At 43.6% G+C, this 64,423-nt stretch overlaps 2 protein-coding genes and 2 pseudogenes across 2 annotated transcripts; 3 read left to right on the plus strand and 1 right to left on the minus strand.

Annotated features, from left to right (window-relative positions):
- Positions 1 to 4,807: 4,807 nt before the first annotated feature.
- LOC118014187 lies at positions 4,808 to 5,410 on the plus strand (annotated as a pseudogene).
- A 9,720-nt stretch (positions 5,411 to 15,130) lies between these two features.
- LOC118015285 lies at positions 15,131 to 15,280 on the plus strand (annotated as a pseudogene).
- A 22-nt stretch (positions 15,281 to 15,302) lies between these two features.
- LOC118014036 (60S ribosomal protein L10-like) lies at positions 15,303 to 15,699 on the plus strand. The gene has a single exon (XM_035010043.1). The coding sequence runs from the start codon at positions 15,340 to 15,342 to the stop codon at positions 15,640 to 15,642; it is 303 nt and encodes a 100-aa protein (XP_034865934.1). The 5' UTR covers positions 15,303 to 15,339; the 3' UTR covers positions 15,643 to 15,699.
- A 16,644-nt stretch (positions 15,700 to 32,343) lies between these two features.
- Positions 32,344 to 33,464, minus strand: LOC118014194 (olfactory receptor 1D2-like). The gene is given in 3 exon segments (XM_035010313.1): positions 32,344 to 32,580; positions 32,761 to 33,099; positions 33,102 to 33,464. Coding segments are annotated over 3 exon segments (939 nt in total).
- Between the last annotated feature and the right edge of the window lie 30,959 nt (positions 33,465 to 64,423).

The raw sequence follows: 64,423 nt of genomic DNA on the forward strand, positions 1-64,423 counted from the left end.
GTATCTCCACCCCAGACATTTCCCCACACTCCAGACTCCTATATCCATCTGCCAAATAGACATCTCTGTTTGGATGTGAAATAGATAACTCAAATTTAACATGCGAGAAATAATATCTGCTATTGCAATGTTTAGCCATAACAATAATAGTATTGAGTGAAACAGCCTAAGGCAAGCTACAGAAACCTAAGAAGAAAACTTAAATATGCATTGGTAAAGTGTTTTTAATAAATACTTCCCCGTTTTTTACATGTTTAGAATATCAAATTTTTGTCATAGCTGGAAAATACTCTTCTTCCTAATTTTTCATTTTATCTTTGTTCATGGTCCTTTTATATATAGTGGTTTAAAATTTTTTATGTGTTTACGTGATTGTCTTCATTATAATTTCCGGGTCTTGTTTCCTATGAAAAGCCCTCCTCTGTATAAAATTACAAAAATGTTCACTTAGAACATCTTCTAGTACTTTAAAATTTTTATCTAATTGTAATTAATTTTGGTGAGAATGGACATTGGATTCCAACTTTGTTTTCTCTCCAAAGTCTTAGTCGAGTGTCCCCAAACCATTTATTGAATAATTCTTATTTGCCCCCTGGGTTGAAATGTCATCTTCACTAAATTCTAAATCTTCATCTGGGTTTTTTCTTGCGCATATGTTCAAATGGCTAATATAGGTTCGGTGATTCCAGGATGGCCTCTCTGAGAAAATTATTTGAAGAATACAGTAGGGACGGTGGGGAACAGGGTGAGATCGAGAGACAGAGACACTCTTACAAAAGAAACCTTTTGGAATGCCAGGAGGAAAGCTCACAGAAGTGTCAGCCAGGTGACATTTCAGAGGGATCTATGGTTCTCCAAGTCTTCCAAACAATCTCAGATATTCTGGTGACAACTGTGAGGACACCTCTTTGGTGCTTTTGCATTAAGGACAGAGACCCAGTGAGGTTGGAGATCCAGCTGCCATTGCAATCAGAATCCTTTTCTGAGTTGGGTTTTCTTGACATCTCCACATTTTGGCTCCATGCACTAAGGGACCCCACCAGCAAGGTCGGAGAGAGGCCAGAAGGTTCCTTCTGGGTCTGGAGGCAATGATGTCAAGACTGGAGTAGTGGTTCCCAGGCTCTAGGTTACCTGAGACCATCAGAAGTGACTGTCTACCCTGCGGTCACCTTTAAAAATGGTTTCACAGCAGCATATACCCAAACCCTAGAGTTTGCCTTCAGAAGACACCTGGTCCCAGTTGCCTGCAGGGGATAGCTGGGTTCTCTGCTTCCTTCTCCCATGATGTGAATGGGAGTCTCTTGGCCTTCCCCAACTTCACCCAATAAGTAATTGCAAATCACCCAAATCCCCCTGCATTTCCCGAGTTTGTGGCTGGAAACCTACTGACTATTCTTATCTGTGAGTTGGAGCATTTTGGTTGTAAGTGCCAAAATGCAGCTCTGACTAAATGGGGGGAGGAGGGCTCATTGGAGAGAAGCCTGCACATCCCCAGAGGGTCCGACTGGAGTAAGCTACAGACCACTGACCAGCACAAGTAGGTGAAGAAACTACCCAAGGCCAGGGAAAGGACCATGTTCAAGAATGAAAGGTAACCCTGCCCAACGCTCAAGCCAGGCAGCAAATAGTGTCTAACTCCACCAACCGGGAGGGCAAACCTCATAAGTCAGGAGGCAGGGGCGCCTGGGTGGCTCAGTCGTTCAGCGTCTGCCTTCGGCTCAGGTCATGATCCCAGGGTCCTGGGATCGAGCCCCACATCGGGCACCCTGCTCCGCGGGAAGCCTGCTTCTCCCTCTCCCACTCCCCCTGCTTGTGTTCCCTCTCTCGCTGTCTCTCTCTCTGTCAAATAAATAAATAAATAAATAAAATCTTTAAAAAAAAAATAAGTCAGGAGGCATTGGGCAGGACACTCAGAAAGGTCTTGCCTCAGTAGTGTGGGGGGGAAAAAATGAATCCTACAATGAGCTGTTCTGGTCCCATGTAGCAAATCTTCAAAGCAAGACTCAAGGATCAAACTGTTTCCATTCACTTTTTTTTTTCTCAAGATTTTTATTTATTTATTTGACAGAGAGATAGAGAGAGAGCTCAAGTAGGCAGAGTGGCAGGCAGAGGGAGAGGGAGAAGCAGGTTTCCCGCTGAGCGGGAAGCCCGATGCGGGGCTCGATCCCAGGCCCCTGGGATCATGACCTGAGCCGAAGGCAGACGCCCAACCAACTGAGCCACCCAGGCGCCCCCCATTCACTTTTTTAAAAGATTTTATTTATTTTGAGAGAGAGAGCACAAGAACGGAGGGGAGGGGCAGACGGAGAGGGAGAAGCAGACTCCCCCCTGATCAGGGAGCCCTATGCGGGGGCTCGATCCCAGGACCCTGGGATCATGACCTGAGACAAAGGCAGATGCTTAACCAACTGAGCCACCCAGGGGCCCCAACTGTTTCCATTCACTTAACAGCATCCCTGAACAAAGCTCATGAATGTGTTTAGGAATACAAAGGTATCCAGAACCTAAGGAAAAATCATAATGTCTGGTATCCAATCCAAAGTTACCAGGCATGCAGAGAAGCAGGAAAATCCAACCCATAATGAGAGAAATCAAGCAATAAATGGCATTCAGACTGGAAAGAAAGAAGAAAAACTGTCTTTATTTGCAGACATGATCACCTGTAAAGAAAATCTAATGGAGTCTACAAAAGAGCTACTAGACTAATTAGGGAGCTTAGCAAGTTTTCAAGATACAGCATATTTTAGAGAGAGCTACTTTAAGAACAAGTACAAATTAAAAATAAGAGGCTTAGGGGCGGAGCACCTGGGTGGCTCAGTCGGTTAATCTGCCTTCAGCTCAGGTCATGATCTCAGGGTCCTGGGATTGAGCCCTGCATCCAGCTGCATAGGGCTCCCTGCTCAGCAGGGAATCTGCTAATCCCTCTTGCTCCCTGTCCCCCCTCCCCCTCGTGCTCACCCTCCCCCCTCATGCTCACCTCCCCCCCACCATGCTCACCCTGCCCTCCGCTCACCCTCGTGCTCTCGCTCAAATAAATAAATAAAATCTTAAAAAAAGAGGCTTAGGGGCACCTGGCTGGCTCAGTCAGTAGAACATAGGACTCTTGATCTTGGTTGTGAGTTGGGAGCCCCACATTGGGCATAGAGAGTATTTTAAAAAAATAAAATAAGAGGCTTAATTCTCCCTGTTGAAGATATGGGAAGAGATGGCCCCTTTCTTAAAGCATTTACTTTAGAAAACTTAGAAATTCTTTCTCTGTCTCTTTGAAAGTATGTAAATATTTTTAAAGACTAGAAAAGCTCCTTGCCAGGTTTATGATCCAGGAATGTCTTTTTCAAGGACCTAGGAAACATCTCTTTGGAATGTAAACATCCAGCAAGACTGTGTCCCTATGTCCAGTTTCGGTGGGAGGGTAGAAGCCTAACTTCAGTGGGCACCTGGCTCCAAGTTGCAAAACTAGCTCCTGTCATAAAAACATGAAAAGCTTATTTTTCCCTTGGATAAAGCCAATTGCATTAGTCTGCTCAATCTGCTATAGCAAAATACCTCACACTGGGTGGCTTAAACAACAGAAGTTCATTTTCTCACAGTTCCGGAGGCTAGAAGTCCATGATCGAGGTGCCAGCAAATTGGGCTTTTGGTGAGAATTCTCTCCCTTGCTTGTAGAGGGCCACCTTCTCCGGCATCCTCACGTGGCCTTACCTTGTGCAGTTGGAGAGGGTGGGGGGGAGGGGAGGGGAGGGGGGGGTGGGGAGGAGCGCTCGCTGGTGTCTCTCTTATTAGGACACTAATCTTATCAGACCAGAGCCCCATTCTTATGAGCTCATTTAACCTTCCTTCCTTCCTTCCTTTAATGTCCCATCTCCAAATACAGCCACACTGGGGTTTAGGGCTTCAATATATTAATGTGGGGGAGGGAACACAAACATGCGGCCCAAAACACCAACTAACTAATACCTATGGTCACCCCAGTTACCAGGTAAATTCAGGATGAACTATGTGTGGGACCTGGTGGCATGAAGTCCTCTTACTTGAGGTCTAGTTATGGTCAATCTTGAGAACATGTAATGAGTTGTATCTGCTGAGCTACACAAAAGGGTGAAATTTCTCTCTCTGGAATCTCTTAGCAGATTGCCTGTGATGTGCATCGCATTCTAGTACAATGCTTATTCAGGGACAGAACTGTTTTTCTTCTACCTTTGTGGAGACATTTTCTGGATTGGCAGAAGATTTGGTTCTATTTTTTCTCAGCTCCTGGAAGTACCTGAAAAGAGCCCTCTTCATAGTTGAGGAGAGGGGGCAAAGGGGGCGGGAAAATAGGTACCATCACTGTACCCTCTATTTCAAAGAGGGTCAAAGGAAGGTTTCAAGATACAAAAGGGCCTGGGAGTATAGGGAAGCCACTGGAAAGCCAGGATTGCGGTTCTTATCAACCTTGTCTTCTCCTCAGTTCTCCTCTACTTTTCCTGTATTTATCCATTTCTGCATTTTTCATTAGTCACAAGGGTGGTCCCTGGAGCCAGCAGAAGGAAAAGCACAATCCCAGCCTCCCAGTGCTGAGGGTGGCGTGATAGCTTGGCTAAGAGAGTGGGTGCTTGAATCGAATACACCCAGCCTCTCTGAGCCTCAGTTCTTCCCCTACAAAAGGTATAATAAGGGTAGTACCGAGATCACCAGGTTGTCGTGAGAATTACCTACGGTAATGTGGGTCAAGAGCACAGCAGAGTACGTGCACACCAGAAGATTTTGGTTTTAATTATATTTTCCCCGAGTGGTCATGGAGGTCGCAGCAGGCAGCAGCGGCCGAATGTTGGCTCCAGTGTTTAGCCTAATTGGCAAGCAAGCAACTTCCAACTCAGTGTCTGTAAGAGCATGTGGAAGTGTCATGAAGAGTGAATACTATGCTCTCCTGAGTTCTGTCGACCGGGGTGACTATCCACTGCCCAATGTGGCCCACGGCAAGAACTTCTGCCAGCCAGAAGTCCTTCAAAGGGAAGAAGCCTCCCTGGAGCAGCCTCTCCACTGATGAAAAAGTTGAACTACACCACATTCAGTTCAGCGAGAGCTCTGCTGAAACAAACAGGAGCACGAACAAGTGGAAGATGGTTGTGGGCGCCACCATGTTCTTCATCAGCTTCACCACTCTCATTCTGATCTGGGAGAAACACTATGTGTACCACCCATGGTGCACACCTCTGACGAGGAGTGGGTGGCCAAGCAGACCAAGAGGATGCTTGATACGAAGGTCAGCCCGATCCAGGGCTTCTCAGCCAAGTGCGACTACAACAAGAACAAATGGAAGAAAGAGGAGCCCGCCACTCACCCATCTGAGCCCTGCCTGTTCTGCCACCTCCATGCAGGAACCTGTTACGTTGCAGTATCGATGCTAATAAATGAGCAGTTTATGTAAAAAAAATATTTTCCCAAGACTACACTACACTGCCTCCATCTGCCCCTCACGCGCCCCAACCAACGACGTGTCCCAGCACTTTTCTTCTGGGATCTGAAACAAGGCCAGTAAAGCACAAAATTCTTACTCTAGTGGTTCCAAATTCTTTGCTCATGCAAACTGAGGATTTTTGTTTTTGTTTTTTTGTGGCAGGAAACAGATCCAGCTGTGACAGGGATGTGGGGAAAGCAGCATTCTGGTGGGGGCGGGCACATTTTCTGGAGAGCGATTTTGTATTGTAGATCTACCTCTTGGAATCTATCTTAAGAAAACAACCATTCATACAGAGACTTACATACAAGAATCCCACTGAAACTTTATGTATAATAGGAAAAAAATTTGAGAAAAATATAAGTGTTGAACCAATGCATTAAAACGCATCATGTATGTATCCATTTGATAGGATGTTTTTGAAGTTTTAGACAGAGGTAAAGTCCAAACTTCATATGAAAATTATTTCAGGAAAAACACTAATGCTAAACTTGAAAAACCTTACTCATTCATATGATTGCTCTACATTTATTGTATTATTCCTACAAACCTAAAACCACAAAAGTATTCCAAAATGCTGACATTAGTCAATGCTGAACGATAGGACCCAAGCAATTTTCTTTTTTTTTCCCATTTTTTCAGTTGTCTTCAACTGCCTTGTAGAAGTTGAATATCTGAATCCCAGAACCTCCCCACCAACCTGAGGACAAGGGGGAGAAAATCTGGATGCTGAAAAGAAACTCAGACACGTAACACTGGCTCAGTTTTATTATCAGTGGTAACCAGTATTTAAGCAACAATGAAAACAGGTGAGTAAAGGCAAACAATTATGCCCCCCAAACAAAGGAGCAACTACTGCCAAAATCGTGCCCCTAGGGAAGGCCACACTGCCTAAAATGGGACTCTCTTGTGGACTCAGCCCCTTGTTTCAGGCCGAGGCTTAGCAAAAAAGTGGGGCACAAAGTGCTGCATGGTCTGCACTACCATGGAAAGCTGGTTGAGCAAGAAGGCAGTGGAAATTTGCAGGAGGGCAGAGTCTTCGGCAGTTATTTTGCTAAAAGTGAGGGGGAAAGGAAGTAACTTTAGATTTGATTAAGTCCCAGCCCTCCTCAGTCCAATCCCCGCCCCAAGGTTACTCCTTCAGGTCTCCCTCAGAGCAACCCCTGAGGCTGCGACAGACCGTGTGCCCCATGTGCCTCCTTAGACCAGGCCTCGGGTGTCTGCGTATCTCCAAGAGTGTCCCTCAGGCAGAGATTGGCCCAGGTTCCCGCCTGCTCCCACAAGCCCCTTCTAGAACTTACATCAGCAGGTCACGGCCAGTCACTGTGAGCTCCGTCTGAACGGCCCCGTGGAAGAGTTCGGCACCCAGGGTCAGGTACTGGCGGGCCACCTCCGCATCCATGTGGCACAGGAAAGGCACCAGAAGGGTGCTGGTGGAGATTCGGTTAAGGCACCATCTACGCGGACTTTATGGCTGAGGCTCCCCTGCCCACCGGAGGCCTGCTTTCCCCCAGAGCGCCCCTCCGGGCCCCCCAAGACCACCCTGGCCGCTGCTTCAGGAAATCTGCATCACAAGCCCCCTGTGTCCTCCAGCCACCGGCCCTCCCCGCATCCCCTTCTGTGCCCCTGCAAGTCCCCCGCTCACACTCCCTGAAACCCCTCCTACCCATCCTCCTGCCCCCCTCCCCCTCCTGCCTATCCCCCCCAACCCTCCCGATCCTGGGGTCTCCTTGGAAAGGATACAACTCCGACACTTGGTTTCCTGAGGCTTCGCCCGAGGCCAAGGCCAAGGCTGAAGCCTCTTCATCCTGCCTTGGGGAGAACGATGCCCCCTCGACCTGGGGAGCTCCTCCAGCCACTGTGCCCTCGGCTGCGGTGCCGCCCCAGCCTCCAGGTTCTCCGGGGCTTCCAGGGCCAGTGGGCGCTCCAGCACCACCCTCCGCACCGCCCGCGCTGTCATCTGGGGCCTGCATGGCTGGTGGGCCCGCCTCCTCAGAGCCCACGCCGGCGACACTGAGGCTCCCTCAAGAAGCTCCGCCCCTCCGCGCGCAAGGCTGCTGGGGATGCCCAGGGCGCCTGCGCAAACAGACCTCGGGTATGGCTCCTGGCATGTGATTGGTTCCCGCCAAGTCGGCCCTGCCGCCCTCAGGTCGGCAGGGAGACCCTGTTGGCGCGGGAGAGCCCGCTCCCTCACGAAGCCCCGCCCCTAGCACACGATGCAACTCGGTTTCCCTAGTGCGCCTGTGCAAACAGGCTCCTCCCATCCTGGATGGAGAGGTTGGAGTGGAAGCGCGTGGTTGGGGGAAGGTGGAGTGAGTCTAGACAAAGAGGCACAGATAAAAGGGGCAAATGTGGCAGGGGGAATAGGGGGTCAAGGCATGGCCGATTTAGCCTTGTGGGGACACTCGACACCATGGTTAAGACTTGGAGAGGTGTGCACTGAGGGAAAGAGACTGTCAATGTTCCTGTGACCCCTCTGTGTATCTAAGCTGCCCCATCAGTAAATTGCGAGGGGAGGGTGGCAAGCTGGGGGAAAGTGGATCATATTAAAAAGTCTCTGTCAGTCTCAAACTTTTTAGATTCTAAGAATAACAACATTTCTAAGTTGTAAGAGCTATTATATGTTCTGGACTGTTACAAGTCTCTTATCAAACATGAGTTTTAAAATGTATTCACCCATTTTGTAGGTTGTCGTCTCATTTTCTTGATTGGTATTGTTTGCAGAACAAAAGTTTTTAATTTTGATGTAGTCAATTATATTCATTTCTTTGTCACTTATATTTTTGGCCCCCATTCTATACAGAGAAAGACTGATACTCTGCAATATACAGTCGCCTTGGGCAGTCACTCGTGTGGAAGAGCAATCACTATGTGCATGCTGAGGTCCCACTCCCAAGAGCAGATGGCTCACTAGGTGTGATAGCTAATTCTGTGTATCAGCTTGCCTGGTCACAGGATACACATTATTTCTGGGTGTGTCTGTGAGGGTGTTTCCATATGGGGTTAGCATTTGAATCTGTGGATTCAGTAAAGTAGACCCCCAATGTTGGGCGGGCATCATCCAATCACTGAGAGCCTGAATAAAACAAAAGGTGGAGGAAGGAGGAATTTGCCTCCCCCCCACACTTTCTTCTGCCTCACTGTTGAGCTGTGAAGTCTCATCTCATCCTCTCCTGCCCCCTTGGACTGGGATTTACACCACTTCCCCCTCCCTTAGTTCTCAGACCTTCGGACTCAGGCTGAATTATACCACCAGCTTTCCTGGGTCTCCAGCTTGCAGTCAGCAGGTCATGGGACCCCTCAGCTTCCACAATCAATCTATCATCTATCTATCTATCTATCTATGGGACCCCTCAGCTTCCATAATCTGTCTATCTATGAATGAATGAATTGACTGTTGGTTCTCTTGGTCCTACTTCTCTGGAGAACACTAACTAAAACATATTTGATACCAGGAGTGGTTCTAGAGGAACAGAATTTAATTTAATTTTTATTTTTTAATTTTTTTAAGATTTTATTTATTTTTTGACAGAGAGACAGCAAGAGAGGGAACACAAGCGGGGGGAGAGGGAGAAGCAGGCTTCCTGCCGAGCAGGGAGCCCGATGCAGGGCTCAATCCCAGGACCCTGGGACCGTGACCCGATACGAAGGCAGACACTTAACGACTGAGCCACCCAGGCACCCCTAGAGGAACAGAATTTTAGGGATGAGTTCTCTGAATCTATTCTCGGGTTTCTGGAATTGGCTTTCAAACCTGATTAGATTTAAAGATGCTCGTGTCTGTTTCTAGTAGTAAAGAGAACACTGATAGCCCATGTCGTGAGCTGATAGAGATAAGCAAAATATCTGCACTGGATACTCCTAATCAACCACTTATAAGAAACAAGGAGCTAGGTGACTCTGTATAGGATACTTTTGAACATTTTTTTGAAAACTAACAAATACAGTGACATTGGTGTGGTAGCTCCTAATGTGGCTGGACAATGTGGTGAAAGGAAAGGATGAACTCAGGGATTTGACTTCCCAGTTCAAACACCACATAACTGGCTTAGGAGCTTCTATGTGTGCTCTGAAAGAAACCCTTACATTCTATAGCCACAGAGCCAAAACTGCTAAAAATTCAAATGCAGAACCTCATGTGCAACTACCTGAATTACAATGCAAGTTGAACCTCCAGACTTGAAGGGTGTCTACTCTTAAACTGAGGCTTTAATTGGGAAAGAATGGGATCCATAAATTAAGATGGAGAGGACATGTGGGAATACACTACTGAAGCTGGGGGCATTGAGCCCCTAAATTGTGATGAGTCTTTCCCAGTGGAAGTGGCCTCCCCACCTCCATGTGAGGGGATTCATTACACATTGCCCAAGGAAACCATAATGGCCTCCTCTGAGGAGATTCTCTTCAGAACCTACCCCCCCACACACTTCTTTGCTTCTAGACGTATAAGTAGACTCAAATCCCAGCAGGCCCCTACAGGCAAAGTACAAAGTGTGACCTGTGAGGAGGTATGTTCCACTCCAAAGGAATGAATTGAGTTTTCCAATTTATCCAGACAGAAATTCAGGGAACATGTGTGGGAATGGATACCGAGGGTGTGGGATAATGGTGGAAGGGACATAAAGTTGGGATCAGGCCAAATTTATTGACATGGGCTCGCTAAGCAGAGATCCTGACTTTTTTTTTTTAAAGATTTTATTTATTTATTTGAGACAGAGAGAATGAGAGAGACAGAAAGCACATGAGAGGGGGGAAGGTCAGAGGGAGAAGCAGGCTCCCTGCCGAGCAGGGACCCCGATGCGGGACTCGATCCTGGGACTCCAGGATCATGACCTGAGCCGAAGGCAGTCGCTTAACCAACTGAGCCACCCAGGCGCCCAGAGATCCTGACTTTAATACTGCATCTCCAGGAATTAGAGAGGTCTCAAATGGTTAGATTGTTTGGGCTTAAAAGTGGCTCACCATGAACAAATTAGAAATGCTGAACCTGCCTTGGTTTAATATAGACAAAGGGATCAAAAGGCGTAGCAGGGCTGGAATGTTAGAGTGGATTTGTCATTTAAGACCTGCTCACTCACCCTGGGAGGGTCCAGAAGATATCTTTCACCAATAGTGTGAGGAATAAATTTGTGAAGGGAGCACCAGCATCCTCGAAGAGTTCTGTGGTTGCTCTTCTCTATGGGTCAGACCTCATAGTGGGAACTGCAGTCACCGAATTGGGAAACCTAAATGCAATGGTAGTAATTGGGTCCTAGTGTGGCAGGGGCCAGTGGATGGCACTTAATCACCAATGGCAGGGTGTGACTAAGGTTTCTATAATGGACAGCAGAGGTAAAGCAGCAATCAGAATGGCCTGACTCATGCAAACACTATGGTATTGCCTAATTGAGCATGAAGTGACTAGAAGTGAAATAGGAAGCCTAGTAAATTCCTAATTGATCTATAGAAGCAGAAACAACTAGATCAAGTGAACGAAAGTCTAAAGTCTAACCTGAATCATGAAAAACAGAAAGTCATGGCCCCTCAATCAATTTCCAGACTTAAGCCAGTTTACAGACCCAGATCCACTAGAAGGAAGGGGAGGCCAGGTCCCCTTCAGGAAGGATCTTGGCACACTGCTGAAAATTTATAACTCTTCGTCTTTCTTTCTCCCAGCCTTCCCCAAAGGGACTTATGGCCTTTTGCGAAGGTAATAGTACATTGAGAAATAATCCATCTTTTCAGGGACTACTGGACACTGGCTCTGAACTGATGCTAATTCTAGGAGGACCCAAAACGTCACTCTGGCCCACTAGTCAGAGTAGGAGCTTATGGAGGTCAGGTGATCCATGGAGTTCTAGCTGCCCTCTGATTCACAGTGGGCCCAGTGGGTTCCTAAATGTATCCTGTGGTTATGTCCCCAGCTCCAGAATGCATTACTGAAATAGACAATCTTTGCAGGCACACGTGGCTTCTGTGACCTGTGGAGTGAGGGTCAAGTGGAAGCCACTAGAACTGCTTCTACCTAGAAAAATAGTAAGCCAAAAGCAATACCACATTCATGGAGGGATTACAGAATTCAGTGCCACCATCAAGGACTTGAAAGATGCAGGGGTGGTGATTCCCGCCACATCCCCATTCAACTCTCGTATTTGGCCTATGCAGAAGACAGATGAATCTTAGACGATGACAGTACATTATCATAAACTCAACCAGGTGCTGACTCCAACTGCAGCTGCTGTACCAGATGTAGTTTCATTGCTTGAGCAAATAAACACCTCCCTTGGTACCTGGTATGCAGCTATTTTTTTTTAAAGACTTTATTTATTTGAGAGAGACAGAGTGAGAGCACAAGCGGGGGAAGGGGGTCAGAGGGAGAGGTATAAGCAGACTCCCCACTGAGCAGGGAGCCCGACACGGGGCTCGACTCCAGGACCCTGAGACTATGACCCAAGCTGAAGGCAGACGCTTAACTGACTGAGCTACCAGGTGCCCCGGTATTAATCTGGCAAATGTCTTTTTCTCCATCCCTGTTGTAAGACCCACCAGAATCAGTTTGTTTTCACCTCACAAGGCCAGTAATATATCTTCACTGTTCTACCTCAGGGGTATATCAACTCTCCAGCCCTGTGTCATAATTTAGTTTGCAGGGATCTTGAGTATCTTTCCCTTCTACAAGATTTCACACGGCCCATTAAGTTGATGACATGCTGATTGGACCTAGTGACCAAGAAGTAGCAACTGCTCTACACTTATTGGTAAGTGTATGTATACACTGTATGTCAGAGTTTGGGAAATAAATCCAACAAGAATTTGGGGCCCTTCTTAGTGAAATTCCTACAAGTCCAGTGGTGTGGGGCACATCCAGATATCCCTTCTAAGGTGAACAATACATTGTTGCATCTGGCCCCTCTTATACCAAAAAAAGAGTCACAACACCTACTGGACCTATTTGGATTTTGGAGGCAACATATTCCTCATTCCTCCAACATACTCCAGCCCTTTTACTGAGTGACCTGAAAAGCTGCTAGTTTTGAGTGGGGCCCAGAACAAGAGAAGGCTCTGCAACAGGTCCAGGTTGCTGTGCAGTCTACTCTGCCACGCGATCCAGCAGGTCCAGTGGTGCTTGAGGTATCCGTGGCAGGTAGGGATGCTGTTTGGAGCCTTTGGCAGGACCCTAGAAGTGAATCATAGCATAGGCCTTTAGGATTTTGGAGCAAGGCCCTGCACCATCTGTTCTCCTTTGGAGAAACAACTCTTGGCCTGTTACTGGGCCTTAATAGAGGCTGAACACCTGACACCAGGCCACCGAGTTACCATGCGATTAGAGCTGCCCGTCATAAATTGGGTGTTAGCTGACCCACCAAGCCATAAAGTTGGGCATGGACATCATCAAATGGAAGTGTTATATATGTAACCAGGCTTGAGCAGACCTTGAAGTCATGAGGAAGTGAAAAGAGAAAAAGTGGCCCGGAGTACCTGGCTGGCTCAGTCGGAAGAGCATGAGACTCTTGACCTTGGGGTTGTGAGTTCCAGCCCTATGAGGGGTGTAGAGATCACTTAAATAAAATAAATAAACTTAAAAAAAATTTTTTTAGGTGAAAAAGTGGCCCAAATGGCCATGGTCCCCACCCCTGCTACACTGCTCCCCTTTCCCAGCCTGCACCTATGGCCTCATGAGGAGTTGCCTATGATCAATTGACAGAGGAGGAGAAGACTTGAGCCTGGCTTACAGATGGTTCTGCACAACATGCAGGCACACCCCGAAGTGGACAGCGATAGCACTACAGCTCCACTCTGGGACGTCCTCTGAGACAGTGGTGAAGGGGGAGCCTCCCAGTGGGCAGAGATCCCAGCAGTGCACCTAGTTGTTCACTGTTCTTGGAAGGAGAAATAGCCAGACATGCAATTATATACCAACCAATGGGCTCTGGCCAATGGTTTGGCTAGATGGTGCGGGATTTGGAAAGAGCATGATTGGAGAATTGATGACAAAGAAGCTTTGGAGAGAACTTTCCAGATGGGCAAAAAGCATGCAGGTATCTTGTCCCATGTGAATGCTCACCAAAGAGCAACCTCAGCAGAGGAGGATTTTCATAATCAAATGGGTAGGATGACCCATTCTGTGGATTCCAGTCAGCCTCTTCCCTGAGCCAGTCCTGTGTTTGTGCAGTGGCCTCATGAAAAAGTGGCCATGGTAACAGGGATGGAGGTGATGCATGGACTCAGAAACATGGACTTCCATCCACCAAAGCTGACCTGGCTACAGCCATTGAGCGCCCAATCTGCCAGCAACAGAGACCAATACTGAACTCCTGAAATGGCACCAATCTTCAGAGTGATCAGCCAGCTACCTAGTGGCAGGTTGATGACATTGGACCACTTCTATTGTGGAAAGGGCAACATTTTGTCCTTACTGGAATACACACTTACTCAGGATATGGGTTTGCCTTCCCTGCACACAATGCTTCCTTCCAAACCACCATCTGTGGACTTACAGAGTGCCTTATCCACCCTCATGGTGTTCCACACAGCATTGCTTCTGATCAAGGAACTCACTTCACAGCAAAAGAAGTGTGTCAGTGGGCCCACGCTCATAGAATTCACTGGTCTCGCCATGTTTGTTCCCCACCATCCTGAAGAAGCTGCCTTGATAGAACCATGGAATGGTGTAGAATGAGTTCTGAAGACTCAGTTACAGTGCTGGCTAGGTGGCGATACCTTGCAGGGCTGGAGCAAGGTTCTCCAGAAAGCTGTATATGCTCTGAATCAACATCCAGTAAATGGTGCTCTTTCTCCCATAGCCGGGATTCATGGGTTCAGGAATCAAGGGGTGGAAATGGCACCGATTCCCTATGACCCCTAGTGACCCACCAGCAACATTTGTGCTTCTTGTTCCTGTGACCTTATGCTCTGCTGTCCTAGAGGCCTTCGTTCCAGAGGGAGGAAAGTCTTCTTTCCAACAGGAAGCACACTACTGATTCCATTGAACTGAAAGTGAAGACTGCCACCTGGCCACGTTGGACTCCTCATGCCTGTGAATCAACAGGCAAACAAGGGGGTTCCTGTGCTGGCTGGGATGATTGATCCTGATTACCAAGGGGAAACTGGACTGCTACTCCACAATGGAGGTAAGAAAGACTGTCTGGAGTGCAGGAGATATAAGGGTGTCTCTTATTATTAAGTGTCTTAGCATTATGCCCTGTGATTAAGGTCAATGGAAAACTACAACAACCCAATCCAGGCAGAACTACTAATGGCCCAGAGCCTTCAGGAATGAAGGTTGGGATCACCCCACCAGGTAAAAAGCCGAGGTGGCTGCTAAAGGCAAAGAAAATACAAAATGGGTAGTGAAAGAAGGTACATATAAATACCAGCTACAACCATGTTACCAGTTACAGAAACAAGGACTGTAATTGTCATGAGTATTTCCTCCTTAGGAATATGTGTGTGTGTGAGTGTTTTATTTCCTCTCTTATTTCCTTATCATGTAACATAAGATATCTTGATTTTATATCATAGTACTTAAGTTTTGTTACTTTTATTTTATTTTTTAAAAGATTATTTATTTATTTATTTGAGAGAGAGCGAGAGAGAGAGAGAGAGAATCAACAGGGGGAGGGGCAGAGGGAGAGGGAGAAGCAGGCACCCCGCTGAGCGGGGCTCAATCCGGGACTCCAGGATCATGACCTGAGCCAAAGACAGATGCTTGACCAACTCAGCTAGCCAGGTGCCCCAAGTTTGGTTACTTTTAAATCATAGTACTTGCCCAGTGTGCCATGGCTGCAAACAGTAGCCTCCTTGGTAGTGTATGCAGCCTGTTGATTGTATGGGTTGCCCTAAGGGACCTTGGAGACAGCTCTTCCAGTGGACACTGAGGTCTGACCTCATGCTATCTCCAACCTAGGCTGCAGACAGGTATGCGGGGTGCCTTTGGAAAGCCCCAGGGCACAGTAGCCAGGGTCCACATTGGCCAAGTCATCATGTCCATCCGTACCAAGCTGCAGAACAAGGAGCATGTGATTGAGGCCCTACGCAGGGCCAAGTTCAAGTTCCCTGGCCGCCAGAAGATCCACATCTCCAAGAAGTGGGGCTTTACTAAGTTTAATGCGGATGAATTTGAAGACATGGTGGCTGAAAAGCGGCTTATCCCAGATCGCTGTGGGGTCAAATACATCCCTAATCGTGGCCCCTTGGACAAATGGAGGGCTCTGCACTCCTGAGAACCTCGGCACTGCCCCCTCCCGATTCATGCCCACCAATAAAACCTACTTCCTGTCAAATAAATAAATAAATAAATAAATAAATAAATCATAGTACTTAAGTTATGGGGTATCATCAAGAAGAAGAACAAATATCATCACTCAAGGACTCTAATTCCTCTTCTGGGGAAGGCGTTAGTGCATTTTTTACTTTATCCAGGATAGTTGTATCATGTTAGTGGGAATTATGACCTTGTTATTGTCTTTACTTGAGATTAAGTATGGTTTAAGGATATGTGTATGGGTGTCAATTTGACACCAACTTGTGATGACCCTTGTGATGTGTGATGTGTGACCCATCTTGTGATGGTTAATTTTGTATCAACTTGACTGGCAATGGGGTGTCCAGATTAAACGTTATTTCTGGGTGTGTCTATGAGGGTATTTCCAGATGAGAGTAGCATCTGAATTGGTGGACTCAGTAAAGTAGTTTGCCCTCCCCAGTGTGGGTGGGCATTATCTAATCTGTTGAGAGCCTGAATAGGACAAAAGGCAGAAGGAAGAGAAACTTAAACGCCTTTTTTCTGTCTCACTGCTGGAGCTGAGACCTCTCATCACACATTCTCCTGCCTTTGGACCTGGATTTACATCATCAGCTCTCCTGGTTCTCAGGCCTTCAGACTTGAACTGAATCATACCACTGGCTTTCCTGGGCGTCCAGGATGCAAATAGCATATGGTGGGGCTTCTCAGCCTCCATAGTCATGTGAGCTAATTCCAGAAACATTGTTTCTGTCTCTCTTTTTTCTGTTTCCTCATTCATTGTTTCTGTTTCTCTGGAGAACCCTGATTAATACACTAGGACACTTACAAAATGCTGCTGCTGCTGCCTCTTTGACCAAAAAGATCCTAATCCTCATTTGTAGGGCTCCCCTATGGCACAGCCAAGGGATTAATTCAACCATGGCCGTGGGAGAGGCCTGTAACACTAATGGTACTAATCTGAGGCTTCCTGGAAGAAGAAACTTACAAATATGAGCAGGGTATATAGGCCTCCCCAAAGTATATCCACACACACCCTGGGAAAGTTGCCTGATGGTTGCCAAGTAGTGAATGGTCTTAAGGCCATTGTTAGGAAATGGGATGATAAACATCTCTGCTGAGACTTACATAGAACCTCATTTGCTTGGAGAAATTTTAGGTAAGACATAACAAGGTAAGGAGGAAGTTTAGGTAAGACAAAAACAAGGTAGTGATGGAAGGTGGGGGAGAACAGAACAAACCACTCAGTAGGGTGGTCATGGGGAAGAACTGGGAGGAAACACCCTCTCTCTGCCATGTGATCCACCACAAATGAATCAAGGGAGATGGGGAAAGGCAAAAGGTCACTTTAGGAAGGCTCTTCAGGGGGAGTTAAGGTAACTTCCCCTTATTCTAACAAGATAATTTGGACCTCCCTCACATTTTACTCCCCTCTCCCTGCCCCCAGATGGGTTGGGCTGGTGCATTGTGATGTCTGTCTGAGTCACCCCAGGACTACCACTGGCTAGGAGTTTCTTACTGACTAAACAAAGCTGAAGAGTATGCCTCTTCATTGTCCTAGAGAAAGTATATATAGGGAGATCAGGAAAACTGTTGGTCAAGTCACTGTTGACTTAGACTTAGCAGAGGTGAATGGGGAACCACAAGAGCCCAGCACAGATTCAGAACCACCAGTCGCAAGCATTAACCAGCCAACTACAAGCAATAGACAGAGAATGAATCAGAAGAACCCCCATCAACCCAAAACTGAAGACATTGAAAAGGTCAGATCACACAACCCATGGTCCTTCTCTACATCCTCATCTACCACACCCCCAAGACTCCTACCTGTCCTTGTCTGGGACAAACCCCCTCCCCAGCCCACACCCCTTTTATAAATCCACCCTTCCCATGCACCCCCCCATCCACTGCTTTCAAACTCTTTCCCTACCAGTTGAAGCAGATCATCAAGAGGATAAAATTAGCCCTTCAACAGAGTTCAAGAAATCCAAAGACAACAAAAAGGCAGAAAGTATTAGTCTGTTACCAGAGGGCACATAAAAAGAAGAATCTAAATAAAGCAGTCCAAGAACAAAAAGAACCTGGACAACTCTGCCTCTGCGAGTAATGTCTCATGCATAGTAGAGCCCAAGACCAACAACTCTTCTTGGCATCCCCAGTTGAAGTTCTGAAAAACAGCCAACCCGTAAGGAATAAACCTTACACCAAAAGGTACACCAATGGTGACAATTAATAAAAGGAACACATTTTGAAAATGATGTATGTATGTGTCTTTGTGAGTTCTCTGATGGTAGGGAGGTTGGAAGATAGGGAAGAGGCAGGTTGTGAGGAGAGAGGTTGTAAAGTCCAGGAGGGCTGGGGGTCAGATTGGCAAATTGACAGTTACACAGTCATTGGGTACAAAGACTGGGTCATGGCTGAGCACTGAAGACAGATTTCCTTCCTTGATACTTTAACCCACAGGCAAGGAAGAAAAAAAAACTTGGTGTTTATGTGTGGGGGAAGGGGGGAGTAGGGCAGGATGGGAAAAAGAGAGGGGGATGACATAAAAGTTTAGACTGCCAGAACCCAGATGGGGAGACATGTGATGTGAGGGAGAGGGTGGAAGTATGTGATAAAAAGTCTGATGCTGTTTTTTGATGTTTGACTGCTGACAGCTTTCAAGCTCTACTCTTCCCCCTTCTTCTGCCCCACATTGAAGCAAGCTGATAAGGAACTCTGAAATTTGAGCCACACAAGCCCTAGCCCATGTACAGGAACACTTGCCCCAGGCCCAGCCCCTAACTACCATAAAATCCCAAGCCAGTCTCCTTTCCCAGCTCTCTCAAACCAGTCTTGGTCTTGCTTGGGAGCCATCCCAGGTCTCCCCAGAAAGCCTCATTATGTGAGTAACAAACCATTCATTCCCTATTGGTGCTCATACAGCAGCATCAGATGCAGCATCCAAACCTAATTTGGGATGTGTGGGCGAGTCTATCTTACTCCTGTGGGGTGACCACAACAAACTCACATACTTCACAGAAGCTTAATTATGGAATATATTTGGCCCTTTACCAAAGATACCAGTATTTCAGGAAATATGTCTTCAGTGCCTAATTAGTGTCAGATATAGTTGTAGGCCCTGGGCTTACAGAGTAGAACAAGAAGTCCAAAGTTCCTGCCATCAGGAGTTGATGTTTTCCTGGATCAGTGGGTAGTTGAAAGTGGGGAGAGAGGAGAGGAGCTGGAGAGACAGCTGCTATAGCTGTGGGCTGTGGGGAAACCTCCAAGGAGTTGACATTTGAGTTGAGACCTGAACAACAAGATGGAGTGGGTCGTATGGAGATTTCAAAGAAGAGTACTTTAGGAAGAAGAAACAGCAAGTAGCAATATCATGAGGTAAGAACAAAGCAGCATGTTGAGCAGCAAGAAGGCCAGTGTAACTCAAGCACAGTGGAGGAGGGGCAGAATGGAAACAAATGAGTGAAACCTGAGGGGTCATCACAGATGAGCGTGCATAGGGCTTTGCTAATAAATGTGCACTGTATTATTAAGGAGAAATTTTAAAACAGAGCTACAAAATAAACAGAAAGAAACATAGGTCTGGATTCAAACCCAGCTCTGAAACGTCCTATCTACCTGTTGTCTCAAGAAAGTCACTCAATTTATGTGAGCCTGTGTTTCCACATTTGTGAAAAGCTGATAATGTCAACATCACAAAACTTTCAGGAGAATTAAGTTAGATACAGTGACTGGCATATAGTCAGAAGTCAGTGAATGATAGTTATGTTGGTTATTAATTACCACTCTCTGAAATGCTTTTGCCTTGAACACACTTGGGAATGCTCATAGCCAAATTGCCTTGTACATCATGGCTCACTTTGGCCTTGTGTCATTGAAAGGTTTAAAACTACCTTTCCAGGAAGTAGGCCTCAAAGATATTATCAATCAGAGAGAGTGATTCTGAACTGAGCATCAAAGGACAGGCTAAGGTGGCTTAGATACAACTCGGGCAAAAACTCCTCCTTTTGCAGGCAGGGCAAACAAGGACACCTGCTAGAAGTTCCTGCTTCTAGAAAACATGACAAAGATATCAGTTAATCAGTGTGATGATTTAGGGACAAGCATGGTTGAGGCTCTGACTCTCCAGTGAATATATGGGACAAACATTTTGCTCAATGCAGCCCAGGGTAAATAACCCAGAGGGCCCCAACTTGGGTCTCCCTCATGCCCCAAATCCTTTCAATGGCAGAATTGGTAACCTCCTACTAAAAACTTGCAGCCAATGCTAAGTGCCCTTACAGATCATTTCCCATTTGATAGAAAGGGATAATAACATGCCAGGTGGTTCTTTTATTTGACAAATGCCATTGCTTTTACTCTGTGCCTGTAAATTTCCTAAGGGATTTCCACATATCAATACATTTAATTTACACTATAGCTTGAGACAAAGGTACTAATAGAAACACTGTTCTATAGAGGAGGAATTTGAATTTCTATGTTTTATACATTATTTTAGAGTCTACAGAAATGATGGAAATGTCTCCATCTCACTCCGTGAAAATCCTCACTCATCCTGCTGGAATTGGGTCAGCTGTTTCTCTCAAGATTCATGTCTTTATTCAGTTCTCTGACTTTTTTGTTAATGTCTTCCCTTGTCTTTCCTTTATGGTGATCACTAAAGGATAGATGCTGACAATTCTGGATCTGTCATAAATGTTTCCATTTTCCTCACATCCTTCCCATTCATTCTCCCTTTTGTATTGCATGTTTGGAAAATCACATGGTTTCATTCTTTGGTTCAATTGAGTATGTGTCAGATAAATACTTTGCCACTTATTCCACTTGAAAATTTGTTTTTTTATTTCAACTGTAATATTATTAAGTTCAGATTTGGACTTGTTCTTTCCTATACCAACCTATTTTGTTTCATGGATGTAGCATCCCCTAATCCCTGTTAATACTCCTATTTTCTATGGGATACTATCTCTTTGCTCCTAATAAACCCTAAGCTGTACACTTCCCTTCTGGAAATTGGTTTAAATCATATTTTTTTCTTTTAAATTTATGAATATATTTCCCTGTATAGGAAAAAGTAGAAAGAATCCACTTTTCAGCTGTGACAAAGAATTCAAGATAATGAAAATCAAACAGGATTATTAAGAAGAAGAGAGATAACCTAAATAAAACACAGGTTCTTTGTTTATAACATCAATGCATCAAATCTCTGTATACTTAATCAATTGCTCACTTTAATTTCGATAAAATTATTTCTGAAACAGACAATTTACACATAATATTTTTAAATGGTAAAGGGCAAAATGGTTTTGTGAGGGGAAGTGAGGGAAGGGAGGTGGTTTTGAAGGAAGGTGAGAAATAGAAGGTATTTTTTAGGTGAGATGAAGGAGGGAAGTACTTTGTAGGGGAAGGTGAGAGAAATTAGTACTTTCTGAGGGGACATGAAAGAGGGAAGGCCTTTTTGAGTGGAGATGAGGGAGGTTAGTACTTTGTGAAAAGCCTTGAGGAAGGGGACCTTTGAGAGAGGAGATGAGTGAGAGAAAACCTTTGTGAGGGAATGTGATGGAGTGAAGTCAACTGTGAGAGTAAGTGAGGCAGGGATGCACAGTTGAGGGAAGAGAAGGCCTTTGTGAGAACAAGTGGGAGACAAATTGAGTGGCATTTATGAGGGAAAGGAATGTCATTTTGAGGAGAGATGAGGAAAGGAAGGCCTTAGTGAATGGAGATAAGAGTGGAAAGGGCTTTGTGAGATGAGGTGAGGAAGGTTAGTACTTTGCAGAAGTGAGGAATGCTAGTCCTTTCTAAGGGGAGTTGAGGGAAAGAAAGCCTTTGTGAGGGGAAGTGAGTGAGGGAAGACCTTACTGAGAGAAAGAAAAGCTTCTGTGAGGGAGCATGAAGGAGGTTGGCACCTTGTGAAAGGAGCTGAGGGAAAGCTTTTGTGAGGGGCGATGAGGGAGGTTAATACCTTGTGAGCGTAGGGAAGGGAGCAAAGACCTTGTAAGGAAGGTGAGGCAGAAAATGCATTAGTGATGGGTGTAAGGGAAGAAAAACCTTTTTTGAAGGAGATGCGAAATTAGTATTTTGTGAAGGAAGGTGAGGGAGTGGAAGCCTTTTTGAAGCAGGGTAAGGGAGGGAATGTCTTTGTGAGGGAACTTGTGAGAGGTTTGTACTTTGTTAGCAGAGGTGAGAGAGGGAATGACTTCATAATGGGAAGTGAGGCAAAGAAAGATTTAGTGAAGGAAGGGAAGGCCTTTATGTAGGGAAAAGAGGAAGAGAAGGAGTTTTTGTGCATTCCAGAGGGAAGCCTATGAGAGAGGAGGTGAGGGACAGCAGGCCTTTTCAAGGAAGATGTGAAAGGGAAAGACTGTATGGGGACATGAGTCAGGAAGCTGAGAGAGGAAGGACTTTGTGACTGAAAGCAAGGGAGATTAGAACTTTGTGAGAGAAGATGATCGAAAGATCTTTTTGAGGAGAGATGGGGAAGAGTAGCACTTTGAGAGAGGGAAGAATTGAAAGGGTAGAGAAGTGAGGGAAGGTCTTTGTGAAGGCAAGTGATGGAGGTAAACCGATTCTGAGAGCAAGTCCAGCAGTGAAAGCATTAGTGAGGAAAGGAACAAGCCCTGTGAAGAGAGGAAAAGAAGTTAATACTTTATGGGGGCAGTTGAAGGAGAGAAGGCCTTTGACACAGGATTTGAAGATTTTAGCACTTTTAGAGGGGAGGTGAAGGAAGTTAGGTCTTTGAGGAAGCAACAGAGGGAATGCTTTAGTGAGGGTTGTGAGAGAGGGAAGGACTTTGTGAGAGGAAGTGAAGGAAGTTAGCACTTCTGGAAGTGAGGTAAGGGAGTGAAGACCTTTGTTAGGGAAGTGAGGTAAGGAAGGGAAGTCCTTTGTGAGGGAAAGTGAGGGAAGAAAAGGTCTTCCTGAGGATGGATGGTAGAGGAAAGTTCATTGTCATGGGAGGTGAAGCAGTAAAATCCTTTGTGAAGGAGGTTAGGAAGGGAAGTGTTTTGTGAGAGGAGGTAGGGATGAAAGACCTTTGTGAGGGGAGGTGATGGAGGGAAGTTCTCTGTGAGGGAGGTGGGAAAGATTAGTAGTTTGCCCTGGGGAGAGGTTTATGAGGGAAGGGAATGCCTTTAGGAGTGGAGGTGTGAGAAGGAAGGTCTTTTTGAGGGAAGGTGAATAAATGAATCAAACCTTAACAGCATAGGGGCGCCTGGGTGGATCAGTCAATTAAGCATCTGCCTTCAGCTCAGGTCATGATCCCGGGTCCTGGGGTTGAGTCCCATGTCAGGCTCCCTGCTCAGGAGGGAGCCTGCTTCTCCCTCTCCCACTCCTCCTGCTTATGTTTCCTCTCTCTCGCTGTCTCTCTCTCTGTCAAATAAATAAATAAAATCTTTTTTAAAAAATGACCAGACAGATTAGAAAAGACCATTTAGAACTTCTAGAAATAAAAATTGGGATGAAATTAGCAACTCAGTGGGGGCACCTGGGTGGCTCAGTCTGTTAAGCATCTGCCTTTGGCTCAGGTCATGATTTCAGGGTCCTGGTATCTAGCCCCGCATCCAGCTCCCTGCTCGGTGGGGAGCCTGCTTCTCCCTCTGCCCCTCCCCCCTGCTCATTCTCTCTCTCTCTCTCTCTCAATAAATAAATAAAATCTTTAAAAAAAAAAAATTAGAAACTCAATGGATGGGTTGAGCAGATTAAACCCAAAGAAGGATTTAGTGAACTGGAAGATCGTTGTGAAGAAGTTACTAGTAATTCAGGACAAGGAGATAAAAGCGTAGAGAAATCTGAGACATGGAAGATAGTATGAGAAGATCAAACATTTGTCTAGTCAGAGTTCTAGAAGGAGATAATAAAAAAGATAGAGAAACGATATGTAAAGGGATAATGGCAGAGTTTCTCACGATGCATGAAAGATATTAGTCCTCAGACAGTCTGAAGACTCACGAGCAATTTAGTGTAGTCAGATGTTAGTGGTAGAATGTAAATGGTGGGGATATGGGGCGCCTGGGTGGCTCAGTTGGTTAAGCGACTGCCTTCGGCTCAGGTCATGATCCTGGAGTCCCGGGATCGAGTCCCGCATCGGGCTCCCTGCTCAGCAGGGAGTCTGCTTCTCCCTCTGACCCTCCTCCCTCTCATGCTCTCTGTCTCTCATTCTCTCTCTCTCAAATAAATAAATAAAATCTTTAAAAAAAAAATGGTGGGGATATGGGTGTTCACAGTATATTTTCTTCAATTTGGCTGATTATTAGGACATTTTCATAATAATAAATTGAAAAAATTAACCCCACAAAAGGAAAATGAATAAAGGCAAGAACAGAAATGAACAAAATAACAAAATTAGAGAGGATCAACGCTGACCTAATTGGCTCTTTAAAGACTAAAATTGGGGGCTCATCAAGGAGCTTGCTTCTCCCTCTACCTGCTGCTCCCCTGCTCGTGCTCTGTCTCTCTCTCTGACAAAAAATAAAAAAATCTTTAAAAAAATAAATTAAAAAAAAATTAAGTCTATAAAAACTTACTAGCATTCAAAAGGCTTTACATGAGGAGGTGGAAAAAAGGCATTACATGAGGAGGTGGAAAAAACGCCTTAAAAGAACAAAAGGTGCAATCCTCAATGAAGAGCTAATGGTTTTGAATGCAGTACATGCAAAATAAAGAGTTTCAACATTCAAAGGTTAAAAAAAGAAAAAAAAGGGGGGAGAAAAGACCGGAAATTCAAGAAAACTAAGGCAGAAAATATGCACAGAAGTAAATTTGTATTCTCTTATTTCAGCCTGTGACAGGTCAAATGGACGAGTTAATCCCCAAGCTGGCAGCATTTATTGAACACGCAGGCCCAGAAGCACTCTTCTGGGCACCTTTCCTGGATTAACTCATGTGGTCCTTTGGCATATGGTCTATCATTATTCCTTTGTACCAATGAATAAACTCAAGCATAAACAGGGCAAAGTGAGAATACAGAAGTAAATAACATAATGGACGAAGCATATCAAATTAATGTATCTAAATCTCTACCTTGAAACAATGAATGCAATTTCTTTTTTCAACTGTCCATGGAATATTCATAAAAACTGACTCTATATTAGACCTGTGATATCACAATATTTATAATAAGAAATATATAATTTATCTTCAACCAGTTCCTGACACGGAGCCCCTAAAATCCTTGGAATTTCCTGTGATGAATGTCTTTTATAATGCTAAAGAAGGAACGTTTGGAAAGCCTTTAGGTAATCTAAGGATGGGGGCTGGTTTCCAGGGGAACCACCTCTGGAGAGGGAAGAGGGGCTGGAGGTTGAATCCATCACCAAAGGCCCATGATTGAATCAATCGTGCCATTGTAATGAAGCTGCCATAAAACCCCCAAATGATGGGGGGGGGTGGGGGCTTGGAGACCTTCTGGGTTGGTGAACACAACGCAGAGTAGCATGCTGCTCAGAGAGCGTGGAAGCTCCGCATCCTTTCCCCCTACCTTGCCCTATGCATCTCTTCCATCTGGCTGTTCCTCATTTATATCTGTAACCAAAGGAATGTGAGTTCACTCCTTGGGGAGTCACAGATACACCAGGTGGAGTTGTTGCACAAAGTAAACTTTATTGGCAGCAAAGAAAGAGATCACAGGGAATAGCTTCCAGAGCTGTGACTCCCTAAGAGGGCAAATGGGTACCTTTTATTTAGGATTAGGATGAATATTTAGACAGGGAAGCCTTGTCATGGTATGTAGAGATGGGCACAAGGTCCCGCAAGCGCCTTAAGGAAACATGCCTATGCATACATTGTATGTTATGTAAATGAGGCTGAGGCTCTCTGCTTGGGGAGAGATTTTAGGATTATAATGAGGTAAAGGTAATTGCTGGTCATCCCAGGGGTCACTCCATGGTCCATCTGCGCAAGCGCAAGTTGGGGGGGGTCCCCACTCCGACGGTCTGGGTGGTCTGGGCCAGCGGGAGGTCTTGTCAGGGCAGTCAGCCATCACCTGAGGAGGGTTTTGGGGGTTTCATTTGCCTGAGTTAAGATGTAAGCCAGAAACAAGAGCTGAAAGAAAAATATGAGACAAAGGTTAGTGAGTACAAGCAGGTGAACAGTAAAGGTCAGGTCTTGAGGTCTAGCTGGTGACATACCCTTTTATAATAAACCAGTAATCTAGTAAGTAAAATGTTTCTCTGAGTCCTGTGAGTCATTCTAGCAAAATTAATCAATCCTGAGGAAGGGAACTTGGGAACCTCTGACTTATAGCCAGTTGGTCAGAAGAACAGGTAACAATCTGGACTTTTAAGACCAGCATCTAAAGTGCAAGGAGGAGGTAGTGGGAACCTCCAATCTGTAGCACACAGGTAACAACCTGGGTTCGCATCTGGAGTCTAAAGTCAGGGATGAAGGGCAGTCTTAGAGGACTGAAACGTTTACCTGTGGAATCTGATGCTATCTCTGGGTAGATAGCATCAGGATTGAGTTCAGTTGTGGGACACCCAACTGGTGTCCCAAGAATTGCTTGTTGTTGGTGGTGGGGAACACCCCCTCCCCCACACACATACATTGGAATTGGTATCAACCTATTTAAAACTACAGAGACAACCTTAATATATCCCCAGAAGTAAAAATATATACATAAAGTAAAAAATAATTTTAAAAGTAATAACTCTCTTATCATCTGGAAAATTTTAAGTGCCGCCTTAAACAACTCTTGATCCAAAGAAGATAGCCAAACCCAAATTGAAGGTTATCTATAAAATAGCAACAATGAAAGCACTAGGTATTCAGACTCCTGTAAGCAGGGTTTAAGCAGTGCTAAGAGAAAATATTTGTGTTAATAAACATGAAAATAGGGGCGCCTGGGTGGCTCAGCCGTTAAGCGTCTGCCTTCGGCTCAGGTCATGATCCCGGGGTCCTGGAATTGAGCCCCACATCAGGCTCCCTGCTCCACGGGAAGCCTGCTTCTCCCTCTCCCACTCCCCCTGCTTGTGTTCCCTCTCTCACTGTGTCCCTCTCTGTCAAATAAATAAATAAATAATCTTTTTAAAAAAATGAAAATAAAGAATTAAAGTATCCAACTCAAAAGGTTAGAAAACAAACCAAAAATAAACCTAGGAAAATCAGAAAAAAAGGAAAAAGGAAAGATAAAAGCAGAAGTCAATTAACTAGAAAATAATAGATCTAATAAATCCAAGATGAGACTCTTCCAAAGAATTAAATAGATATGTTAATTGCCATAATCAATAAGGAGGAGAAATCACAAATACACAAAACAAGAAAAGAAAATGGGTAGATAACCACAGATTTAGAGCAAATAATAGGAAATTTAAAACAATTTTTTTCAACTCTATACAAATAAGTTTAGGGACCTAGAGGAAATGTTTGATTCTCTAGGAATAATATATGAATAACAAAAACTCACTCTAGAAAAGAGAATCTCTATAAAATAAAATTTATAAAAACTATTCCTAGAAAAGAAATAGGGAATATTGTTCAAAAGCAACCCCCACCGAGCTCAAATAAATTAATTTCTTAAAAAGTTTTTTTTAAAAAACAACCCCTATAAAAAGCAGCAGGTCAACTGAATTCAAAGGAAAATTCAACCAAACCTTTAAGGTGCAGGTGACTTCAATGCTATGTAAATCATTTCAAGGCATAAAAAAAAAAAAATTGCAAATTTTGGTTATGAAAGATTGATACCAACAAAGCACAAAGAATATGCAATCACAGATAAATCTCACTTAAGAAAACCATTACAAAAATACTAAATAAAATATAGCCAAACATAATCTAGTAACTCATTTAAAAATCAAAACATAACCAACCAAGTGGGATTTATTTTTAGGGATGTAAAGATGGTTCAATATTAGAAAAGCTATGAATGTATTTCAAATTTTCATAGACCAACAGTAAAAAATCGTATGATCATCCCTACAGATGTTGAAGAGGTATTTGACAAAATTTAATATCCGTTCTTTTTTTTTAATATCCATTCTTGCTTTGCAAAAATTTCTCAATAAAATCAGATTAAGGGGATACTTCCTTAACATGACATTTCTCTATCAACCAAAAATTCAACACCATGTTTAGTGAAAAAAATACTAGAAGTGTTCCCACTAAGACATGGGAAAAAACTAAGATATCCTCTCGCACCACAGTAATTTAACATTCTGAAGATAGACAATAAAATCAGACAAGAAAAAGATATAAGTATAAAAATTTAAAGGAGAAGGTAAATTTATCATTATTTGAGGATGATACAACTATTTACCTGGAAAACAACAGAATCCAAGTGAAAAACTATTACAAATAAGAGAATTTAGTAAGGTGGCCCAGTACACAACTGATATACAAAAACCAGGGGTCTTCATTAACAAAAGCAATAACTAGTAAATAAAACTCCATTTACAATGACAATAAAAACTGTGAAATACCCAGGAATAAGCTTAACATGAAATGGGCAAAGAGAAAAACTTCAGGAACTTGTTAAAAGAGACAAAAATAAGACTTGGACAAAATAATTTCAATAATGTGTTTTATTGAACCCAACAAGGTCCAAAACATTATCATTTCAACATGTAATCAATATAAAAAATATTAATGAGATATTTTGCATTCTTTATTCATACTAAGTCTTTGAGTTTCATTGTATGTTACACTTACACTTTATAGCTCAATTAGGACATTTCATATACTTCAGGAGCTGCAAGTGGTTTGTGGCTATCATATTGGACGTGCAGATGGAGAGGGTGAGGAGAGAAACAATCATGCTCACAAAATGCTGATGGGCAGGTAAATGAGTAGATAATCTCTTTTTGTATACCTATAGGCAGAGGAATTTGACATGATCTATCAAAATTTACATATATTTGTCATTTGACCCCATATACCACTTGTAGGAATTTATCCCAGAGAGTTTATCACAAGGCATTCAGTATTTTTAAGTTTCTTTGTTCATTTAGGCAACTTGCACGCAGAAAGGTTGTAGGTTGTACTTTACCCCACAGTAGCAGGGGGAGTGGGAGAGGGAGAAGCAGGCTTCCCGCCGAGCAGGGAGGCCAATGCGGGGCTCGATCCCAGGACCCTGGGATCATGACCTGAGCTGAAGGCAGACACCCAACGACTGAGCCACCCAGGCACCCTCCAATGCCACTTTTAAGTAGTTTTTTCTCCATGGATTGGAAGAGTTTTATTGATTTTTGCATTATTTATTTTACACTTTGTAAATTTGTTCCCCTTAGCTCTAGTAGTTTTTCAGTTTGTCTTGGGTTTTCCAGAAAGATACTCATATTTACATATGATCATAACTTTCTCCCCTTCCTTTCTGATATTAATACCTAATACATCTATCTTCTGGTTTACTGCTAAGCTAGAATTTTGACAAAAATGTTAAATGATAGTCATGGTAGGGGGAATCCCTGTTGTTGCCCTGATCTTAATGAGAATAGTGTTTCAACGCTAAGTACTAAGTTGGCCAAATTGTTTTAAGACAGGGTTTTATATATTTTTTTATCACTTTAAGATAGTTTTTACTTTGTTTCCTAGCTTGATGTCAGGTTTAGGTATGTCAGGAGTAATGCCCTATGGAGTAAGTTGGGAAGTTTTCTTTTTGATGCTCTGCAACAGATTAAATAACACTGGAACTGGATGCCTGGGTGGCTCAGTCGGTAAAGTGGCTGCCTTCGGCTGGGGTCATGATCCTGGGGCCCTGGGATCGAGCCCTGTGTCGGGCTTCCTGCTCAGCGGGGAGCCTGCTTCTCTCTCTGCCTGCTGCTCCCCCTGCTTGTGCTCTGTCTCTCTCTCTCTCTGACAAATAAATAAAATCTTAAAATAAATAAATAAATAACACTTGGAACATCTCTGCTTAAAAGTTTAACAGAATGAGTAGGACTAGTGTCTATTGGTAAAGCAGATCTTTGATTCTATTTCTTCTTTGTTTATTGATTGATCATTTTCATTATTCTACCTCCTCTTGAGTTGCATGTATTATTTTCCATACTTTCTTAGAAAATTGCCCACCCCATTGTCATAAAGCCATATAGAATATTATTGTGAATTTTAAAAATATCCTCCATACTTTTATATCTGTTGTTAGATTTTCTTCTCAGTCATAATGTTGTCTACCTGAATTTTTCTTCTTTGTCTATGTTGTTGGTCCTTTCAAAGAACCAGATCTTGGTTTCCTTGCCCTATTCTACCTGGGTTTTTCATGCTACAGCGTTAATCTTTATTAGTTTTCCCCTTCTGTTTTGTTTTTGTGTTTCTGATGTCATTTCTATAGCTCCTGGACTTGAATGCTTAATCAATTTATACTGAACCCTTTTTTATTAATTAATTAAATCATTTAAGGTTGCTATTTAGCCTATGACTATGACTTTGGCCACATCTCATAGATTTCGTCTCTATTTAGTGATTTGATATCAAGGTCATGGTAGCTTCTTAAAAATTAGTTATTTTCCATCATCAGAATACGTCACATTATGGTACTTGTATATTCCATGAACATTAAAAAGTAAACCTTGTCCATAAAACACAGCATGTCTGGATTTTCTACAGGAAATTATTTTTATATCTTCTTGGACTTGGGTATCTGAGAGCTGAAAAAAGGAATTTCAATGTGAGTTTAATTTGTATTTCTCAAGTTATGAGTGAAATTGATTGTCTCTTCTTATGTTTAAAAACCACTTGTAGTTCTCTTTCTGTGAATTTCTGTTCACTTCCTTGGTTCATTTTTCTATTCCATTGTTGTTGACAATTTACAAGAAACATTGGTGACATTAACAATGAAAAAACAGTTAAAATAAATATATACACCCCTCACATACTTATTTATCAATCTACCAATGGAGTGAATTATAATGTGGTGAATAACATTTTTCAGTCCTTCATTCAACTCATATTTACTGAGCACCTACTAATGTCACATGAATAAGACAGACAAAATCTCTGGCCTCATGGAGACAGGGAAAAACAAACTATATGTAATTTCAAGTAGTGATAAGTGCTAAGGGGAAAAAAGGCACAGCGAGTGGTAAGTCACAGTGTGATATTCTTTTAAGAGGTGTTCTGTGTCTTTGTTTCTTTGTTTTCTTTCTGTATGTGAACTGGTCTTTTCCAAGTTGATTTTAAAGAATGAATTGGTACACTTGGCATCTTTTTCCGTGCTCTTTAACTTTTTAAATAACATGGCAATATTCTGTTTCTTCAAGTTTTGATGAAATAATCTGGACCTGATTTCTCCTTCTCTTTGGACTAAATCTTTGGCCACCATTTGAATTTCCCTTTGGTTTCAGTGTAAACAGATTTCCTACTTTCTCTTAGTCAGTTTTGGAAATTAACATAGTCCTAGAAAATTGCCCATTTTATCTGGATTCAAAATTTCTTTGCATTTTAAAATTTTATTTTTCATCCTCTCTGTCCTTCCTAATCTTATCTACTTGCATTGTATCTTTGTATCTTAATTGAACTACCAATTAATTCACTGTGCACACAAATTCTGTGGGAGTTGGGAATTGGGACAGGACACAGTGGGAACATGTTATCTCTGCTCTATGATGTCTGCAGCTTCTGCTGGGAAAACTCAGGCAGGTGGGGGCCAGAATCCTCTGAGGGGTTCCCTTACTCTCATGTCTCCCGTCTGTCTGGGATGACTGGAAGGCTGGGCTCTGTGGACCTGAGCACCTCCATATGGCCCCTTCATGCAGCTTAGCTTTCTCACAGCGGCTCAGGGATCCCAGAGGACATGGTCCAAGGAATAATCCAGAAGCTGCCCCACCTTCCGTGACTTAGCCTTGGAAGTCACACAGCATCACTTACACTCCTCTTGAGAGGTGGGGTCTGTGTCCCCAACCCTTGAATCTGGGCAGGCTTGTGACTGTTTGTACCAATGGAGGCTGCAAAGCAGAGCACAGTGGGATGGACTATTGGAAAAGACATTCAGCCACACTGTTGTGATTATTGTTATATGCACATGTTGAGAAATGTGTTAAAGCTACTCTTTTCACTTCATCTAGGAATGTTCTTTGTGAGGTCAGCAAGTAAGCCTATGGCTTGGGAAGTGTGTTTACATACCACAATCCATGCAGGAGTTCAAAGGGGTACCCATCTCTTTCTCCACTTAGCTCACAAACTTTGTCAATGGGTCATGAAGTCACAATCCATGCATCTACTGCCATCTAGTGACAAGAGCCCCATTGCAGATTTTGCTCTTTTCGAGAAATGAACCTCTTTAGTTCCATCCAACAAATTATTCTTACATAAGCAAAAGGTGAGAATTCCATGGCTTCTCTGATGGCATCCCTCACCTAGAAAATGTGGATAAAAACAGCCTCTCCATCACAAGATTGTTTGGTGATAGTGAGTAAATACATGCACTCACTCAAAACGGTGCCCAGCACAAAAGAAGCTCCATTGTTTATTATGATTCACTCCATTAACGGAGGCCTGTAGTCAAAACTCATGAGGCACACAAGGTTTGAGGAGAGGCCATGAAAGACAAATAGAATGAATTGAAAATTAAATCCTCACACAAACAAGCTGTGCACCTGGAGCCTGACACGAGAGTCACTCAGGAAGGGTTGGTTGAAGGAGTGAGCAGAAATTTGGGCTCAGCTGGACACCTGTCAGACCCATCATATGGACAGTCCCTTCCCACATCAAAGGGAGAAGACAAGACAACATCATAGCTCAGAAGCAGGAGATGTTGTCACCAAGACCAGGCCTTTCTCCAACTGAGGAGGTTCCTCAAGGCCCCTTTCATGTCCTTATTCCTAAGACTATAAATGAAGGGGTTGAACATGGGAACCCCCACCGCATATAGCACAGTGGCCACTGAGTCCTCAGCTGTGTAGGAAGAAGAGGGTCGCAGATACACCCCAAATAAAGTTCCACAGAACAATGACACCACGACAAGGTGGGAACTGCAAATAGAAAAGGCTTTCAGGGGACGCCTGGGTGGCTCAGTCGGTTAAGCGTCTGCCTTCGGCTCAGGTCATGATCCCAGGGTCCTGGGATCGAGTCCCGCGTCGGGATCCCCGCTCTGCGGGGAGCCTGCTTCTCCCTCTGCCTCTGTCTCTCATGAATAAATAAATAAAATCTTTAAAAAAAAAAAAAAGGCTTTCAGTTTGCTCTGAGAAGAATGAAGTCTTAGGATGGCTGAGAAAATGTGCATGTAGGAAAGAGAAATAAAGAGGAAAGGAGCAACAAAAAGAAAGCTCCCCAGGGTGTAAACAACCAACTTATTGATGTGGATATTTGAACAGGAAAGCTTTAGCAATGAGTAAAGTTCACAGAAAATATGGTGAATTCTGACACTTGCACAGAATGACAGTGTATCTATCAAGAGGGTGTGGATCAAAGGATAGATATTTGTGATAATCAGAGCCACAGACACCAAGGTGATACAGAATTTGGGGCTCATGGTTATGGTATAATGAAGAGGGTGACATATGGCTACATATGGCCGTCATATGCCATCACTGCCAAGAGGAAATTGTCCAGTTCTAGAAACAAGATTAGAAAATACATCTGAGTGAGACATCCAACATAGGGAATGGACTGGCTCTGGGTTTGGATATTGAGCAGCATCTTTGGTATAGTGACAGAGGTGAAGCAGATGTCAATGCATGACAGGTTGGCTATGAAGAAGTACATGGGGGTGTGGAGGTTGGAGGTGGAGCCAATGGCCAGGATGATGAGCAGGTTCCCCACCACAGCAACCAGGTACATGGATAGGAACAGACTGAAGAGGAGGGGTTGATGCTCAGGCACCTCTGACAGTTCGAGGAGGAAGAATTCTGAGATAATGGTTAGGTTGCCTCTTGCCATGCCTCCTGGTTTCTATAAACATGCATTGAGAATACATCTGTCAACAAGAGCAGAGGCAATCTGGGAAAGCATGCACAACAACCTTCATCATTGGCTGAAATACTTTGTGACACTTTGGGGTGGTGAGGGCAAGAAAGTGTGGGGCTGTCTGGTCATCAGAGAATGCAGGGCAGGTGAGCTGAGGCCCTTCTTGAGACTTACCTCAGTCAGGAGCTCCTCTTTTTTCTCGAGAAGGAAAGAAGGACCAGACAGAGAATAAGACAGAACTGAAAGTAAGGCCTGGTTTGGGGAGGGAGGGTGGAGGCAGCTAAAGCAGTTGAGTTGTCACAATGGGTGCTTTGGTTGGATCCTTGTAGGCCTCTTTATTTTACTGATGTAGGGGTTTGGGTGATGACCATAAAGCAAAATTCTGTGTTCGCGTGTGTGTGTGTACTTAAACACAGATGTATATACTTTATAAACATATACACAGACATATATTCATATGTATGTATTCACAGAAAATTTCATGAACGCCTATTCACCAAAATGCCAATAGTGGTGATCTCTGGGGTGCGAGATTTTAACTTGCATCTTTTTTCAACAATAAACACGTATCGATTTTCTAAACTATGCTCCATGGACATTAATATGTCTTTCAAGAGGCTTCTGTGATGGACTAAGTTTGAAGCACAAGCACAGTTAGGGGCTCAGGGCTTGTCATACATAAGTTATGTTTTTGTATCTTTGTCTCTCCTTTCAAGTTCATGTTATGGAATCCACAAAGGCTAAATGCTCATGTGATGTAATTCCACTAGATAGACAGATCTACATTCATAAATCTGAAAATCAAATAAAATGGAAAACTTAATAAAATCTGATTTTAAAATATTGACTCAAAAACAAGCAGATGATAAGTAAACAAATATCCATGGAAGAAACTGAAAAATATTTCATGGATCTCCACCTAAAAATAAACCACATGCTTTTAATCCAGGTGCATTTAAGAAAGAATCATTTTAATTCATCAGATTTTCAGCCCACTAATCCCCTCTTCAAATATTAAAAGTTTACAAGGGAAAGAATGACATCTGTCTGCTTCACCACGGAATCACCATGGCCTCAAGCCAGCATAATACTGAAATCAAAACCTGGCAACAACAAGCATATGCACAAAAGAACAATGAGGCAAATATCGTCAATACATGCAAATGCAGTCTAGAAGTACATTGGAGGGATAAGACATCAAATAGGAATATAAGAATGACTGATATTATGACATCTACTAATGCAAATAATCGTATGAGTTGATGGAAGGAAAAAACTACATTATAAACTTAATGGATCCTAAAATGGCACTTGTAACACCTCACATTATTTCTTGATTTTTACAACCCTTAGTGGGACTGGAATGAAAGCCTCATCTCAAAGCACCAGAGTCTGGATGTCCTTTCTTTCAACCCAGCTGCCTCGCCCAAAGCTCTCCCTTCAGACTCCAATTTTCACTGGGCCCACTGGAACTCATAATTTATAATCAATGTCTTCTCAAAACATTCCCTCTACTCTCTGCCTTAAAGGAGACTTGGATGCATACCTGAGGACACTACTTTCTTGCAGCTCTCTCCAAGCTAGACTATCTTTTCTTCTCACACCTCATATACTTCAGGGTTAGGAGGTAGAGTCAGTGACCTTTCCTCCCTACCAATGCTACTTTTCAGCCCAGTATTTCCTCTCCTTTAAAAAAAATCCCAAGAGTGGGGCGCCTAGGTGTCTCAGTCCATTAAGCATCTGCCTTTGGCTCAGGTCATGATCCTAGGGTCTTGGGATCGAGGCCCGCATCAGGCTCCCTGCTTGGCGGGGAGTCTGCTTCTCCCTCTCCCTCTGCCCCTCTCCCTTGTGCTTCTTTCTCTCTCTCTCTCTCTCAAATAAATAAATAAAATCTTAGAAAAAGAATCCCAAGAGTGACATCAACAAAAACAGCAGAAGTAGGAGCTCTAAGGGCCTATCCCTCCACAAAAACAGTGAAGAAATCAGCAAAAATGATCAGAATCAATGTTGTCAGAACTCACAAAAATAGCCAAATATTTCCAAAAAATGAAGCAAATGTTGAATCAAGAAAAGGGTAACTTAAACACGGTAGAAGCTTCTGGTGTTTTAACTTTAGCCTTGCATAGCAGCAGTCTTGAAGATGGCAGCTTACATTCCCAATGTAATACTAGGCTCAGAAGAGAGGAGAGCAGACTTTGTTCCCAAGCAGTTGTGTTTGTCTGTTTGGACTTATATGGAAATTCCGTGAAGGACTGACATCAGGCATTGGCCTTTGTTTCACCTAACTCAGAACTCCCTCGGGACAGAAAAGTAGCTAAGAGGGTGTCCCTTAAGAATAATGAACAAACCACTGCCAAACCACTGCAAAAGATTACAGCTGGGACAAACAATAGACACACCAAATGCCTTGGAGGAAAAACTGGGGAAAGTTACTTTGGGGAAGATTGGCTTTGAAAAGCTTCTGCTTATAATGGGAAAATATAGACAGTCATATGCATGCCCAGGGCTGGATGCATGCTCAGAAAAGACCTGAGGATACTATAAGCTTTCACCTCCAACTGATATTCAGACTCAGAAAAACATAGGAAATGAAGGCTCAGGCACAGTTTTAAACAGACCAACTAAGCATTGAAAAAGTGCCCCAACACAGAGCCAAATTTCAAAGACCAGGAGACTATTTTATTTTTTTTATTTCTTTCCTTTATTCCCCCCTCCAGTGTTTAAGGAAATCTCTGGAAAACCATTATCTGACCAAAAGCTAAAAGAACAGAGACTTCAGAGACCACACATGATAAAGCATAGTTTTTGGAAAATAGTTTGGAAAAGTCACCAAACCAACAAGCACGTACAAATGACAGAAAGCAACAAAAACAAACCCTGATGAGAAGGAAGAATCTAATTTCCAGCATTACCACATTATAATATTCAAGATGTCCAGTTTTCAGTGAAAAATTACGAGGCATGCAAAGAAACAAGTATATATGGCCCATTTACGAGGCATGCAAAGAAACAAGTATATATGGTCCATTCACAGGATGAAAAGAAATTAGCAAAAACTGTTTATAAAGAGGCACAGACATCGGACTTACTACAAAAAGACTTTAAATTAATTTTCTTAAATATGTTAAAAAAGCTAAAAGAAGCTGGAACAATATCTCAACAATTAGAGATTATCAACAAAGTGATAAAAATTATAAAAAGGAACCAAATAGAAAATGTGGAACTGAAAAGTACAAAAATTGAAAGGAATAATTCATGATAAGGTTTCAATAGCAGATTTGAGCTGGCAGAAAAAAGGATCCATGAACTTGAAGATACATAAACTGAAATTAGTCTGAGGAGCAGAAAGGAAACAGATTAAAGAAAATGAACAGTCTAAGAGACCTGTGGAGCATTATCAAGTAGACCAACATATTCATTGTGGGAGTCCCAGAAGAAGAAAAGGAGAGAAAAAAGGCCAAAAAGAATATTTGAAGAAATAATGGTTGAAAATTGCTCAAATTTGGTGAAAGCATGACTCTACACATTCAGAAAGCTCCCAAGTAGGATAAAAACCAAGAGGCCCACACCAAGACGCATTATAATCGAACCGTCAGAAGCCACAGACAAAGAGAGAATCTTGAAAGCAGCAAAAGAGGAGCAACTTGTCGTGTATAAGGGATCCTCAATAAGATTTACAATTTCTTATCAAAATCCATGGAGAGCTTTCTGAATGTATAGAGTCATGCTTTCACCAAATTTGAGCAATTTTCAACCATTATTTTGGGTTGAGCTGCCGGTTGTCCACGAGGTTCTTTGAGTTCACTCCCAAGCACATCTGCAATTCAAAATGTCGCACCTGTCCCCCCAAACTAAGCCCTCCAACCCCAGTAACCCCAGAGTCTTCTTTGATGTGGACATCAGAGGGGAGTGAGTTGGTCGAATTGTCTTAGAATTGTTTGCAGATATTGTACCCAAAACTGCAGAAAATTTTCATGCATTGTGTACAGGAGAAAAAGGCATTGGACCCGCCACTGGGAAACCTCTCCATTTCAAAGGATGCCCTTTCTATCGAATTATTAAGAAATTTATGATTCAGGGTGGAGACTTCTCAAATAAAAATGGGACAGGTGGAGAAAGTATTTATGGTGAAAAATTTGAAGATGAAAATTCCGTGACTTCCCTGAGGATGCAGATATAGATTTAAAAGATGTAATAAAATTTTACTAATAACAAGATATAAAAAATGTTGGAAATACTTTTTTCAAATCTCAGAACTGAGAGATGGCCATTAAAAAATATGCAAAAGTTTTAAGATATGTGGAAGGTTCAAAGGCTATTACTGAGAAAGCAGATAGATTGAAGCTGCAACCTATAGCTTTAAGCTGTGTGCTGAATATTGGTGCTTGTAAACTGAAGATGTCAAATTGGCAGGGAGCAATCGACAGTTGTTTGGAGGCTCTTGAAATATACCCATCCAATACCAAAGCCTTATACCGTAGAGCTCAAGGATGGCAAGGATTAAAAGAATACGATCAAGCATTGGCTGATCTTAAGAAAGCTCAGGAGATAGCACCAGAAGATAAAGCTATCCAGGCAGAATTGCTGAAAGTCAAACAAAAGATAAAAGCACAGAAAGATAAAGAGAAGGCAGCGTATGCAAAAATGTTTGCCTAGTAAGAAATTCAGTTTTCCTTAAATATGCATTGATTGTTATATAAAGGCAATAAGAAAATTTAAAGGTTTTTGTCGGTTATATATGATCCCTGATGTCTTTCCTTTGATACTTCAGTTTCCCATTGTTTACAGTTCAAGAATACTGAAAAGAGTTCACTCTTAATAAAACAGTGTTACAAATTAAAAAAAAAAAAACCTCTCCTTCAAACATAAAAAAAAAATTAAGACATTCCCTAATAATCTAAATCTGAGAGAATTCATTGCTAGTAGCTCTACCCTAAAAGCCATGCTAAAGGGAGTATTTCAGGGTGAAATGAAGGGACACTAGACAGTAACTTGAAGTCATACAAAGAAATAAAGAACATCAGTAAAAATAAACACATAGGGAAATATAAAAGTCAATATTAATGTAATTTTGGGTTTTAACTCCTCTTTTTTCATATATCATTTTAAAAATATATAAAACTATAATTACAAAACAATGTGAATGGGCATACAATGTGTAAAGACGTAAGTTGTGTCAGTAACAACATAAAAGGGGAAAGATGGAGCTGTATAAAAGCAGCTCTTTGTATACTCCTGAAGCAAAGTTGGCATTAATTCAAACCAGATTGGTGTAAGTAAAAGATGTTAATTGTAATCCCCAGGGTAACGACTAAGAAAATATATAGTGAAAGAAAGTACAAGGGAATCAAGATGGTAACTAGGAAACACATATCTAACATAAAAGTAGATGGTAATGGAGGAATTGAGGAACAAAAGAGATAGAAGACATATAGGGGAAGAAAGCAAAATAGTAAAAGGAAGATCTTATCAGTAACTACTTTAAATGTAAGTGGATTACATGGTTCAGTTAAAAACGGAGAGTGGCAGGGGGCCTGGGAGGCTCAGTCGTTCAGTCTGACTCTTGATCTCAGCTCAGGTCTTGAGCTCAGGTCTTGGTCTCTGGATCATGAATTCAAGCCCTGCACTGGGCTCCATGCTGGGCATGGAGCCTACTTTTTTTTAAAAAAAGAAAAAACAGAGAGTGGCAAAATGGATTTTTAAAAAATATTTGTTTAGAGAGAGTGTGTGCACGAGTGGGGGGAGGGGCAGAGGGAGAGAAAGAGAGAGAGAAGCAGTCTGCCCACTGAGCGTGGAGCCCAACACGGGGCTTGATCTCACAACCCCGAGATCATGACCTGAGCCTAAACCAAGAGTCAGATGCTCAAGTGACTGAGCCACCCAGGCATCCCTATAAGATACTTTAGATCCAAAAACACAAATAGGTTGAAAGTTAAGGAATTAAAAAGATATTCCATGCAAATAATAACCAAAAGAGAGCTATACTAATATCAGACAAAATAGACTTTAAGTCAAAAATTGTTATAAGAGACAAAGAAGAACATTATATAATGATAAAAGGGTCAACTCGTCAAGAAGATATAACTCATCAAGAAGATATAACTATTGTAAACATTCACACACTTAGCAACAAATCACAAAATATATGAGGCAAACATTGACAGAATTGAAAGGAGAGATAGCCAGTTCCACAATAATAGCCAGAGACTTCAAAACTCTACTTTCAATAATGAAAAGAACCACCAGATAGAAGATCAATAAGGCAACAGAGGATGTGAGCATATAAACCAACTAGACCTAACATACCCATACGGAATACACCACCCAATGACAGCAGAATACACATTCTAACCAAGTGTACGACAGACATTCCTCAGGATAGGCCTTGTATTAGGCCACAAAACAAATCTCAGTAAAATTTAAAAGATTGAAATCATACACAGTATAGTCTGCAAGCACAACAGAATGAAACTAGAAATGAATAACAAAAGGAAAACTGGAAAATTTACAAATATGTAGAAATTAAATAACACATTTTAAAATAAGCAATGGATCAAAAAAGAAATCACAAGGGAAATTAGAAAATACATTGAGATGAATGAAAATGAAAAACCAAAAAGAAAAAAAAAAGAAAATGAAGAAACAACATACTAAAACTAATGGGATGCAGTGAAAGCAGTGTTCAAAGGGAAATACCAGTTGTAAACACCTACCTTAAAAAGATCAGGGATAAAACAAGGATCCTCACTTTCATCATTTCGGGTTTTTTTTTTTTTAAGATTTTATTTATTTATTTGAGAGAGAGAGCACAAGCAGGGGGTAGGGGCAGAAGAAGAGGGAGAAGCAGGCTCCATGCTCAGGGCTTAATCCCAGGACCCTGGAATCATGACCTGAGCCAAAGGCAGACACCTAACCAACTGAGCCACCTGGGCTCCCCAATCACTTTCTTCATTTCTATTCAACATTGTACTAGAATTCTAGCCAGAGCAGCTAGGCAAGAAAAAGAAAGAAACAGCATCGAAATTGGAATATAAGAAGCACAATTATCTCTATTCACAGATGATTTAATCTTATATATAAAATCCTAAGGAATCCATCAAAAAAAAATCTGCTAGATCTAATCGAATTCAGCAAAGTCGCAGGATACAAGATCAACACACAAAAATCAGCTGTAGGGGCGCCTAGGTGGCTCAGTCGTTAAGCGTCTGCCTTCGGCTCAAGTCATGGTCCCAGGGTCCTGGGATCGAGCCCTGCATCGGGCTCCCTGCTCCGCGGGAAGCCTGCTTCTCCCTCTCCCACTCCCCCTGCTTGTGTTCCCTCTCTCGCTCTGTCTCTCTCTGTCAAATAAATAAACAAAATCTTAAAAAAAAAAAAATCAGCTGTAATACTATACACTAGCAATGAACAATGCAAAAATGAAATTAGGAAAATAATAGCATCTATAATAATAACAAAAAGATGAAAATACTTAGGAATAAATGTAACCAGGGGGATGCAAGACTTGTTCTTTGAAAACTACAAAACATTGTTCAAAGAAATTAAAGAAGCTCTAAGTCAATGGAAAGACTTCCCATGTCCATGGATTGGAATATATTAAGATGGCAATACTCAAAAAGTGGTCTACCAACTCAATACAGTCTCAATGGCCTTTTTTGCAGAAATGGAAAAGGTGATCCAAAAATTCATAGGGAAATGCAAGGGACCCCAAATAACCAAACGCTCTCAAAAGAGAATGCAGTGGTACACTTCATTTAGTTAGACGCTTATGGTTAAGATTGTAGCCAAGTTTTGGCATCAGATATAATGTTGATTTTTGAATAAGTTAAACAGAACATTATTATATGAACTAGGAATTCCACTCCTAGGTATATACCCAAAAGAATTAACAGGTGTTCAAATAAAAACTGGCACATAAATGTTCATAGCAGTACTATTCATAATAGCCAAAGGGTGAAAATAACTCATGTATACATCAACTGATGAATGGATGAAAAAAATATGGTGTAGCTGCACAATGGAATATTATTCAGGCATGTTAATTAATGAACTAATATGTCCTGAAACATGGATGAAAATATTGAAAACATTATGCTAAGTGAAAGAAGCCAAACACAAAAGGCCATATATTATATGATTCCACACATATGGACTATCCAGAAGAGGCAAATCTACAGAACACTTTGCCATTTGAGACCCCTGCTGTCCAGCCCCCTTGCTCATTGCTGTCTCCCAAAGGAACCATTCTTTCCCCAGACATTTACGAGGACTCTGCTGCAAGCTGACTGCCCCTTCTACATCCCACTCCTGCCTCATTCTGAGACCTCAGCGTCCACGTGGCAGACCATTGTAATCGATCAAGCTCAACCTCCTCTCTGTCTACCCTTGGGAAGGTAACCCAAACTACACCAATCACAGTCTCTCTCTCAGGGAATTGGAAAGTGGAACAGAGATACACAGAGATGGAAAGCGGCTGGAGCGGAGTCGTTGAGAGCGACTCTTTGGAGAGAGATTCCTCAGAGGTGCTCTGGTTCCCGGCTCCCCGACACTTTGATATTCAGCTCCTGACTTCAATTCTGCGAGCTCCTCCCTGCCCCTCCAGCAAGCCTCTTCATTCAGTCAGAGCTGCATTGTGTCGCTTACAACCAAAGTGCTCCAACTCGTATTAGTGAGAACAGTCGGTGGGTTCCAAGCAACAGACTCAGGAAATGCGGGGTGATTTGGACGATCTGCAATTACTTATTGGGTGAAGCTGGGGAAGGCCAAGAGACTCCCATTCACATCATGGGAGAGGGAAGCAGAGAACCCAGCTATCCCCTGCAGGCAACTGGGACCGGGTGTCTTCTGAAGGCAAACTCTAGGGTTTGGGTATATGCTGCTGTGAAACCGTTTATACACACACACACACACACATATAATCTTTTTTTTTCTTTTTTTTTCCCACACATATATAATCTTACACATATATAAATTATATATGTATTATTTTTAAGTAGGCTCCCCGCCTACCTAAGTGTATATATATTATTTTTTGCTTAAGTGTATATATATATATATATTTTTTAATGTAGGCTCCACACCCAACGTGGAGCCCAACATGGGGCTTGAACTCACGATTCTGAGATCAAGACCTCAGCTGAAATCAAGAGTCAAATGCTCAACCGACTGAGTCACGCAGGCACCGCACCATGAAACCATTTTTAAAGGTGACCACGGGGTAGATAGTCACTTTTGATGGTCTCGGGTAACCTAGAGCCTGGGAACCACTACTCCAGTCTTGACATCATTGCCTCCAGACCCAGAAGGAACCTTCTGGCCTCTCTCCGACCTTGCTGGTGGGGTCCCTTAGTGCATGGAGCCAAAATGTGGAGATGTCAAGAAAACCCAACTCAGAAAAGGATTCTGATTGCAATGGCAGCTGGATCTCCAACCTCACTGGGTCTCTGTCCTTAATGCAAAAGCACCAAAGAGTGGTGTCCTCACAGTTGTCACCAGAATATCTGAGATTGTTTGGAAGACTTGGAGAACCATAGATCCCTCTGAAATGTCACCTGGCTGACACTTCTGTGAGCTTTCCTCCAGCATCCCTGAAGAAACCAGTCTCCTCTGCTTGGGAGAGTTTCTCTACCTCTCCTTTGTCCTTTTTCCTCTCCTCCTTCCTCCTTTCTCTTCCTTTCATTTTCCTCCTCCTCTCTCTCTCCTCTCTCTTTCTCCCCCGCCCCGTATCTCTTTCCCCATCTCATTCTCAACTTTCCTTTCAGATCATTGCTCCAGAGAGGCTACCCTATACCTAAATTAGCTGGAAGAACAAATGTGCAAGATTAAATCAAAGTGGGGGTTTAGATTTTGGTAAAGATGACATTTCAACTCAGTGGGGAAATATGGATTATTCAATAAATGATATTGGGACACCTGGCTAATCTCTGGAGTTACATCCCAATGTCATCCCTCACACCAAAATAAATTTCCAGTAGATTAAAATTTTAAAGCACTAGAGGATATTGTGAGTGAACATTTCTATAATGTTATCGTGGGTGGAGCTTTTCACAGGGCACAAAACCCAGAAATCATAATGAAAAAATTGATCACTTAAATGCATTTACTTTTTTTAACTTATGCCTCTATACATAAGGACCATGAGCAAAGTTAAATTGAAGCAATGAGGAGGAAAAGTATTTTCCACTTATGATAAAGATTTGATATTCTGAACATGTAAAGAACACCTACCAATCAGTATGAGAACTCTTAATAAAACAGTGTTACAAATAGCCAAACTGTGGAAAGAGCCAAGAGATGCCACTAGTAAGAAATTCAGTTTTACTTAAATATGCATTGATTGTTACATAAAGGAAAGTAACACGGAGATATGATTTTGGTTACTACATGTATTTGGTTTTACAAAGATGTACAAGACTGAGCACATTCCTGTTTGAGGTGGGATGTAGGGAAATGGACACTTTTATATACAACTGGTGCAGCCTTTTGGGGGTGCAGTTTGTTAATATGTGTCAAACACGTTAAAGAGGGCTTACTCATTGACCCAACAGTTCCCCTTCTAGAAATCTACTGGACAAAACCAAATATTACCATGAGATTCATTGCAGCACAGTTTATAGTACTGAAAGATGAGAAACAGTGAAAAGGTCTCTGTACAGGGGACTGGTTAAAGTAGCTGAGGAATAAGGGCACCTGGGTGGCACAGTTGGTTAGGCGTCCAACTCTTGATTTCAGCTGCAGTCATGATCATGGGGTCGTGGGATCGAGCACCGTGTTGGGCTCCATGCTCAGTGTGGAGTTTACTTGGGACTCTCTCTCTCCTTCTCCCTCTGCCCCTCCCCCCACTGGTGCTAAATGGATAAATAAATAAATAAAATCTTGAAAAAAAAGTAGCTGAGGAATATACATTTGTGGATTATTATACAGCCCCCACTGCCCACACCCTGTGTCCTGTGTGTTTGGGTAAAGAAGCTTTAGAAGCACAAACAGGTGTTGGAGGCCATCAGAATAAAGCTCCTCTGAAGAAGGAGAGAAGGCAACGGGGGCGGGGCGGGGGAGAGCAGCAGTGGAGGCAGAAGCAGCCGCCAGGCGGCCTGTTTCCTCTGTGGAAAGGGAGGAGGGGGAGATCCCTGGAGGATGAAAGTCAGCTGAACTTGTTGGACCCCTGAGGCCCAGGGTCTGCTGTACCCTCTCTGTCCCCTGCATGAGAGGTTCAAGCAGATACATGAACTCTAAAATAAGAAGATGATAGTTTTGCCAGAACTAGCCGTTTTCCCTCCCCCTCGACCCCTACCTGGAGGTGTCCACCCTGGCACCAACCCACTAAGTCCCCAATGCCAAGTCCACGAACCACACATCTCCTAACATCTGGGCTTGGTATGGTAGGGTCTGTGAGCTTGGTCACAGCAGTCAGTTGCTCAGAGCTTGACTCATCCTGTCTGGGTACTACAGCCACAGCTGGACTTGGGACCTGACCCAGGGGAGGATCAGGCCCCAGGTCCCAGTGACGTTACCAGGTGCCCCCTTCCTAGATGCCAGGCTCCTCTTGAACTTGTGGCTAGATTTGCCCCAGCCTCCCTCTCTTCCACCCTGTGCTTTTCACATGGCTGCTGCCAGGGCCTTATCACTGAGATGGAGACCTAGAAGCTCAACCTTGGCATACCCTGGCCAGGGCTTCTCCTCCAGGGTCATCTGGAAGGCTCAGCTTGGCCAGCTGTGCAGGGAACACAAGACCACTCCTGCTCATGGCCCTGGCACCCTGGGGCATACATGTGGGCTTCTCTCTTCAACCCCACCTTGTTCCTCTGCCAGGAAAGCGGTTTTACTCAGTCCCCAGGCCCTGAGGAAACACCAGCTGGCATTCCTAGTGCAAGCGAAAGCCCCCACCCAGAAGCCTTTCTTCGCTTCCTTCCTGAGCTCAGGAAGTCTCCTGTTCTCGGAGCCCCCAGCCCACCCATGGGTCTCCCTCCCTCCTGCATTATCCCAGGAAGGGGCTGCCGTCCTACGCAAAGATACTCCAAGTCCCTCTCCATTCTCATCAGCTGCTGGGATGGAGAGCGGTCCACTCTCCCTCAGAGAGATCATTCGCCTACTGTTCACACACACAATTCTCTGTACACTTGAGAACTCAGTTAGAAGGGGCTGGCATGGAACAAATGCCAGTCTCCTGCATGGGACAGGATTACTGAGAGTATGATCTTCACACACACATATGTGTGTGGCTCTGGGTGCACGTGCTAATATCTATACACACATAATACCTATGTTCCCCCCAACACCTGCACACACACACACACGTGCATGCTAGTGAACCTAGAAGGGCACACCATTGACACGGCATCCAGCTTTGCCTGTGGGGTCCCAGATGCCTCCAGAGTTCTGTCATTTCCTGACCCAGGTCACCTCCCACCTGTGGTTATCAACTCAACTCTATTCAACTCCTATGGATACTCCTGAAAGTGATCACGAGCTCTCTGACACCTCAGCTCCTAGCCAGCTCTTGGTTCGGGTTAGGTAAGCGGTACACATAGACAGTATGGATGAATGGAATGAATAGAAAGGCAGCTAGCTGTCTCTGCTGTTCTCTGTCTGGGACCGTGCCTGGCTTGGACAGCAGCTTTGGTCCCAGACCAGGTCTCCTGGCTCACCAGCAGCAGGAATCCCCAGCTGCCCTATGCCTCCTGTCTGTCTCTTCTTCATGCTTGATCAGCTGTAGCTTCCCAGTATGCTTCTTTCACCTACTGCCCAATGGACCTTGGCACCCCCTCCAAGCTCAGGGGCCCATTTCGTCAACCCAGAAGGAAAAGGGAGACAAATGTCCCTTGATTCCAGGGAAAGCAAACTGCCAAGACTTAAGTCTTCCTAGCTAGGTATGCACCCAGCCTCCCCACCTGGCCCCGCTGCTACCTGTGGGAACCAGCTGTCCTTTTCACCCGCCTCTTACCGCGAAGTTCCTGACAAGCAACCCAGGGAACTCTCTGGAGCCTTGATCCACAAGAGCAAGAGAGCAGAAGCTATGGGCATGAGACAGGGTGAAATCAGCAACAAGAGACCAGGAGCACTGTTGGAAGAATGAAAACCAAGGAGCTACAGGGACTCCTAGGACCTTGGGAGAACAATTCCCCAAAGTACTTGTTAGTGACAAATGGTGTCATTATCCTTGGGAAGAAGAAATATTTTTATATTTTCCAGTGGCCCTTGAAAACCAAAAACCCACTATCGTGATGAAAACCAGAAGCCTAGCAGCCACTGGATAAGGTAGAATGGGACTGGAGATCCTTCAAAGTCCCATTCTGAGATAATCATAATTATTTTACTTAACTGGTGGTCCCTTGAAAGACATCTCTCAAAAGCTGTCTTTATTTTATTATATTTTTAGAGGTGGGGCAGGAGAGAGAGGGAGAGAGAGAGAGGGAATCTTAAGCAGGCTCCATGCTGTTCGATCTCACAACCCTGAGATCATGACTTGAGCTGAAATCCAGTCAAATGCTTAACCAACTGAGCTACCCAGGTGCCCCCAAAGCTTTATTTGACCTGAGTTGGAGTTCACCTTATTCGAATAGCCTTTCAGGGAGGAGGTGTGTCAGAAACAATCAGAAGCTGTGATTTAACGTTGTGGTCCCCTGAGGGAGTAGCTAACAGTTGGGAAAAACAATTGGCTAACCAAAAAAGCTTAAAAGGAAAAGCTAGGGAATGAGATATCCATAGGGCACTTTTATTTATTTATTTATTTATTTATTTATTTATTTATTTATTTATTTATAAAAGATTTTATTTATTTATTTGAGAGAGAGAGAATGAGAGACAGAGAGCATGAGAGGGGGGAGGGTCAGAGGGAGAAGCAGACTCCCTGCTGAGCAGGGAGCCCGATGCGGGACTCGATCCCGGGACTCCAGGATCATGACCTGAGCCGAAGGCAGTCGCTTAACCGACTGAGCCACCCAGGCGCCCTATTTATTTTTTTAAAGATTTTATTTATTTGTTAGAGAGAGAGAGAGACAGAGCACAAGCAGGGGGAGCGGCAGGCAGAGGGAGAAGCAGGCTCCCTGCTGAGCAAGGAGCCCCACGCGGGGCTCAATCCCAGGATAGAGACCTGAGCTGAAGGCAGATGCTTAACCGACTGAGCCACCCAGGCATTTTAAAAGTTCTGTCATATTCCTGAGAATCCAAAAGCCCACAAACATGCATACGGCTATGTGCATGCCCAGGGCTGAGCACAAGCTCAGGAAAGGCCTGAGAAGGCCCTAAACTCTCAACTCTGGCTAAAGAAGAGGCCATCTCTGTCAGATCTTGCTCTCTGACTAAGCCACTCCAACAAAGAAATTATAAAATGCACTAAGAAGGCGGAAGTTAATTTCTCAAACAGAGGTAAGGAGGAAGGTGGTCCCTGGCAGACGGGAAGCTCTAGTGAATGAGATCGTCCGGGGAAGCCGGCTGGTGAGTTGACTGTACCATGTGACTACACCTAACATGTGACTTCCATCTCCGGTTTCCAAAACAGCTGGGCTGTTCCAGCTGTTGCTACTTCCCCACCAGTGACAAGGAGCAGGGACGAGGTAGGTGTAGCAGACAGGAAAGAGAAGTTTAAAAAGCATTTTCCTTTTTAAAACTTATGACCCCATAATTGCACACGTTGTTTATGTTCCTAACCCTTTGGCAGAACTTAATCACATTCCGGGCGGGCGACATGACTTGCAGGGCCCAGTGCAAAGTGAAATCGACTCCTTATTCAAACAGAAAAGAAGTGCAGTTAAGGGTACTAAAATATAAACTGTTTTCTTTCAGTTATCTTACCATCTATAAAATATTATAAGAGTAATAATGAATCGTAGACTTACAAATTGCAAAAAAAAAAGTTATAACTGTATCTAACACAATAAATAATAATCGCCTAGCTTGAGAAGATGTGCTTGATTCCTTCTCAAATGTTTTGGTGGGTAGTGAGTGAGCAGGGTTTTTTTTTTTTTTAAGTTTTTATTTAAATTTAAATTCCAGTTAGCTAACATACAGTGTAATGTTAGTTTCAGGTGTACAGTTTAGTGATTCAACACTTCCATAAACACCCAGTGCTCACCTCACAACAAGTACCCTCCTTAATACCCATCACCTATTTAACCCATCCGCCCAGCCACCTCCCCTCTGGTTCTCTATCGTTAAGAGTCTGTTTCTTGGTTTAAATTATATTCCATATATACTTAAGTCACTTGCTTCAGGGGCAGCTCTAGGGGACAAATGGATAAGGAAAGACCCCCAGATAGAAAAGCCAGCGACTACACAGGACAATGTGAGGACAAGCAAGTCTTTTCCAGAGGAGAGATCCAGGGGCTGCCTGAGGCCAACCAAGGAGCTAGTACTCTTTCTGCCCGGCGGGCTTCATCCTATTGCTGTGGGCCCCATTCTGCCCTTCTGGATGACTTCAAATTACCCTCCAATATCTACTCTCCCCTCTTCCTTTTGGAAATGAAAGTCGTTTGAGTTTTACCTGTTCACATTACCATCCAGCTAGAGACTTATACCTAGTCTCCCTTGTTGCTAGATGTCCTTAGATGGGACCAAGGCTGGCTTCCTGGGCATGTGACCTTTGCACGGGACCCTGCTGCCAAAAGCACCCCCCGCCATGCTTGGTGCAATGCTCTCCTGTTGCTATCTGAAATTCTTGATTATTTTATGTTTGAGCTTGTGTTACATAAGTGAAGTCTGGCGGGACAATGGAGCGTGTGTGTGAGCACAGGAGATGTGCTGGTGCAAGCATACAGATGTGTGGGCAGGGGGCAGCTTAGCTGTCATTCCTGGGGCAGTTTGGGGTGACACGGGGCCCTGACAGGGTGTCAGGGCGAGCCCTGGGCCCAGATTGGCTGTGGCAGTGGTGACTGGGACATAAAGGGTATGAAACCCTTGACCTTTAACCATCCATTTCTCACTGCCTCTGGGCAGTTCCCCCAAGTTGGCCCAGAGTGAGCAGAACACTCAATATCCCCCTGTTTGCCCTGCATCTCGTTATGCTAGAACTTCTGCCTCCTCGCCTCCACCGAAACTAAGGAGAGAGAAGTGGTAGGTGAAGGCAAAGAGGAAATGAGGACATGAGGAGGTTCTGGCTGAGCTGCCCGTGCGTGTAGTGGTACCAGGGGGAGATACTGAATCCAGAAAGAGGACTGGGCCTGGGAAGGAGGAAGACAAGTCCACTGTGTTGTGTATTAGCTGCTGAAATGGCCACAGAGGAGACGCCATCTAACACGTGGCACAAAATAATGGGAGAACCAAGACAAAGATCCAAACGGGGGGTGGGGGGTGGAGCCTTGGAAAAGAGCAGTTGGTTCCTGCTGAGGAGGAGGTGAGGGTGGTGATGAGACCCCAGAAAGAGGGGACGAAGAACAGCATGGTGCGTGTACGGGCAGGCCACTCTGGCCCACCCAGGCTCCCCCACAGAGAGAAGAGAGACCCCAGAATCTGAGAAGTAGTTTAGTTTCAAACTGCGATGAACAGGGGACATTTTGCTAACCCTTAGGAAAGAGGGAAGGCCTCGCAGGACAGCACGGCAGGGCCTTCTGATGAGAAGTGGGCCAGGAGAACAGGGGAAACCAGTCTGGCTAGAGCTCCTGGATTCAAAAGGTACCAGCTGTCTCTGGGTAGGGGGATGTTGTGTTCAACTCACAACAGAAAACAGACTCAGGAAGGAGCCTCCAGCTGGGGCCAGCCCCCAGCCCGCACACACAGAGACTGTAGGAAGGAGTACAGAACGAGTTACCACTCACTTCAAAGAGTCTGGAACTGGTCAATGAAGCACTGAAACAGAGAAAGGTGCAGAAACTGCCTCCTTATCCCCACAGGACGTGCCCAACCCTGCAATCTGAACCCCCATCCAAACTTGGAATGACCCACCCACCACCACTTGAGGTAAAGGTAGACATGTTTTCTAAAGGAAAACACAAAGTTCTCAAACTTTGCTGTGCATCAGAATCCTTCAGAACCTGTGAAAAAGGGGCGCCTGGGTGGCTCAGTTGGTTAAGCGACTGCCTTCGGCTCAGGTCATGATCCTGGAGTCCCTGGATCGAGTCCCGCATCGGGCTCCCTGCTCGGCGGGGAGCCTGCTTCTCCCTCTGGTCCTCCCCCCTCTCATGTGCTCTCTGTCTCTCTCATTCTCTCTGTCTCAAATAAATAAATAAAATCTTTAAAAAAAAAAAAAAGAACCTGTGAAAACGTGTACGCTCCGTACAAAGCAGTAGTTAAAGAGAAAATAAATGTGGTATCTGCAAATACACTGAAATAAGATCTCTAGGACTTGTTGGAAAAGTGTACATGGGGTTCGAACAATATATTTCTGCATGGAGACAGATCAATGAGAGAGGGAGAGGGGTGTAAATGCACAGAAAGCCCCAAGGCTAGGCCTGCCAAGTCTCCTTCCCACAGAAATGTTGATCCCTGGGTGGCTGCCTACGCTCTGGCCCCTCACCACCCCCACATTCTGCACGAAGATGCCCTGGTCTGCCCCCGCCCCAGCCAGAGGTTGGGCACTAGCCCAGGAGACAAGGTAGACAGAGACTGTTAATATATTCTCACCTCCCTGCTCTACTTATGCTCCCCGCCACCTCCCTGGCTCCTCCCCCCCATCCCAAAGCCCAGTGGCTAGACTGGAATGGGACCTTCAGTGGGAAGGAGGTAGCCTCCCTCCTCCACCCTCCAGGGGGGTGGGAAGGGAGATATAAGTCCATTTAACCTGGACACAGACCCTGCTGCTTAAACTAGAGAGCATTGGGCACCTGGGTGGCTCAGTCGTCAAGCGTCTGCCTTCGGCTCGGGTCATGATCCCAGGGTCCTGGGATCGAGTCCCGCATCGGGCTCCCTGCTCGGCGGGAAGCCTGCTTCTCCCTCTCCCACTCCCCCTGCTTGTGTTCCTGCTCTCGCTATGTCTCTATCAAATAAATAAATTAAAAAAAAATAAAAATAAACTAGAGAGCATTACTTGAGGGCAACACAGTGCTCCGCGTGGTGGCTGCTTCATTTCCTGTTGTGTTGGATGGAGAATTGGCCCCTGATCACCTGAAAGAGAACATAAAATCCAGTTCCCAAACTCAGGAGAGAGGTGGGAAGAGCCTAGTAGGGTCTGCCATGAGGCAGCACCATCCTCTGTGGGCAAGTTGCCCCTGCTCTGTCCGGCGGCTCCATCCTTCCCTCCAGCCTGCCTTCCCTGGAGCCCTGGCTTCGGGCAACCCTGTCTATGGTGTTTCCTAGGAGAGAGCAGTCTGGGTAGGCAGAAAGATCTGGGAACCAGGCTGAGGTCCTGGAAGTAACGGAGCCAGAAGTTTGCCCTGTGCATCCTCCTGCTGATAAACCAAACCCTCTAGACTCACCTGAGGGTGGGAGCACTCTGAGTTGGGTGTCTCCCTGGGCCATGGTCAAAAGTTGTGAGTTTTCTAGAACTTGAGAGGTCTCGGTGTTGTTGTATCGTCCATGATGCACAAACAGGTGAGATGGCCCTGGCCTATTTGCTGGAAGCTAAAACACACATTTCTGGCTGATTAGGGGTTTGTGTGTGTGTGTGTGTGTTTAGGGGTTGAGGTGACGCAAGGAATAGATGAGAAGTAAAAACGTAACCTCTTGATTAGTTCAGGCTAATCAAGACCTAGTCTGATCTTAGGTCAGCCAGGGAGACCAGGGGTCTCTGAGAAAGCTCAGGCCCACTTTGAGGAAGCAGCAGGAATCAGGAGCAGCCAAATTTGAAGGGGTTTGTCAGTGCAAACTGGTTCCAGTCTCCCTCCTTCCCAGCCCCTATTTCTTCCCAGTACCTGGCACATATGAAGCATTTGATCCTTTTAAAATGACCCCAACTTGGCATCCTACTGACAACCTCAAAGGACAAAAGGAGCACATTAAAAGCTGTGTGTGTTGGGGATAATGGACGGAGAGGGGAAGGAGGAACACAACGTACTCACTTGGAGCTGTGGGGCTGGCTCTTTATTTGGGTTGGATTCCCGGTCCCACGTCTCTGGCCCCGCCTCAGTTTCTCGTCTCTAAAACGCAGAAGTAGCAACCACTCCCTCCTGGGCTTGTGGAGACTAAATGCAATGGTGAATGTGAAGCATTCTACGGCAGAAAATAGTTGCAAGCCTATGTTCCCAACAGAGACGGAGGCGGGGGTGTGTGTGGTACAAATAGGCAATAAGCGGGGTTAGACAGGAAATCGGTTTGGCTTCGCAGGCTGTGTGATCAGTCTCACATTACATGGTTTACTGATCCCTGAGTTAATTCAAAAGGGAAGGAATTACAATGATCACCATCAATAATCAGGAAATACAAACTAAAACCACAACACATGGGGCGTCTGGGTGGCTCAGTCGGTTAAGCGTCTGCCTTCGGCTCAGGTCCTGATCCCGGGGTCCTGGGATCGAGCCCCGCATCGGGCTCCCTGCTCAGCGGGGAGTCGGCTTTTCCCTCTCCCACTCCCCCTGCTTGTGTTCCTGCTCTCGCTCTCTGTCAAATAAATAAAAATCTCGTGCACTTTTGCGCTCTCTCTCTCTCGTGCGCGCACAAAAAATAAATAAAATCTTGTAAAAAAGATAAAACCACAAATCATTTTTCATTCATCAGATTTGCAAAACTTCCCAAGGTTATGAGGACACCAGGGTTTTGCACACTGCTGGCGGGTATGCAAAGTAGGACAGCCACTTGACAGGGTGATCTGGCAGAATCTGTGAATAGCAAATTATACAACACCCACTTAGATCTCCTGGCACTCTTCTGAACGCTGTAGATAAATATGAACTAAACCCCCAAACAATCCTATGATTGAAGTGTGTACTATTGTCTCCATCTATAGGTGAGGAAACAGGCACACAGAGAGTCTGCCGCTTGCCCATGGTCACTCAGTTTGTGGGTCATAGTAGCAGCAGGATTGAACTAAAAATATTACAACTCAAAATGCCCATTCTCTCCATGGCCCAGCAGATCCACTGCCAGATGTATCTCTCCTAGTGAAACCTCAGCACATAATGTGTATAATGACACGTGCCCGAGGACATTGGTGATAGGAAAAACTAGGACCAATCTAAATCGCCATCAGTAAGGAAATGGATAAATGCAATGGAGCATATCCATCCAGTAGATTAAAATGCAGCAGTGAAAAGAATGAATGAAACTGTGCTAACTAGATCTCAAAAGCATTCTGATGACTGCAAATATTATGTAGGCATAAAAAGAATGAACCAGAACTATGAAAACTGATTTGGAGAGATGTTAGTTACTAAGTGAGGAAAAAAGATGCCCAAAATGTGTATCGTGTGAGCCCAATTTTGTGAAACAAATGACAAAAATACCTACATTTTTCTGCAAGTGTATATAGACACATGTGGGTATTTGGTTCTATTGAAGGACATGAACTAGGTTGTTCACATAGGTTACCTGGGAGTGGGGTTGGAGGGGTCATGTGGAGGTGGAGTGGAGGTGGTCACGGTGGTGGGGCAAGGAGGGGCCAAAAAGAAAGAGAAACGAAAATATCTGCACTGGACTCCCAGGATGCTTAATATGACCATTTTGTTTTTGTATGCAAAACAAAAGTCCCACTCAGAAGAAAGAAGGCAAATCGTAGTGCATTTAACCCACCTCTACCAGAAACAGAAAGATCATGCACAAAATATTGGGAAGGACATAGAAAATCCCAACAACAACCTGAAAGACACACAGAAACCCTGCACTCACTACATAGAGAATATGGGGGCTCCCAATTATAAAAAATGACCACATACTGGGTCACAAAAGAAGTTTCAACAAATCTTAAAAATCAACATCATATTGACCACATTCTCTGACCACTATACAAATACATTTGAAACAATTTTATTTTTTTAAAGATTTTATTTATTTGTCAGAGAGAAAGAGAGAGAGAGAGCACAGGCAGGCGGGGGGAGGGGCAGAGGGAGAAGCAGGCTCCCCGCTGAGCAGGGAGCCAGACGTGGGACTCAATTCCAGGACCCCGGGATCATGACCTGAACTGAAGGCAGATGCTTCACCGACTGAGCCACCCAGGCGTCCCATGAAACAATTTTAAAACAATCAAGTCAAACACACATGCTTGGAACTTTAAAATGCACTCCTGAATAACTCATTGATAAAAGAGCCAATAATTGTAGACATTGTGAAATATTTAAAACTGAATGGCAGTAAAAGTGCTACACATCAAACTTACAGGAGGCAGTGGTTATCGGAGAGAAAGTCGTAGCCTTAAATAGATATATTTAAGATCATGAAAGACTGGAATAGGGGAATTAGAAAATCACCAATAGAACACCAGGATAATAATGGCTGCCAGCAAGGTCCACCAATGAATGCTAAAATTAGTGACTGAAACTTTAAGGAGAAACCAGATAATTGCGTATCCTCAAATATCTCCCCTGAAATGTTTATTAATAACTGTAGTGGTTTTAACATATATCCACAAATTCTTTGCTACTCCTCACTCCAGGAGATTGAGCCTGGTTTTCCTCCCTTTGAGGGTGGGCTGGACTTAGTTACTCCCTTCTAAGGATTTGTTGAAAGGGAAAATAGTAACTTGACAGCAGAGAAACCTGGAAGGCATCATCTAAACCAAGTGATCCAAGTGAACTTCACCATTGGCAAGGCATGCTGATCTCATGTGCCCCTGGTGAGATGTGAGGAGAAGGGCACTTCCCTTCTGTGTTGTTCTTCCCAAAATTCCATAACTCAGTTTAACCACGAGAAAAACATCAGAAAAACCCAAATAGAGGGAAATTCTACAAAATGTATGGCCGATGCTCTTCAAAAAATATCAAGGTCAGGGCGCTTAGGTGGCTCATTCGGTTAAGCATCTGCCTTTGGCTCAGGTCCTGATCCTGGGATCCTGGGATTGAGCCCCACATTGAGCTCCCTGCTCAGCGGGGGAGTCTGTTTCTCCCTCTCCCTTGGCTCCTTGGCCCCTCCCTTCCTTTCCCATGCTCTCTCTCGTGCTCTCTCTCAAATAAATAAATGAAATCTTTAAACAAATGTCAAGGTCATAAAAACAAGGAAAGATGGAGACACCATCACAGATCAGAGGAGACTAAGGAGACATGATGACTAAATATAGGTTAGATCCTGGAACAGAAAAAAGACATTAGTAGAAAAGCTGGGGACGTCTGAATAAAGTCTATGGCTTAGTTAATAGTATTGACCCAATGTTAATTTCTTCGTTTTAATAAATGTACCATGGTTTTGTAAGATGCTAATTTTAGGGGAAGCTGATTGAAGGGTATATGGAAATTTTCTGTACTATCTTTGCAGCTCTTCTGTAAGTCTAAAATTATTTCACAATAAAAAGCTTACATTTCTTAAAGGTCTAAAACATCATGAAAGACTGAAAATAAATTGTGTTCAAGTCAAGAAGCTAGTAAAACATCTACAGAATAAACCTAAAGCAAGTGTAAGGAAAGAAACATAAAGATAAGAGCAGATATTAATGAAGTAGAAAGCAAAGAAACAAAAGAAAGGGTTTTTAAAATATGATTTCACAAATAAGTGAGTTAGAGAACTTTTAGCAAGATTGTGACAGAGACTGCTAGCCATCATTCAATCTCTATCCTCTTCTTGTTTCATATCTGTCTCATGGCAGCCCAGAAAAACACAATATTTCCTGGCATCTCTTTATTTTTACTTTTTTGTTGTTGTTGTTTAAAAATTTTTTTTGAAGATTTTATTTATTTATTTGACAGAGAGAGAGAGACAGGGAGAGCGGGAACACAAGCAGGGGGAGTGGGAGAGGGAGAAGCAGGCTTCCTGCCGAGCAGGGAGCCCGATGTGGGGCTCGATCCCAGGACCCTGGGACCATGACCTGAGCTGAAGGCAGATGCTTAATGACTGAGCCACCCAGGCGCCCCTATTTCCTGGTATCTCTTGCCACTAGGAGTGGTCGCGTGATTAAGTTCTTGCCAATGGGCAGTTAGCAGGGGAGCCTTTTGGAAAATACAAATTCTTTATATTCTAGAATATAGCTACTAACGCTTGGTCAGTTTGACGCATAGCAAACATCTTCTTCCAGTTTGTGGCTTACCTTTCAATTTGTTTGTGGTGACTTTTTGGTACATTGGCTATTCATTTTCAAGTAAAATCAGAAAATTCTATTCTGGAGAATGTTCCATGTGTACTTGAAAAGAATGTGTATTCAGCTGCTTTAGGATGAAATGTTCTGTATATATCTGTTAAGTCCATCTAGTCCAATGTATCATTCAAAGCCATTGTTTCCTTGTTGATTTTCTGCTTAGATGATCTGTCCATTGCTGTAAGTGGGGGTGTTAAAGTCCTGTACTATTATTGTATTATTATCACTGAGTTTCTTCAAGTTTGTTATTAATTGATTTATATATTTGGGTGCTCCCAAGTTGGGGGCATATATATTTATAATTGTTAGATCTTCTTGTTGGATAGACCCCTTTATTAGGATGCAGTGCCCTTCTTCATCTCTTGTTACAGTCTTTGGTTTAAAATCTCGGGGCGCCTGGGTGGCTCAGTCATTCAGCGTCTGCCTTCAGCTCAGGTCATGATCCCAGGGTCCTGGGATCGAGCCCCACATCAGGCTCCCTGCTCGGCGGGAAGCCTGCTTCTCCCTCTCCCACTCCCCCTGCTTGTGTTCCCTCTCTCGCTGTGTCTCTGTCAAATAAATAAAATCTTTAAAAAAAATAAACAAATAAAACAAATGAAATCTTGTTTGTCTGATATAAGGATGGCTACTCTGACTTTCTTTTGATGTCCATTAGCATGATAAATAGTTCTCCATCCCTTCACTTTCAGTCTGAAGCTGTCTTTAGGTCTAAATTGAGTCTCCTGGGACGTCTGGGTGGCTCAGTCGTTAAGCGTCTGCCTTTGGCTCAGGTCATGATCCCAGAACCCTGGGATCAAGTCCCACATCCGGTTCCTTGCTCAGCAGGGAGCCTGCTTCTCCCTCTCCTTCTGCCTGCTACTCCCCCTGCTTGTGCTCTTTCTGACAAATAAATAAATAAATCTTTTAAAAAATAAAGTGAGTCTCTTATAGGCAGCATATAGATGGGTCTTGGTTTTTTATCCATTCTGATACTCTGTCTTTTGATTGGAGCATTTAGTTCATTTATATTGAGAGTGATTATTGATAGATATGAATTCAGTGCCACTGTATTACCTGTAAAGTCATTGTTTCTGGAGATTTTCTCTGTTCCTTTCGTCTTTGTTGCTTTTGGTCTTTCTTTCCCACTCAAAGAGGCCCTTTAATATTTCTTGCAGGGCTGGTTTAGTGGTCGTGAACTCCTTTAGTTTTTGTTTGTCTGGTAAACTCATCTTTCTCCTTCTATACTGAATGATAGACTTGCTGGATAAAGTATTCTTGGCTGCAGATTTTTCCCATTCAGCACGTTGAATATATCATACCACTGTCTTCTGGCCTGCCAAGTTTCTGTGAATAAGTCTGCTGCTAATCTTATTTGTCTTCCCTTGTAAGTTAGGGATTTCTTTTCCCTTGAGGCTCTCAGGATTTTTTCTTTATCTCTGTACCCAGGAAGGCTACCTAACCAATTGTGATCCAGGAAAAAGTGACATCTTAGCCAGATGTGAAGAATGAGTAGGAACTAGCCCATCAGTTCCTTTTAAGGCCAGAGAGGAGGAGGGGAGAGAGAAGAAACAAAGGTGAATACATCAGTCTTCACTCACCATCAATGGAGTGAGAAAATCCAATGATCCCAATCCCAAATGAGGAAGGTTAGACAGAGGGAGGCACCAAAGTGGAAAAAGGGCCAACTTGATTCATGCCTAGCTCATCTCACTCACCACAGACATGCATGTGGTTAGAGCAGCGCTTCTCAAAGTGGGGTCTGTGGACCAGCACATCAGTATCCTCTGGGACTTGGTAAAGATGCAGATTCTCAGTCAAAACCTCTGGGGGTGGAGCCCAGTAATCTGTGTTTTAATGAGCTCTGCAGGAGGTTCTGGTGCTTCCAGAGTTTGAGAACCACTGGCTTTGAGTTCAGCTTACTCATTTCCTGGTGGCTTTCAACTTTTGTCCCAAAGCAGGAATGCGGGAAGAAAGAGACATAAGCAGTTTTTCAGACGTTTAACAACTGTAAGATTGCAATGTCAGAATGAGAGAGAAAAGTATTCACCCCAGTTCTAGAGAAACCAGCCTGCTTCCTCACCCTCTTTTATACCCCCACAGTCTTCCAAAAGCCAGGTTTTGTCAAGGAAAGGGGCCCTTTTTGCTGTCCTGCAGGGCTGTTTAGCAACATCTCTGCTGTGTGACTCCAGCTCTTCATATTTCTCACTTTCAGTTCCCACGTGAAGGCTTTCATGCCTTTATGGCACCGGATTCTAAAAACACCAAGGAGTTTTGGAGGCAGTTTCCATTTTTGCCCCTGGGAGCCAAAATACCACCTGAGCAAAGTGGGAGCTCATAGGAAAGGCGGGAAAGTGAATTAACTCTCCTGTGAGGCACTCTAGGGTGAATTGTTATATGCATTCGCTGTGCTCCAGTCACAAAGCAGACAAGTAAGAGTCTAGTTCTGGTTAGGACTTCAAAGGCCAGGCCCAATGTTCTGTTTACTCCATCAGTGAACTTCAAACAGTTTTGCCGATTTCCCTTCAAAATAATTTTGTGAAACTATGTCACACACACACACACACACATTTTTAAACTAGCATTTGAAATTTTTCCTAAGTTTAAATAGTCATAAAGATATGATTTCTTAAAAAAAAAGATATAATTTCTGGCTTACTGTAAATAATCATAATTTAAAACTACCCCTGCCTGCATATTCCTTGGGAAAGCTTTATTTACCCCAGCGATGTGCACACCTAGGTTTGAAGAGCATGCATTAAGACTACACAACCCTTCATGGGGCGCCTGGGTGGCTCAGTCGGTTAAGCGTCTGCCTTCGGCTCAGGTCATGATCCCAGGGTCCTGGGATCGAGCCCCGCATCGGGCTCCCTGCTCGGTGGAGAGCCTGCTTCTCCCCCTCCCGCTCCCCCTGCTTGTGTTCCCTCTCTCGCTGTCTCTCTCTCTCTGTCAAATAAATAAATGAAATCCTAAAAAAAAAAAAAAAAAAAAAAGACTACACAACCTTTCAGAAACCACCAGCGGATCTTGTTCCACAGCAAGCTCCTGGTGAAGAGTGCCCTGGTGCTCCTGGTGTTCTGTGTGCATGTCCTAGGGCACAGAACAAGCTGGTCATTTTGGAAAGGCCAACTCCAACCTATGCAGCTGTGCTGGTGTGAGTGGACTGAGCCTTTTGTTCTGGGGACTCCATCTGGAGGGCTAAGGAAAGTGGCCTCTTTGCACTCAAAATTATCCTGTATCATTGAGACATTGGCAACATCATCATCATCCCTAAGGAGAAAAGCCCCAGCGTACTCTTCACTGATAACTCCATAGGGGTGTGTATTTCCAAAACTGGGATTCCAGGCCTGATTTCAAAAGCTTTAGACAATTATGATGTCTTCACCTACCTAGAGCCTTGACTTCTAGTTCAGCTGGGAGATGGAAAGAACTATGGTCTCTGCTCAGTGAGTGCTTTCCTTCAGACAGAGGCCAACAGTCAATCAGTAGTGATTTGAGGAGCTCAATAGTAAAGTATTAAAATAGCCTTAGGAGTCCAAGAATTATGTATATCAGTAGTCAATAAATTATTTCCTGGTAGCTTCTTCAGAGACTGGATGCTTGATAGGTAATTCCCTTGTACTTCTGAAAAGCAGGCAGTCTAGTAGAGAATGAACATGTGGGCAGAGATGAGTACTTCTTGTTTCCCAGGGTTGTAGGCTAAATTTCACTTTTTTTCTATAACTATCAACATTTCCTAACTAGCTGGTCCTAAGATTCTGAAGTCTACCTGGCTTGCCAAGGACTTCAGAGTCCTCTGAATCTAAATTAACCTACAGCCTTCACCTGCTATCCCATTGCCCACAGTTCTGGGCTGCAGTGAAGTCAAGACAGGTAATAAAGTCCAGTCCTTGGGGCGCCTGGGTGGCTCAGTCGTTAAGCGTCTGCCTCCAGCTCAGATCATGGTCCCAGGGTCCTGGGATCGAGCCCCGCATCGGGCTCCCTGCTCTGCGGGGAGCCTGCTTCTCCCTCTGCCACTCCCCCTGCTTGTTTTCCCTCTCTTGCTGTCTCTCTGTCAAATAAATAAATAAAATCTTTAAAAAAAAAAAAAAAGGAACTCCAGTCTTCTTGCTCAGGACACAAAAAGGCCAACTATACCTGGTACACTTCCAATGAGACTCACACTCTAGGAAGAGAAAGACGTGTCCCAGAGTCATGTGGTTCCCAAAATGGCTCAGGAAAATAATCCTGACTTTCCAATCTGCAGTCAGATTGGGGAGGAGAGAGCTAATCTAAGGATCACCTCTGCTGGGAGAGACAGGAAATACAAAAGTATCTTTTTTTTTTTTTTTAAGATTTTATTTATTTATTTGAAGAGAGAGACACAGCGAGAGAGGGAACACAAGCAGGGGGAGTGGGAGAGGGAGAAGCAGGCTTCCCGCCGAGCAGGGAGCCTGATGCGGGGCTGGATCCCAGGACCCTGGGGATCACGACCTGAGACAAAGGCAGACACTTAACGACTGAGCCACCCAGGCGCCCCAGGAAATACAAAAGTATCTTGGCAAGAGAACCTCAGGGGAAACAATTAGAAGAGTATGCCAACCACATTAATGAAGTTGTGAATAGCCTCGATGGGCAGCCACAATTGTAAATGTGGTCCTGGTGGAGCAAGCAGACTGATTCTTTAGCCAAAGAATGACAACAAATAACAAGTTCATGCTGCAACCTCAGAGCCCAACACAAGGGACTTCTGCACTCCTTGTCCAAAGCTGCATTTCAGGAATGAGTGATTCTTGTCCAGGTCCCAGAATTTCTTTTTTTTTTTTTAAGTAGGCTCCACACCCAATGTAGGGCTTGAACTCATGACCCTGAGATCAAGAGTCCCATGCTCTACCGACTGAGCCAGCCAGGGGCCCCCTTTTTTTTCAGACCCCAGAATTGTTAGGCTGATAACCATCATTTAACTATGCACCTCTTCTGTTCCAATGTCTGTGCAAGAGTTGACAGACTGATAAGGGTCCAAACACAGACACTTGAAGTGGACAGTAGAGAATTCATCTGTTTAGCGTGGAAACTTAGGGGTGAGCTTGACCACCTGGGGTGGGGGGAGGTTGGTCTTTTCCTGAAGGGACACCTGAAGGAGGTATCGCCCTAGGGGTCCCAGCAGCTCATTCAGAACACAGTGGTCTCATATCAGCGCCATCACATAAAGCATCAGCGATCTAGGCCAGTGCAACTCCTTCAACATTCCCCCAGAGCAGAGGTGGAGACAGGCGTCAGACATGTTCTCAAAGGGGTAGAGAGATGGCTGAGTGAGAGCCCAAACTGGACAGCCCTTGTGCTTGGGAGTCAGAAATGACACCATGGTTGTTGGGGACCAGATATGATGAGGTACAAGAGCAAAATCATAACACAAAAGGCCAAGGTGTCCTCCTTTACAACCCAAGGAGCCTCTCTTCAGTTGAGTTCTTGAGCATGATTAGTTTTCTTGGGTGCATGGTGGTAATAGAGCTGGGCCAACGAAAGGAATGTTTCCACTGAAGTTGAGACAGGATGATAGAAATCAGGTGATAGGGCAGAGTCAGCAGTTAGAGATGCTGGCACTCAAAAGGTTTTTAATTAATTATACTTCGGGGCCCCTGGGCGGCTCAGTCGTTAGGCGTCTGCCTTCGGCTCAGGTCATGATCCCAGGGTCCTGGGATCGAGCCCCGCATCGGGCTCCCTGCTCTGCAGGAAGCCTGCTTCTCCCTTTCCCACTCCCCCTGCTTGTGTTCCCTCTCTCACTGTCAATCTCTCTGTCAAATAAATAAATAAAATCTTTTTAAAAAATTAAAAAAATAATTAATTATACTTCAATTGATTACCGAAAATTAAGCAGAAATTATCAGCTCTAAGTAAAATCTGGCATTGCTAAATATTTATGTAAGCTTGGGAAGATTTCTTCATGGCAACTTGAATGCAAGATTGCCAAGGAATGCCTGAGAAATGCATTTTAAGTATTCACATAGTAATTGTAAGTGTTGATTTTGTTATAAAATTATGCTGTTACTGTCCTAAGAAGATGAGGAAGAGGAAGCATGTGAATGTGCAGGGTGCTTGCAAGGGGTGTGGTGAAACAGGGTTAGATTCTTAACTTTCAGAGTAGTAAATTGGTAGATAATGCCAAAGCTGAAAGTCAAGGAGAAGTATAATAATATAATAATATTATGTAATACAATAATAGCTACATGTAGTGCTTGTCTCTGAGAAAAAGAAAATGAGGGGAAGGGGTACAAGAGGTTATGGAATTATTTGACTTCTGAAATAACATTTGTGTATAACTTAGATTTTTTTAACTAAATAAAAACAAAAACAAACGGGGAATCCCACAGAACAAGTTGTAAATAGATTACACAACTAAGCAATGAAACCAAGACTTGCTTATTTAAAAACTAAAGTCCCTTCTTCAATGGGGCCTACTGACTTCCCTGTGTAAACTTGCCCCCTGAGGCCCCCCTTGCAGGCACCCCCAACCCTCTTTGCTCTCGTAGCACGAACCACGTGATAACACTGCATCACTTACTTATTGGTATTTTGCTTCTCTGCCTGTTCGCTTCACTGCTGGATCCTAAACACCAAAAACGGCGACTGGCACATGGCAGACACTCAATAAACATTTGTTGAATTAATATATTAAAAAACTGTAAAACTCAACTGAAGTACATCAAAGTCTTCTTTGATAGCGACTCTTGCTAGTTTAACGGGTAAACTCGTTACAATCTCAGTTAAGAATATCAACATAATGATACTAATGTCCAAATGGAAAAATTTGCGTGGAGAATATGCAGGAATATAGGGCCAAAGGTATGCCGTTAGGTAGAGTAAGTCCTAGGAAATATTAATTAAATAATAACTACATATAGTAACACAGATACCAAAGTAGGAAGGCTGATCAATGAAAAGGAATTTTAAAAATCCATACGAAAATTTAGTATATGATAAAGGAGAAATTTAATAAACAATAAAGGCAGCACTCAATAAATGGCATTTTAGACAATTGTCTTTCCACTTTACATAAACACACAAATACACACACACAGAGGCTGGATCCCTATTTCATGCCTTTTATCAAAATAAATCCCAGGTGGGTCGAAGAGTAAACATATAAAAATGAAACACTAAAGCTACTAGAAAAATACACAGGGGGATATTTTATCTTCTGAGAGTACTGAAAATGTGTCCAAGCTCAGAAACCACAGAGGAGAAAAGCAATAAATTGGCTATATGAAATTTGAAAATGTATGCATATACACTTGAAACCAATGTAACATTTACATCAACTATACTTCAGATAAATAAATAAATAAAGTTGAATAAAATCTTAGATTTGAATATTTTAAAGCTGCATATATTTTTATAGTTAAATATCCTGTACTTAAGAAATGTATAAGATATAAAAGATTTCCCATGAACAAAAAAAATGTGTAGCAAAAGACAAATGAGAAAACATATCAGTGTGAAGGGGTTAATTTTGTTAACATAGATTTTTTTTAATTCCAGTATAGTTAACATACAGTGTTATATTAGTTTCAGGTGTACAATATAGTGATTCAACACTTCCATACAACACTCAGTGCTCATCACAAGTGCCCTCCTTAATCCCCATCATCTATTTAACACTTCCCCCCACCCACCTCCCCTCTGGTAACCATCAGTGTGTTCTCCATAATTAAGAGTGTTTCTTGGTTGCCTCTCTCTCTCTCTTTTTTTTTTCCCCTTTGCTCTTTGTTTTGTTTCTTAAATCCTACATATAAGTGAAATCATATGCTATTTGTCTTTCTCTGATTTATTTTGCATAGCATTATACTGTCTAGCTCCATCCATGTTGTTGCAAATGGCAAGATTTCATTCTTTTTTGTGG

The sequence above is a fragment of the Mirounga leonina genome, unplaced genomic scaffold, assembly GCF_011800145.1.
Source record: "Mirounga leonina isolate KUSES-001 unplaced genomic scaffold, KU_Mleo_1.0 Mir_101799, whole genome shotgun sequence".
NCBI lineage: Eukaryota > Metazoa > Chordata > Mammalia > Carnivora > Phocidae > Mirounga > Mirounga leonina.

What these genes read in the sequence shown, in the direction of transcription:
- LOC118014036 (XM_035010043.1), top strand. Translation starts at nt 15,340, where the DNA reads ATGCGGGGTGCCTTTGGAAAGCCCCAGGGCACAGTAGCCAGGGTCCAC.